Source organism: Denticeps clupeoides, chromosome 7 (genome assembly GCF_900700375.1).
Source record: "Denticeps clupeoides chromosome 7, fDenClu1.1, whole genome shotgun sequence".
In the NCBI taxonomy this organism is placed as follows: Eukaryota; Metazoa; Chordata; class Actinopteri; order Clupeiformes; family Denticipitidae; genus Denticeps; species Denticeps clupeoides.
Window position 1 is genome coordinate 16,179,155 of NC_041713.1, and position 51,296 is coordinate 16,230,450.

The 51,296-nt window shown below is 43.2% G+C and overlaps 3 protein-coding genes and 2 long non-coding RNA genes across 7 annotated transcripts in view; 1 reads left to right on the forward strand and 4 right to left on the reverse strand.

The window, feature by feature from the left end:
- LOC114794358 (immunoglobulin lambda-1 light chain-like) overlaps positions 1–457 on the reverse strand; it is a 4,387-nt gene extending 3,930 nt beyond the window's left edge. The window contains exons 1-2 of one of the 2 annotated variants that reach the window (XM_028986863.1): positions 191–457; positions 1–8 (exon numbers count right to left, since the gene is read on the reverse strand). The exon at positions 1–8 is cut by the window's left edge and continues 125 nt beyond it. Coding sequence is in view for 1 of the 2 variants with exons in the window: in XM_028986862.1 (XP_028842695.1) it covers positions 1–56 (56 nt within the window). In the remaining variant the exon portion in view is untranslated. The other variant, XM_028986862.1, reaches the window with a different exon arrangement.
- Positions 458–10,181: 9,724 nt separating this feature from the next.
- LOC114793833 (immunoglobulin lambda-1 light chain-like) lies at positions 10,182–12,673 on the reverse strand. Its single transcript, XM_028985962.1, has 4 exons — positions 12,004–12,673; positions 11,594–11,911; positions 11,123–11,161; positions 10,182–10,644 (listed from the first exon to the last, which is right to left on the reverse strand). The coding sequence occupies exons 1-4, from the start codon at positions 12,041–12,043 to the stop codon at positions 10,322–10,324; spliced, it is 720 nt and encodes a 239-aa protein (XP_028841795.1). The 5' UTR covers positions 12,044–12,673; the 3' UTR covers positions 10,182–10,321.
- A 4,046-nt stretch (positions 12,674–16,719) lies between these two features.
- On the reverse strand, positions 16,720–27,544 carry LOC114794359 (immunoglobulin lambda-1 light chain-like). 2 transcript variants are annotated; one of them, XM_028986865.1, is made up of 4 exons: positions 27,354–27,544; positions 26,950–27,275; positions 21,893–21,926; positions 16,720–17,173 (listed from the first exon to the last, which is right to left on the reverse strand). In XM_028986865.1, exons 1-4 carry the CDS (start codon positions 27,532–27,534, stop codon positions 16,851–16,853), a joined length of 864 nt encoding a protein of 287 aa, XP_028842698.1. In that variant the 5' UTR covers positions 27,535–27,544; the 3' UTR covers positions 16,720–16,850. The 2 variants fall into 2 exon arrangements, with proteins under 2 accessions (XP_028842698.1, XP_028842699.1); XM_028986866.1 differs by lacking the exons at positions 21,893–21,926; positions 26,950–27,275; positions 27,354–27,544 and adding exons at positions 17,595–17,628; positions 18,062–18,387; positions 18,643–19,406.
- Positions 22,954–24,252, forward strand: LOC114794372 (uncharacterized). Its single transcript, XR_003750343.1, has 3 exons — positions 22,954–23,105; positions 23,359–23,577; positions 23,767–24,252. It is a non-coding gene; the product is annotated as an uncharacterized LOC114794372 (long non-coding RNA).
- Positions 24,307–25,740, reverse strand: LOC114794373 (uncharacterized). The gene is made up of 2 exons (XR_003750344.1): positions 25,291–25,740; positions 24,307–24,959 (listed from the first exon to the last, which is right to left on the reverse strand). It is a non-coding gene; the product is annotated as an uncharacterized LOC114794373 (long non-coding RNA).
- Positions 27,545–51,296: the final 23,752 nt, after the last annotated feature.

The window sequence follows — 51,296 nt, forward strand, 5'->3', positions numbered from 1 at the left end:
GAGTCAGTCTGGGTGTGAAGAGGGCGGGGCTTTTGAAACAGCCAATCACTGATCATGATTTAAACTGCTGAGCACTAATAAATTATAAAAATCTCACTGAATCACACAGATATAGACAACATTCAGTCCCTGTAAGAAGTGAAAGCAAATATATGAAGCTCCACATTTACATGAAGCTATAAATACTGACCAGAGAACAGCAGGTGTATCCTGGATGGGAGAAAGAGCAGTGGAGTGTGAGTGTCCTACACACACATCATTACTTTACTTCAAGTGGGTTTTGATTCAACTTTAAGCCTGTATTAAACTGAAACTAATCTACTAACATTCAGACTTCTCCTTACTGTCACATAGAATCAAGGTTTCAAGCGTCCTGAAAAGAGAAGATTGTAAGAAATTTTGAATGATACATAGAACATTGAAAGATAAATGAATGCAAGAAACCAGTGAATCTGGCGCAAACCATGCAAAACATAAGGGGAAACACACAAAACTCCAGACAACTAGTGGAGTAGTTGGAGTATTACATAATATGTTGTGACAGAGCCTTGTTCACCACCACAGCCTGTACACATGTGTGAACTGAGGAAACCGGTCATATGGGGTTTGCTGGAAAAAGGAATCTTGTCTCATTCTTGCCAGATGTAGGATTTCAGTGGCTCGGCAGTGCTGGGTCTTATCCTTCATTTCACCACGCACCAAACGTTTCATTCAGCGAAAGGTCTGGACTGCAGGCAGGCCAGTTCAGCACACCGACTCCTCTATTAAGAAGCCATGCTGTTGTAAGACATGAAGTATGTGAGTGGTTGAGAGCTTTTTAAGAGTCACAGGGCTGAGATTTGTTGTCATTTGCTGCTTCATCCTTTTTTAAAATCTATAACACGATGACATCAGCGTTCTCTTTTATTATCGCAAACTTGTTCCACTTCTTTAAAATGGCCAGGTATTAGTAGTGAAAGAATTGGGAAGGCCTGCAATAGAAACCAATTCTCGTTCGGTTTCTATTGATTTTGAGTCCTGATAAGGCCTAATTTGTCAGAAAAAGAACATGGTAGGAAATTGTTAAGTGCTAGACGAAATATATATTTTGTGCAGTGTGTGTTCATGTGCGTGTGTTTGACTCGTCTGAAATACTTTTTGAACAAGTGAGTTCTCAACTGCTTCTTAAAGGTGGTGGTAGTCTCTGCTAGTCGAATGGAGCAGGGCAAGTTGTTCCACCAGCCAGGGACAACAAAGGAGAACAGAGTCGATTGGGATCGGAGACCCCGTGTAGAGGGAATTTTCAGTCTCATTTCATTTGCAGATCTGAGAGGGCGTGCAGGAGTGGAGCTAGCTAGTAGTGTATAAGAGGGTGCACTTCCATTTACAGCCCTATAGGCAGCATCAAGGATTTGAACTCAATGCGAGTGGCTACTGGGAGCCGGTGGAGAGAGGTGAGAAGAGGATTTTAATCCAATGTGAATTGTAGTGAAGTGCTGTTCAGTGTAATGTGTGTGGTGGGAATTGTTTGGTTTCAGGAAGCTTCTTGGATTCATCAGTATTGCGAGTGAAACATTTCTCCTCACAGCATTTTAAAACGAAGCCTTATATGTTAGTGGTGAGAAGTCATGTTTACACATTTTTTTAACAAGTAAAAAATTGCTTAGGTCCATACAAGGCTATCAACAGAGATATTCCATTCATGTAATGTTAATATGGAGCCTAACCAGGTATGATTCTGACAGCCAACTGTTTATTAACTTAACATTTAGGATAATTTCCTGTAATTGTAACTGTTGACCCAAAGAAGCATATTGTTGGCAGCCTGACAACTAACTAAATGTGATATCAGATCCTCAGGTCTTGATAAAAGGTATCACAAGATCACAAACTGATGGCAGGATGCAGAATGTCATCAGCTTTCATGCTTCCATGCTTGAATACAATATATATAATATCTGACCTCATGCCACCAATCACTGTTATTATGAGGCGATTTTTTTTACCTTACCAAGCTATTCTTGTGCCAAATGTGAAACAATCTGTCAGATGGGGAAAAAAAGATGGAAAGATTAAAATAAATCCCAATATACAAAACATGTTGTATTTTTGTGGAAGGGACTCTATTCATATACTATTACATTTAATGTATACATGTTTAAATTATTTAACACAGCAAGTCTTGATTTTAGGCTACTTCTGTTTAAGAAAAAAAACAGTAAATCAGTGACAAAATATGTTTTATAACATGTAGATCTGTGCAAAAAATAATGAAACAAAAAATACACTGATCACCTTACATGCCACAGCAGTGATGAAGGTGCAGAGGATCCCCAGCATGTTGCAGCGTGTGGTGTGAGACCTTCTTAAGATGTAGCTGAGAGATGAGCAGCTTGAAGTGAGGAGATGAGACACTGGAGGGTCTCAAAAAGGAACCAATCAGGATGTAGTGGGGAGGAGCTTTATAAACAGCCAATGAGGTGATTGTGACTGCAGTTTGTATCACACACAGCACAGGTAGACAAAATAGAAAGAGTTTGTGTGGGAGGAGATGAGAAACGTGAATAAATCTCCACTAGTTTATTCTGCGAGTGCGAGTCAACCGAAGCTGCAACCCCCACCGGTGAAGGAGGTGAAGGACAAGACGAGGATCGAGCCTTCTGGGTTTTGAAGTTCTGGAGAACAACACAATGACTGAGCAAATGACCGCTATCGCCCATCAGCTTCAATACCGTGTTCTCCTGGTCATGTGAACGTTATCAAGTGAGAGTTTGTGGGAGTGAATTAATAAAAGAAAGCATTTTGTACAGAAATCATTGTAAAACTGGGGAGTTTTCGGAAGCTGAGTGGTTCAAATGAGGTGTGAGAGAAGCAGTTTACTGCAAGATTGAACGACCCTCATTAAACAGAGAGTGTCACAGGGGGAATTTGATGACGCACTTGCAGACATACTATGGGCGTGGGCATAAGCCGTCGTACCGGTAGAGGACACTGGGCGAGTGGGGCAGGAGGACCGGAGGCGCCTGGCCGGCGAGGAATGAGGACGCAATGGGCGCGCTGCAATGCAGCGGGGAGTCAGTTCGGGATCCTTGGGAATTACAGGGGCAGAGGAGAACCGGAAGACGGCGGGTTTCAGGATGGTCCGGGATCTTGGACTGGACGGGAGTAGGTCTTGGGCGGCAGGAAGGTAGAGGAGCATGGAATCCCGTCTTAACCGATGGGCCAGGTAGGTTCAAGGTCAGGGGCAGGCAGAGGTCGTAGCCAGGAGGTTCCGGTCGGGATCCTTTCGTGGTTTCCAGGGGATCAGGCAATTCTCGAAGTCGTGGGCAGGCGAAGGTCGTATTTCATGAATCACAATTATCTTGGCCGTGGGTGAGAGAGCAAGCGTCTCTGGCGAGTAATCTCATACAAAGAGTGGGCGTGTCTCCTTGGGGTTACCTCAGTTTTATACTTGCCACCGCCCGCTTCCATTTCCTCTTCCGGGTCGTCGTCTCCCAGGCTGGTGAGGCGCCCTCTAGCGGGCTGGAGGTGCGTTGGCCATGACAGAGAGACATAACCTATCACCCATTTACAATGCGGGTCTTTCAACTGTACCCAGGTGGTTTCAAAGTCCTTCACACCCTGGTTCAGGTGGTCTCAATAACAAACGTGAAAGCCAGGGAGAAGGACAACCCACAGGTGACCACCAACTACCACCTTCAGGGCTCCACAGGGTTTATGAACCTGCTTCTATGACCAGTCAGTCCGACTTGAGAAAGCCCTCTGGAATGGAAACGTTGTCAAGGATGCATAGCAACTGTAGTGGCGCTCGGTTTTTTTAAGTGTTTGAAATGCGAGTGAGTCCAGATCTTTTGTATAAAAAAAGAATCACTCTGGCAACTCAGTCAAAAACTGTGTTGCTTCCAATATGCAATTCAACAAATACAATCCTTATATATTCCCACAAATTATCCTTTATATATATAATTTGCCACAAATTATCCTATATGTATTTGTATTGTATTTAATTATTGCATTAAACGGGGGCAAATTATATATATAAAGGATAATTATATATATATATTAGTGGTGGGACGTTATTGGCGTTAACGTGCTGCGTTAACGTGAGACTCTTATCGGGCGATAAAAAAAATATTGCCGTTAATCTATTCACAAAGTTGGGTTGGGAGCTGGGTCTATACTACGCAAGCTATGATGACTTTCACCTTGATATTTTAGCGCGGGTGTATACCTAGCTGAATTGTGAAATTACCACATCAAACGTGATGTGGTAACATGGATGCAGCTATGAAGCCACCGTGTTTGCTTCAGGGAAAATTGTAGGAGTTCTTCCAGTCTCAAGTACCACCTAAACGCAAAGCATCCATTAGCTAATGCGGAGGATGCCGGGCCAAGTACTGATGTAGTGCAGGGGAAGAGTCGTCGTCAAACTACTATGTTTGAGTGCAACCGAGGCAAGCCCGTCAGCACAGCTCTATCAGCCAAACTAACTAATCTCCTCGCTCAATGGATTGCCACCAGCTGCCGGCCTATTGGCGTGGTTGAAGATGATGGGCTCGAGCTTGTTCTCCAGGCGGCCACAGGTGACTCATCTTACAAACTACCTGCGAGGCGAACTATCATAAGGAGAATACATGACCAGCATGCCGCAGAGAAAAGACGAGAAGATGGTAGAGGTGAGGTGTGTAGCACTGACTGGGGACCATTGGACATCTATCAACAACGATAACTACCTCGGCGTTACTGTACACCTCATCGATGCCAGCTGGGAACTTCACTCCTTCGCTTTGGGTAGGCTACGTTATGTAATTTTAAATGACATAATTTAATTACTTAGCCTATTAATTACCACGACACCACGAATTACCAACACATTATGTTTGCTTCTTGATGACTGCTAGTTGTTTACTACTAGTAGTAAACTTATTCTGATCTACTTTGTCTGTCCGTTAGGTGTGACGAAAACAGAGGAGCGTCACTTTGCAGAAGCGTGTGCCAGGCAGTTTCTCGACGTTGCTAATCAGTGGGGGATAGCTGACGAAATCAGCACTATTGGAACAGACAGCGCTCCTGATATGGTGGCAGCAGGGAGGATACCGACATTCGAGCATTTGCCCTGTTTTGCGCATGTTGTACAGAGAGCTATTGTAATGTCACTTAGGAAAGGTGGTTTTGATGGTGCACTGGCCAAGTGCCATAAAGTGGTCGGACATTTCAAACACAGTCCGGCCAACTCAGAAGAGCTGAATGTCCAGCAAACCTCCCTTGGACAAGTTCAGGAGCCACTCATGCAAGATGTTCCAACACAGTGGAATTCCACCCTTGAGATGATCAAGCGCATGAGGCGCAACACTGCACACAATGCTGTCTCAGCAGAAGCACAATCTGGCCCTCCCAACAAATGCTGAATATGAGAATTTGGCAAAGCTAGATAAACCGCTGGAGCCATGCAGGTATAGTCTACAAATATGGCGTGTTCTTAAATTGGCATACAAGTTCTTTTAAATGTCACTTTGTATTTAAGAAACACATGCCCTTAAATGTAATGTGATTAAGAACTTTAAAAATGTGTAATCTGAGTTAAATGAATCAGTCATGAATTATTTATTTCTCTGTTTCTGTCTATCTGTGTAGGTACATCACTGAGCTCCTTGGTGGGGATAAGTATGTATCCTGCTCTGTGGTCCTACCTGCCCTGTGCCACCTCCAGCACACGATGAAGATCTCAGATGATGATCCTGCCTTTATTGGGCGATTCAAGGCTGCCTTCACCAAGGACCTCAACTAGCGGAGGGAGAATATAAACCTGGAATGGCTTAAGGTATGTCAGACTGACCAGAAGATAACTGCATTGTTTGACCATTATAGACTGCTCTAGATCCACGATTTAAGGACCTCAAGTGCTTGCCCAGAGCAGAGAGGGAGCCAGTGTGGGCAAAGCTAAGTGAGTTGGTGAAGGGAGAAGAATCTGCTCTGCAGCCACTTGGGGAGGAGAACCCTGAGCCACCCAAGAAGAAAACAGCCCTGCTACTGATAAGATCAGACTCAGAATCAGAATCAGATGAGGAGACACCAGAAGACAACACTGTGGAGAGGTACAAGGTAGAGCCCAGTGCCAGTCTAGATCAGTGTCCACTGAAGTGGTGGTCGGAGCACACTGCTGTCTATGGTAAGATGGCCAACATTGCCCCTAAATACTTGGGGACTCCTGCCACAACTGTCCCATGTGAGAGACTTTTTTCTTTAGCAGGCCATATTGTGCAGAAGAGGAGATCTACTTTGTCACCAGAAAATGTGAACAAGCTGGTCTGCCTGAGTGACTGGTGGAAGAAGGAGAAATAGAGCTTGGACTGATTGACACAAAGCTACTGACAGTAAACAGTTCGTCACGACCTCTTATGTAGGCCTACATTTCAAAATTCATGTTTAACTGAATAAACAGTCGGTAAACACAAGTACATCTTATTGAACATAATTTATTTTCATCACCAATTATCATAGTAGAACAGCTTTCTCAAGCAGTTTGTTAGGTGCTAGATGAAGAAAAATTATTATGTATTATACATTTTTGTATTGTTTGTGCAATGTGTACGCATGTGCGTGTGTAAGTGTTAGATTTGTCTGTAATATTTTTTGAACAAGAGGGTTTTCACCTGCTTCTTAAAAGTGGTGATAGTCTCAGCTAGTCGTGTGGAGGAGGGCAGGTTGTTCCACCAGCCAGGGACAACAACGGAGAACAGAGATGATTGGAATCGGAGACCCCGTGAAGAAGGAATTTTTAGTCTCCTTTCATTTACTGATCTGAGAGAGCGTGCAGGAGTGTAGCTAGGTTAGAAACTGGAGTTCCTAGAATTTTGTTTGTTTGTTGTTTTTTGTTGTTTTCATTGATTTGCCATGTTCACCTTATATTTCAATATATATTTTGCTTGTGGGGGTAGAATTACTGGTCACTCTGGCTACAGGTTTTGAGGGTTTTGTTGAGTTCCCTTCTGACGAGTTGTTAGCAGAGTTAACAACGGAGCAGCTACTGGGTGTAGCTGACTTTTATGACATTCCCATCACCAGCACTGATACAAAGTTGAAGGACTTATTAGTAAAAGCATTAAAAAAGGGGTTGGTAGAAAAGGGGGTCCCGTGTGGTAAAGGCTTTGATTCTGAATGCCTACGAACTTGTCCAGGAAGTGTACCGTCAAAAGTTCTGGAAATCTAGGAAAGGTGAGCAAATTAATTATTTGCCAGAGAGAAAGAAGCTTTGTTTAACCGGTGGTGTTTCCAGTAAAGTCAGTACGTGGGAACAGCTTCGCGAATTATTCCTTTCGGAGGAATTTAATATCTGCGTTCCTGAAGCTGTTGCCACTCATCTGAACAACCAGAAAGTGTCAACGCTGGCAGATGAATACGTGCTTTCTCATAAAGTTGTGTTTTCTACAGTCTCACGAATGCCAGATCGGGATGGGAGTATTTCGATCCTCGCCCGTTTCATTTAGTGACGGTCACGCATGTTTTTATTGTCATGAGACCGGCCACCTCATCGCTAAATGCCCAAAACTTATAAAAAAGCATATGGTTCACCTCCTAAATCCTCACCAAAAGGGTTTGGTTTGTTCAGTCTGCTGCGAGTGACCCCACTATTGTCCATTCTGTTTACGACTCTTTTCTTCTTCCTGGTACCATTTCCACAGCTGCTGGAAACAGCAGTGCAGTGCCAGTGTGCATCTTATGAGACATCGGCCTCTTCAACTTTTCTGATGATGTTCTGTGGCTCTCATGTATTGGTGCGGGGTATTGAATTAGGCATCGTTAAAGTGCCACTGCACGTTGTAAACCTGCACTGTGCTTTATTTTCAGGTTCGTGCAAAGTCGCAGTGCGCCCCGAACTGCCTATGCAGGGAATCGATTTTATTCTTGGGAACGATTTAGCTGGAGGGAAAGTTCTTCCCCTTCCGGAGATCATCAATAACCCTACGGTTCCACCCTCTTCAGTGGTGCCGGGTTCTGAGTCTGTTTTTCCTGCTTATGCAGTCACCCGAGCACAGGCGCCGGCAGAGTACAGATGATTTGTGTGATACGTTTATGGCTGCTTCTGACCCTCTGGTCTCCCGTGCAACGCCATCAGATGGCGGAGAGGTGGAGGGAGCACCGCGGCCACACCCTGTTACTGTCCAGTGTGATGAGACAATATCGCTGCCTGAGGAAGTGGAATCCTCCAACTGCTGATGACGTAGGTTGGAATTCAGTATATCAAGTGGTGGTTCCTCTTAAGTTTCGGTCTCAGGTGCTGTGTTTAGGGCATGACAACGTGATGTCTGGACACTTAGAATTAACAACAACATATAACCGGATTTTGCGCCATTTCTTTTGGCCTGGTTTGAAATCCGATGTTGCTCAATATTGTCGATCGTGTCACGTTTGTCAGTGGGCTGGTAAACTGAACCAGTTGATTCCACCCGCGCCACTGTGTCCTGTGCCTGTCCTAATCGACACCTTTTTAATTGTAGATTGTGTTGGTCCACTTCCTCGTACCTAACCAGGTTTTAAATACTTGCTGACGATAATGTGTAGTGCCACACGTTTTCAGGAAGCAGATACGCTGACTAAAGGCTAAGAATATAGTGAGGGCCTTAGTGAAGTTTTTTCTACTTTTGGACTTCCAAAATTGGTCCAAACGGACCAATTTCCTGTCTCGCCTCTTAAAGCAAGTTTTGGAACAATTAAAAATTAAACATCTGGTATCAAGTGCGTACCATCCTCAGTCACAAGGAATATTAGAGCGTTTTCACCAAACTCTGAAGTCAAGGCTCTGTACTTATTGCTTAGCTTCGGTTAAAGAATGGGATGAGGGTCTCCCACTATTGTTATTTGCCATTCGTTCAGGAATCCTTGGGATTCAGTCCTGCTGACCTTGTGTTCGGTCACACCATGCATGGTCCTCTGAAGCTGCGTAAAGAAGCCTGGGTAGCTGAACCATTTAAGACTAATGTGCTGGATTATGTCAATTCCTTTCGTGAACGGCTTCATAAGGCTTGTGCTATCACTCGAGCTTCCTTAGAAGGGTCTATGAAAGCCCAATATGATCAGAAAGCAGTCTCTCGATCTTTTCAGCCGGGTGATAGAGTTCTGGTTTTATTAGCACTTTATTTAGCACTTTTTATTAGCATTAATTATCAGACTGTAATCTGACTTTGATGTGTGTTTAGAGGTGAATTTAGGAGATGAGAAACCAGAACCATAAGTTGGAGTGCTATCAGAGTGGTGAAAGAAAAGCACAAACTGAGGAATTCCTCCAGGAACTTGTTTATACCACCAAGCAGCTGAATTAGTTACTGTCTCCAGATTACAGTCCATAGTGACCGTTTGTCCTTTACTCTTGGTGAGATCAGGAGGACTCTGTGTCACCACAGTAACACCACTGATACCTGGGAAAGAACAAGACGAAGCGTATAACAGGCAGATCTCACCTGCCAGAGCAGTGATGAGGGTGCAGAGGATCCCCAGCATGTCGCAGTGTGTGATGTGAGACCCTCTTAAGATCAAGCTGAGAGATGAGCTGAGGAGACACTGCAGGGTCTCAAATAAGGAGTCAGTCTGGGTGTGAAGAGGGCAGGGCTTTTGGAACAGCCAATTAATTATCATGAATTAAACTGCTGAGCACTAATAAATTATAAAAATCTCACTGAATCACAAAGATATAGAAACTGGGACTGTAAGAATTGAAAGCAAATATATGAAGCTGCACATTTACATGGAGCTATAAATACTGACCAGAGAACAGCAGGTGTATCCTGGATGTGAGAAAGAGCAGTGGAGTGTGAGTGTCCTACACACACATCATTACATTTTCATTTCATTATAGGATACTTGTTTTAAAAGAGAATTAATGCTTCCAATACTAATATCTATTTGGTTTTTAATATTAATTTACTTTTATTTTTGATTAACTACAGAAAATAAGATAAATGGACTGGAAGGTATGGACTTCACATTGGTGGCCCATTGGTGGTTCAAGTGTGACACTTCAAGAGATCAACTTTATTTGAATTTAAATATCTGCTCTTAGACATTTTTCAAAATGCTTGATTGAACCTCTAGTTGTGTATGAACCTGCTGAACATTTTGGTGGTTTTATTTAGGACGTCTTTCAGCCACTGTGAGGCAGCAAAAATCCCGATCATTAGACTTGAGTATAAAAACCATCTGTGGGGTTTTTGATCAAAAGACTTTAATTGAAACAAAGCAACATGTTCAACAGAACATGAACAGCAACAAAAATTCAATAGGAGATAAGAGCAAATCAACAAAACTTTACTGCAGCAGCAGCAACTGAGAGAATAAAATGGTGAAATTAGGCGCTGCAGTCAGATTTCTTCATCTTCTTAGAGGCACTTGTCCCAGCAGCAGACACTTCACATGAAAACTCCTTGTCGCTGCTCCACTCAGACGTCTGTGTGGTCAAATAGCTGCTCATTCTGAACTTTTTGTTGGGCTGCTGCTCAGCAGGACCAGTGAAGACCCCACTGGTGACTGGACTCCCACCGACGGTCCAGCGGACATCAGCGAAGCCCACGGACACGTCCTGAACCAAACACACCAGAGTGACTTGGAGTGTCTGGAGATCCTCACTGGATGGAGGGAAGAGAGTCACAGCAGGAGCAGGAAGTGTGGAGTCTGAACAAAGAGAGAAACGAGCTCATAAACAAGATTCAACAGCATTTTACACCACAGAGAGTTACAATGAAGAAACGTTTAATACTTAAAATCTAATCATGAAGAGTAAAGACAATAATCATATTATATACAATTTTTTTAAAAAGTGACAAATTGGAACCTTAATAAAAATTAAAATAAAATAGTTCATTATTGTTGAAGCATTTCAGTGATCACAGTTCAATAAGTGTAAAAACCATCAGAAATTTAATTAAGCAGTAATTTAATTTCACAGTAATTTAAGTAAAACATTATGTATATAATGTAATGGTTAAATTTTTATTCTTTTTAATCAGTAACGGTAATTGCTGCTTTTCATATATTTAAACATTTCAGAATGAATTCAGATTTTAATAACAGACCAAGTATGTTCAAAAGTTGAATTTACAGTATAAAGTGAGAACTGAAATGAAAGGGATGAGATGGAAAGTGGACTTACCCGTGACAAACAGCTTGGTTCCTTTGCCGAATACCACAGTGATTCATTTCATATCTCCACCCGTACAAAAACCTCCTCACGTTCAGAACTGAGAGGAAGAAGCTGAAGCCTCCAGTTCCCTCCAGCCAGTCACTTTCTCTTCTAATTTTCCTCATCACAACTCAAGCATCATTTTCCTGAACACTCATCCTTCTTCATACAGGACCAGAGAGAGACGATGATGAAGGTGTAGAACTAGAAAACAGCAGGATGCTGCTATGGTGGAGGAATCAGATTGTCTCCAGCTAGAGCATCAGCTCATCCTTTAAAAGCATCAATTCTCTTTTCTACTTGATTGTTCAGAACATTTACTGGTGGACTGAAGATCCCTGCATCACATGAACATCTTGCAGAAGCTGAACTGTACAGAGCTGCTGGCTCAGCAGTCAGGAGGTTTTTGTCATGCTGTCAATCACTGTGATACAGCAGCACTAGCTGAGTCGTCCCATGTTCCACAGTAATACACAGCAGAGTCTCCCACCTCCACATTACTGATTATCAACTGGTAGTTTAGGCTTGATGCCAGTTTAGATGTGAAGCGACTGGATGAAAATCCAGTTCCAAAAATATCCGGTGAGCTGTCAGAATGATGGAACCTCAACACAAACTGAGGAGCTTCACCTGGAACCTGCTTATACCAAGAAACATAATTATTATCTTCTCTTCCAATGTTGCAGTCAAATACAGCTTCTTCACCCGTTTTCATTGACCGTTCTGGTGTTTGAGACAAAACTTTTTGACTGCTGGCATCTGTGGAGTAAATTATAATTTTTTTAATACCACATGCAGAACTGAACAGAACTGACAGAAGCCAACAAAAACCACAAAACTGATCTCCTTACATGCCAGAGCAGTTATGAGGGTGCAGAGGATCCCCAGCATGTTGCAGCGTGTGGTGTGAGACCTTCTTAAGATGCAGCTGAGAGATAAGCAGCTTGGAGTGAGGAGAGGAGACACTGCAGGGTCTCAAATAAGGAACCAACCAGGATGTAGTGGGGAGGAGCTTTACAAACAGCCAATGAGGTGATTGTGATTTGTTCTCGCAGTTTGTGAGAGTGATTAAATTATGATTAAAAAATAAACATCATTTGTACAGAGATCATTGTAAGACTGAGTCTTCTAAATATTTCTAGTCACATTGTACAGAACATTCATTTTCATGGACTTTTTCAGGAAAGTTCAAGTTATAATAAATACCTCCAGGTCAGAGAGGGCCAGGAAGGGGCACAGAGTAGATTCGTGACTGCCAGGGTGGGTTAATGGCTGCAAAATGCCGTTTAACCGTGTAGGACGTCCATGATGTGATAATCGGCTCAAAGTGGCCTATAGAAGTGCACTGGCATTCCTGGAAATTACGTCATCATCACTTCATCAGTCCTGCTTTGCACTTTTGGAAGCCATGTTTGTTGCAACGTTAGCGCGTCTGACTCCCCAAAAGGATACTGACCCTGACGTGATTTGAACAAATTTGAACAAAGCACCGTCCCCACACACTGCTCCCTGGGCACCTGTCATGGCTGCCCACTGCTCACTAAAGGTGATGGGTTAAATGCAGAGGACAAATTTCACTGTGTGCACCATGTGCTGTGCTGCTGTGTATCACAAGTGACAATCACTTCACTTTACTTTATGACGGTCGGTGGAGATAATGTTTTTGGGGCGGGGTGGGAAATTCTCTGGGTGGACAAAGCATGAGAAAGGGGAGGTAAACTTTCCCCTTATGACGACATAAGAGGAGACATTCCATACCAGACCGTCTGAGCTGCCGCTCTCTGAACGGCAAAGCAGAATGACCAAAATGCTTTTTATACATTTCAGCATTTCTAGCCACTGCAGGAACACAGACAGTCTGTGGAACTCGTATTAATGTTAAATAATCTCACAAAGTTTTCATAAAAGAAAACTTAAAATTTACTTCAACCCCTCAGTACATTACTCAGTACCATGTTCTTGTCACGGTCCCAGCGCGGGACCAGAACGTGAGCGTGTGTTCCAAGAAATGAGAACCTCCAGTGCGATTGGACGCAAGGAGGCAGGTAATTTCCCTCCGTTTTAATATGCGAACGAGAGCCGGTGTGAGATGCAACACCACACGGACGTTGTCGTTAGTGTTTTAGGTTGAATTGGGCAAGGAACAGGATGAGAGGGAAGAGTCGAGAAGACGAGTAGGATAATTCTTGGGGTGGGGTGGAGAAGGAGCCGAGTTGAATTGACGAATGCCAATCAATGACCAGTGTTGGGGAGTAACGGAATACATGTACCGGCCTTGCGTATTTAGAATACAAAATATGAGTAACTGTATTTCATTACAGTTACGTTTAAATGAGTGATAATCAGAATACAGTTACTTTGTTGAAATAAATGGATTACCCGGCGGCCTTTTCCTGTTTCATATGTTAGGCTTTCCCCTCTCTATCTCCTCTCTAATTTTCGGAATTCCAGGCTGCGTGGACCATGCATAACACAGGTGTTCTGTCGAAAATGCTGCCTATCGAGTCGTGCTACTTAGCGGATCTGCGCATGTGCAGTCCCTCATGTTTGCGCTCTGTTTCAGAGCCCATAAATCCATGCCATGAATATGACTTTATTCAGTATTACACCATAAGCGGCTCTAATGTAAGCGTCCTGTTAACGTTGGTGGACCCGGAGCCAGCACAACAGAGCCAGCAGTGGCCGGGCAGGAATGCATTTCTTACTTGGAAATTCCGACACTACTTCACATTTAAAGAAGAAAGGGATGGGCGAATCTGACCATGCAATACAAACTTTGTTTGCCATCAACCAAGCTGCTCTCAGCGTCAAAAGGCTCCACATGCAACCTAAAGAAACATCTGGAAGACAGTTCTTTAAAAAAAAAAAAAAAGTTTTACCTTTTTTGTCCTAATCTGGAAGAGGGTAATTGAAAATGCTGCTTTTGTGCAAGGCTACTTTTTATTTTAACTAAGTGATGGAATATGTTGGTGACCATAACAGTAAATACTTTTCAATGGCATATTTTATGTTTGTATAATACTCTTCCAGCTTTATAAATAAAGAAATGGTTAAGGAAAAACAGGGCTTTTTTATAATCTGTGATTGCTACATTCATGTAGTTGTAAAAAGCATGACAATATATTAAGTAATCCAAAGTATTCAGAATACGTTACTCACATTGAGTAACTTAACGGAATACGTTACAAACTACATTTTGGGGCATGTATTCTGTAATCTGTAATGAATACATTTTAAAAGTAACCTTCCCAACACTGTCAATGACTGAGTGGCCTGCAGTGGCCATCTTGCCAATTTATAGGAGTCCCGTTACCTCATCTCCGTGTTGCTCCCGTTCACATGGATGGAATCATGTGACAGTTCTAGTGATATAGTTCTTGAGACCTGTCCTGGTCTGCAGACTTGGTCTTGTGTTGGTTTCAGGACATAACAGTCTCAATGGGATGAGGAAAAAAGATAAAACAGTACACCCTCACAGAACAGTATCAATAACACCGCGCCTATATTCAAATGCAACCAGTCATATGCATCTATTTTTACACTGTAACATTTTCTCAAAGAACACTGCCACCGCAACACAGTCCAGTTTGTGTGCGTGGGTTTGTGTTGTCAATTTGTGCTGGGATATATGCTGATTTTGTTGAACCACCCTGACAACATCTGCATTCACCAGACATCTGAAGAGAAAGTACCATGAAATGTAAGATAACTGATTACAAGTTTGTTGACTAGGTCTGCGTTTCTTGTCGTCAAATGATGAGGACGCACAGTACAGTTGTTTAGGGGGAGATATTTAGTTTTTTTTGCAAGCAGCTAAATCACTACTACAGAGTACATTATGTACCATGAAATACAAAAAAAAAAATCCTGTGCGCACAAGTTAGTGAAAGTGAAGTGATTGTCACTGTAAAACACTGCAGGACAGCACATGGTGACGAAATGTGTCCTCTGCTTTTAATCCGTGACCCTTAATGAACAGTGGGCAGCCATGGCAGGCATCATAGTTTACCCGGAGCCTCTGTCCCTGGTATAAGAGACTGAATATGAACATCTTTCTGGTACATCCCATCCCTTTCCCTTGATGAGTCTGATAAAATGGTTCTAGGAGATGATTGCTAAGAATATTATTTTCAGGTCTTGTAACAATGACAAACCTGGGAGATTTTAAATGAGAGACGTATGAACAATATAATTGAAAAGATAACATGAATTCAAATTTAAACACTTGACAGCTTTACCTTTTTGCTCTGACGTTGATCTGAGTAATGTCATGTTGATTCCAGCCAGTCTGTTTTCGGTCTTTGTCTTGCTCAGCCTTGGTCTTGGTCTCGCCTTATTGTGTCTTGGTCTTGGTTTTGATTCCCTCAAGTCCCTGCAATGCTGTTGTCTTGGTTTAGGTGTCTTGACAACAATAATACCATGTTGAGTTGTGACTATTATTACTGTTTGGTAACAAACCAAACACCTTTGTCGTGTTTGAGTCTCGACATGAACAAAAAAAAGAGTTCATTATAATAATAAAAAAAAAACATGTGATACAGATGACTTGATAGACATTCAGCTTCATTATTTAATGCATTTTAAGTCTGCGGTGTGGAGTCCAAATCACAAACAGAAGAAACAACAGTTCACAGGAGGGACTTGCCATTATGTACCACAGGCGTATTTAAATAGGAGGCTTGGACAAACAAAAATTTACTAACAGGTAGATCTCACACATTCAATATAAAACCATGTCCAGTCATCTCTTACATGCCAGAGCAGTGATGAGGGTCCCCAGCATGTCGCAGTGTGTGGTGTCCGTCGCTCTTAAGTTCCAGCTGAGAGATGAGCAGTGAGGAGAAGAGACACTGCAGGGTTTCAAATAAGGAGTCAGTGTGTTAAGAGGGCGTGGCTTTTGCTTTGGGGACATTTAAAAGACCAGTTCGTCCCAGTCTAAAACCAAGATGCACCAGTCGTACTTTAACTATACCAGGAGGTGGAAATTGACTTTAGTATGAACACCAGCAGTCTGTATGATGTCAGTGTAATTTCTACATGTGTCAGCAGGACATAGAAAGGTAGACATGTTTCTCCCTCCTCTCTACACCTACAGTCCATCAACACTGGTGGGTTTGTTCCTGTAAGAACTGAGAGCAGATAAATGAAGCTGCACATTTACATGGAGCTATAAATACTGACCAGAGAACAGCAGGTGTATCCTGGATGAAAGAAAGAGCAGTGGAGTGTGAGTGTCCTACACACTCATCATTACATTTTTATTTCATTAAAGGATACTTGTTTTAAAAGAGAATTAATGCTTCTAATACTAATATCTATTTAGTTTTTAATATTTATTTACTTTTATTTTTGATTACAGAAAGTAAGATGGAATGGAAGGTGTGACTATTTTGTGATTTTAAATGCCTAAATAAAATACATCAAGTGATTAAAGGAAATGTAATTTTGAATAACAGCTTTTGTTTTGGTGATTTTATTTGGGACGTCTCTGAGCCACTGTATGGCAGCAAAACTCCAGCAAAAAACTTGGTGAGAAAGTATAAAAATAATCTGTGGGGTTTGTAATCAAAGAACTTTAATTGAAACAAAGCAACATGTTCAACAGAACACGAACAGCGACAAACACTCAATAGGAGACAAGAGCAAATCAACAAAACTTTACTGCAGCAGCAGCAACTGAGAGAATAAAACGGTGAAATTAGGTGCTGCAGTCAGATTTCTTCATCTTCTTAGAGGCACTTGTCCCAGCAGCAGACACTTCACATGAAAACTCCTTGTCGCTGCTCCACTCAGACGTCTGTGTGGTCAAATAGCTGCTCATTCTGAACTTTTTGTTGGGCTGCTGCTCAGCAGGACCAGTGAAGACCCCACTGGTGACTGGACTCCCACCGACGGTCCAGCGGACATCGGCGAAGCCCACGGACACGTCCTGAACCAAACACACCAGAGTGACTTGGAGTGACTGGAGATCCTCACTGGATGGAGGGAAGAGAGTCACAGCAGGAGCAGGAAGTGTGGAGTCTGAACAAAGAGAGAGAAATGAGCTCAGAAACAAGATTCAACAGCATTTTACACCACAGAGAGTTACCATGAAGAAACGTTTAATACTTAAAATCTAACCATAAATCTATTACTTCAATGAAAGAAAGTGTAACCAATTTTTTTTTCATATAAAACAGTCATTTAGCTTTGGAGTATTTCAGTGTTGACAGATTCAAAATGCTAAGAAAAAAATTAAAAACATTGTGATCATTTCTAAATAATTTAATAAAAGTGTTTTTTTTTTATCTGTAACAGTAACAACAACTGAATGGTTTCCACAAATTTAAACATTTGAGAATTAATTAATATATTAACAATGGACCCAATATTATTCTAAAATGTAACTTTAAGTATAAAATGAGATCTGAAATGAAAGGGATGAGATGGAAAGTGGACTTACCCGTGACAAACAGCTTGGTTCCTTTGCCGAATACCACAGTGATTCATTTCATATCTCCACCCGTACAAAAACCTCCTCACGTTCAGAACTGAGCGGAAGAAGCTGAAGCCTCCAGTTCCCTCCAGCCAGTCACTTTCTCTTCTAATTCTTCTCATCACAACTCAACAATCATTTCAAAGCCTGAACTCTCATCCTTCTTCATACAGGACCAGAGAGAGACGATGATGAAGGTGTAAAACTAGAAAACAGCAGGATGCTGCTATGGTGGAGGAATCAGATCGTCTCCAGCTAGAGCATCAGCTCATCATTTAAAAGCATCAATTCTCTTTTCTACTTGATTGTTCAGAACATTTACTGGTGGACTGAAGATCCCTGCATCACATGAACATCTTGCAGAAGCTGAACTGTACAGAGCTGCCGGCTCTGCAGTCAGGAGGTTTTTGTCATGCTGTCAATCACTGTGATACAGCAGCACTAGCAGAGCTGTCCCATGTTCCACAGTAATACACAGCAGAGTCTTCCACCTCCACATTACTGATTATCAACTGGTAGTCTGTACTTGATGAAGCTTTAGATGTGAAGCGACTGGATGAAAAGCCAGTTCCATAAAGATCAGGTGAACTGTGAGAATGATAGAACCTCAACACAAACTGAGGAGCTTCACCTGGAACCTGCTTATACCAAGAAACATAATTGCCCTCATCTTTTACAATGTTGCAGTGAAATTTCACATCAGCACCAATCTTCAAAGAAGCTTCTGGTTCCTGAGTTAAAACTTTCTGACCGCTGGCGTCTGTGGGTTAAAACAAGACATAAAGATTAAAATGAATCCCAACATACAAAACATGTTATATTTTTGTGGAAGGGACTTTATTCATGCATTATTACATGTAATGTATACATGTTTAAATGATTTAACACAGCAAATATTGGATTTAGGATACTTCTATTAAAAAAAAAACAGTAAATCTGTGACAAAATATGTTTTATAACATATAAAAGATCTGCACAAAAAAATAATGTATAAAAAAAACACAGATCTCCTTACATGCCAGAGCAGTGATGAGGGTGCAGAGGATCCCCAGCATGTTGCAGCGTGTGGTGTGAGACCTTCTTAAGATGCAGCTGAGAGATGAGCAGCTTGGAGTGAGGAGAGGAGACACTGCAGGGTCTCAAATAAAGAACCAATCAGGATGTAGTGGGGAGGAGCTTTACAAACAGCCAATGAGGTGATTGTGATTTGTTCCTGCAGGTTGTATCACACACAGCGCAGGTAGACAAAATAGAAAGAGGTTGTGTGGGAGGAGATGAGAAACCAAATTATGAACAGCGCAAAGAGGTGAATAAATCTCCACCAGTTTATTTTGCAAACATGAGTCAACCGAAGCTGCAACCCCCACCGGTGAAGGAGGTTAAGGACAAGACGAGGATCGAGCCTTCTGGGTTTTGAAGTTCTGGAGAACAACACAATGACTGAGCAAATGACAGCTATCGCTCAACAGCTTCAATACCGTGTTCTCCTGGTCATGTGAACGTGATCAAGTGAGAGTTTGTGGGAGTGAATTAATAAAAGAAAGCATTTTGTACAGAAATCATTCTAAAACAGGGGAGTTTTCTGAAGCTGAGTGGTTCAAACGAGGTGTGAGAGAAGCAGTTTACTGCAAGATTGAACAACCCTCATGAAACAGAGGGACATAACTTATCACACATTTACAATGCGGTTCTTTGAACTGTACCCAGGTGGTTTCAAAGTCGTTCACACCCTGGATTAGGTGGTCTCATCAACAAACATGAAAGCCAGGGAGAAGGACAACCCACAGGTGACCACCAACTACTATTTTTTTATTCAAAGAATGATTTTGTACCATCCCGAATGGCTTATATAACCAGCATGCTGTCAATCACAAAGGCCCTTTAGATAGAAATGTGTCCTCTGCTTTTAACCAGCACCCTCAGTGAGCATTGGCAGCCATGACAGGCGCCCGGGGGGCAGTGTGTGGGGACAGTACTTTGCTCAGTGGCACGTCAGTGTCACCTTGGCGGATCGGGATTTGAACCGGCAACCTTCTGATTACGGGCCGCTTCCTTAACCGCTAGGCCACCATTGAGATAGTCTGTTTAAGAAAGATTTTATCAAATTAATTAATTTGTGTGACTTCTTTGAATAGCTTCTATTATGCCTTTAATGACATTAAATAAAGTGACCTTGTTTCTCTCAGTACCTAATGTACACACTGACTACACGTTGAAGGTTTCTGCATCTTCTCTTGTCTTCTGAAAGCAGAAGTGAATGTGAGCAATGAGGAGGTTTTTGTCATGGTGTCAGTCACTGTGATACCCACTCTTTAGCAGAGCTGTCCCATGTACTACAGTAATACACAGCAGAGTCTCCCACCTCCACATCATTAATTATCAGACTGTAATCTGACTTTGATGTGTGTTTAGAGGTGAATTTAGGAGATGAGAAACCAGAACCATAAGTTGGAGCGCTATTAGGGTGATAAAAGAAAAGCACAAACTGAGGAATTCCTCCAGGAACTTGTTTATACCACCAAGCAGCTGAATCAGTTACTGTCCCCAGATTACAGTCCATAGTGACCATTTGTCCTTTACTCTTGGTGAGATCAGGAGGACTCTGTGTCACCACAATAACACCACTGATACCTGGGAAAGAACAAGACGAAGTGTATAACAGGCAGATCTCACACATCCAATATAAAACCATGTCCAGTCGTCCCTTACCTGCCAGAGCAGTGATGAGGGTGCAGAGGATCCCCAGCATGTCGCAGTGTGTGGTGGAGTCCCTCTTAAGATCCAGCTGAGAGATGAGCAGTGAGCTGAGGAGACACTGCAGGGTCTCAAATAAGGTGTCTGTGCGTTAAGAGGGCGTGGCTTTTGCTTTGGGGACATTTAAGAGACCAGTTTGTCCCAGTCAGACACAGACCAAGATCCACCAGCTGCAACAGTCGTACAGTCATACATTTGTTCCTGTAAGAACTGAAAGCAAAAAAAATGAAGCTGCAAATTTACATAGAGCTATAAATACTGACCAGAGAACAGCAGGTGTATCCTGCTATTACTTTTATTATCAATTAACAACAGAAAATAAGATAAATGGAATGGAAGGTGTGACATTGGTGGTCCATTGAATGTTTAATGGGTTCAATTCAAGATATCAATATTATTTGAATTTAAGTATCTGCTCTGAAGTCTTAAATACATGACTGATGGATTTTAACAGTATTCTATTTAGTGATTTTAGGTGTCTTAAACCATCACATCAAGTGATTAAAGGAAATGGCATTTGAATAAGAGCTTTATTAGAAAACTGCAGCGGTGAAAAACAAACCAAACCAAAAGTGCTAAATACAACAACAACACAATTCACAGGAGGACAACACACCATGAAAGGAGAGACAAAACAACTACACAAAGCCACAACTAACCACACTAATCACTAACACAAGAACAACTCTTATCTAACTCTAACACAATCCAAACTCCAAAACTCTCCTCTCGCTTCTTCCTCCTCCGGGTCCACAACAATAAGCCCTGAATGGTGGCTGGAAGGGACCTTAAGTAGTTCTCTGTCCTGTGCGCTGATTGGCTGCCAGTTGACGAGGGAATTGGTGGGTGGAGCTATAAATACAAATCTCCTCCCCCAGCAGACAGCCTAAAAGAGAACACGCACAAAACAGAGCACCCCAAGCCATTCTACAGCCTAAAGGACGTAACAATCAAAAGACTTTAATTGCAGCAGAACATGAACAGGAAAAAACACTCAATAGGAGACAAGAGCAAATCAACAAAACTTTACTGCAGCAGCAGCAACTGAGAGAATAAAACGGTGAAATTAGGTGCTGCAGTCAGATTTCTTCATCTTCTTAGAGGCACTTGTCCCAGCAGCAGACATGAAGAGTATGAAGAGTAAAGACAACAATTTTTTAAAAAGTGACAAATTTGAACCTTAATAAAAATTTAAATAAAATAGTTCATTATTGTTGAAGCATTTCACAGTTCAATAAGTGTAAAAACCATCAGAAATTTAATTAAGCAGTAATTTAATTTCACAGTAATTTAAGTAAAACATTATATATATAATGTAATGCTTAAATTTTTATTCTTTTTAGTCTTTAACAGTAATTGCTGCTCTTTTCTGCCTTTTGACTGTTTTTCATATATTTAAACATTTCAGAATGAATTCAGATTTTAATAACAGACCAAGTATGTTCAAAAGTTGAATTTACAGTATAAAGTGAGAACTGAAATGAAAGGGATGAGATGGAAAGTGGACTTACCCGTGACAAACAGCTTGGTTCCTTTGCCGAATACCACAGTGATTCATTTCATATCTCCACCCGTACAAAAACCTCCTCACGTTCAGAACTGAGAGGAAGAAGCTGAAGCCTCCAGTTCCCTCCAGCCAGTCACTTTCTCTTCTAATTCTTCTCATCACAACTCAAGCATCATTTTCCTGAACACTCATCCTTCTTCATACAGGACTAGTGAGAGACGATGATGAAGGTGTAGAACTAAAAAACAGCAGGATGCTGCTATGGTGGAGGAATCAGATCGTCTCCAGCTAGAGCATCAGCTCATCCTTTTAAAGCATCAATTCTCTTTTCTACTTGATTGTTCAGAACATTTACTGGTGGACTGAATCACATGAACATCTTGCAGAAGCTGAACTGTACAGAGCTGCTGGCTCTGCAGTCAGGAGGTTTTTGTCATGCTGTCAATCACTGTGATACAGCAGCACTAGCAGAGTTGTCCCATGTTCCACAGTAATACACAGCAGAGTCTCCCACCTCCACATTACTGATTATTAACTGGTAGTCTGTACTTGATGAAGCTTTAGATGTGAAGCGACTGGATGAAAAGCCAGTTCCATAAAGATCAGGTGAACTGTGAGAATGATAGAACAGCACCAATCTTCAAAGAAACTTCTGGTTCCTGAGTTAAAACTTTCTGACCACTGGCGTCTGTGGGTTATAACAAGACATAAAGATTAAAATTAATCTCAACATACAAAACATGTTATATTTTTGTGGAGTATAGTATTCATATACTATTACATGTAATGTATACTTGTTTAAATGATTTAACACAGCAAGTCTTGATTTTAGGCTACTTCTGTTTAAGAAAAAAAACTGTAAATCTGTGACAAAATATGTTTTATATACGGTGGCCCTGAAGTGCAAACCACAACAACAAAAGAAGAATCACAGCGACAAAATAAGAATCACAACGACAAATTGAGAATCACAATTACATTAAGAAACCGGAAAGGGTAGGTACCAGTCAGCAACGGGAGACATCGCTGATTGGACGACAGTCTTTCGTCTTTGGAACCGGACGTTCCTCTGCCTGTAGCGCATTTCGTTTGAACGGCGGAATGTTTTGTTCAGACTGTGGGAAAAAAGTTGGTGGAGGAATCACCGAACTTTTGCAGCGGCTGTGGCAAAAGGCTTTATGACGCATCTAGCATCGGAGGCACTTCACTCCCATCGAGTAAGTTAATAAGCATGATAAAAGGTTTGTTTTTATGGTTGTATTAGCCTAGCATTAGCTTTTTCCAGACCATAGCAGACCAGAGGGTCGCTACAATATTTATGGAAAACTAATATGCATTACTTTGTTTGACATCCATTTGTGGCATGTTTTAAATTAGACCAAAATGTAACGGGATATTTTTTTCAAACACTATAAAATGACCAAGAACAAAGCTAAATTGATACTTAAATATTACTAATTATATACCCAGGTCTCAGTTTTGGATGGACTTGTTTGGAGACCTAAGAGACTCTGGAAACTTCAATGGAAGCCACGAACACCAATACTTGCTGAGATTCTGCTTCAGCAGGGTTCTACAGACAGACCTGGATGAATGCAAAGACCTCTGGAACAAACACAGGATCTGGCCAAGCAGACTTGCATCGTGTCCAGGGGGGATTCCAAACGAACTCTATCTCTTGCCTCACAGGTATTTGAGTTCTTAACAAAATTAATTAAGCTTTTGCATTAAACTAAATGCAAATTATCTTATTGCTTAAGTTGGTTAATATATATTCATAATTTTATACATAAGTATGATAGAGCAGTTTATAACCTGTCACTGCATGCGTTGATTTATATAGTTCCATATTGTCACTGTTCTATTTTCATTTTGCAGATATGGTCCAAGAGACTGTGGATTTGCTGTTGAGGAGAGGGAACTGGATGCGTTTCCTGAGGAGAGGCTACCGGTTGGATTGTATGGTGATCCAAACATTGAGGAATATTTACAACAGGCTCTACAACAAAACACACTATAGCAGCCACAAGACTGGGAATCAGCCACAGAACTGTATTTAGCCCTGAAGGACATAGCTGGGTTTTAGACACAACTGAACTTCAGTTTTGAATGTGTAATAAGGCACTCCACGCGTCATCCACTCACGAGTTGCTATACAGCTGATGGACAGCCATAATGAAAAACAGAAGGGTCAGAGTTACTCTGACGAAGACATACACTGTGTTGACACTTTAGTGCCTTTCCTTTTTTGCACCTAATAGAACCTTTGGACTCAATGGAGTGCTCCAGCCCTTCTGTTTTTCCTTCAGTTTTTAATGTATGTAGTGGTTACTTTCAGTCTTGCTAAATTGAATATAATATTGTTCATAATATACAGCACATGGTATGGATTTAAATATTAACATTTATCCACAAGGAAACATTTAAAATTTTCTTTAATAAAACCATTTATAAATAGTGTCCAGCATTTGTTACTTTTCCAACATACACAATATTCAGAATAAAACAAGTGTTTAACAAGATGGAAGTTGCTTGTCACATGAATGTGTTAAGTAGTGTGCCAAGGGCAGCTGAACTTCACAGGGTAACATAGTGACTGTAACATGACCTTGGTGATTTAAGAACATCCCAATCCTGGAGCATTTTGAATTCCAAAGTCCATGTTGGCCTTAAAGATGCTGTATGCGTCACAGATGGGTAGCTTCAGAGTATTTGCACGTGTGTTTGCAACTGGAAAAGGTGAATAACTTAAAAACTGGATGCATGGTGGTGGTGTCATTCCTGCCGGTGGAACTGCCGTCAGCCCTGTGGCAAACATCAAATCTTCCAGACACACTGCTGTTGCCTTCTCTGAAAGAAGAAAGTAAACACTGTAGTACATTACAGAAAATTAATTTCCTTACCTCTCCTTTCATAAAACTATAAACAAAAAGGTATCCATTCAAGCCTTCAGAATCAAGGAGACTATCTGCCCAAAAGCCAAGTGTTAGGACCTCCTTATGCCGCCTGTTGCTTCCTGCTGGGCTGAGATCTGGTCTGAACATGCTCTCCAGTTCTGAAGCAGTCAGGGCCTTGGCAGAGAAGCATAGGAGTGGGGTCAGCACACTGGAATGCTGTTGCAGTGCACTTAAAAAACTAATCCCAAAAGCCAGGCTCACTCTGAAAATCACGGCTCAATAAAGGAACAAGCTAACCTGCAGTCATTCAGCTTATTCACTATGCAATATGCTTGTGGACAAGCCTGGTTCGTGGCACCCTAGCTGTGAGGTTTGTTTAACACTAGAACTGCCCCCAAACCTTCACTACTAGAAAGGTCTTGAGCAGTCATTTTGACAACGGTGTGCATTTTCAAATGAGCCTCGATTTTCCGAGTTCGCTTCGTGGAACAGCACTGGTACCTACCCTTTCCGGTTTCTTAATGTAATTGTGATTCTTCTTTTGTCGTTGTGGTTTGCACTTCAGGGCCACCGTATTTATAACATGTAGATCTGTACAAAAAATAATGAAATAAAAATACACTGATCTCCTTACATGCCAGAGCAGTGATGAGGGTGCAGAGGATCCCCAGCATGTTGCAGCGTGTGGTGTGAGACCTTCTTAAGATGCAGCTGAGAGATGAGCAGCTTGGAGTGAGGAGAGGAGACACTGCAGGGTCTCAAATAAGGAACCAGGATGTAGTGGGGAGGAGCTTTACAAACAGCCAATGAGGTGATTGTGATTTGTTTCTGCAGTTTGTATCACACTGTGACGTCTACGGACTTACGGGGAAAGGAAGCGCAGAGGTTTGACATGCTGGGAATGGGTTTTATTAACAAATAAACAATAAATACAAATAAACAGCGGCGCGGTGGCCAAAACGGGAAATAAAGGGGAATAAACTTAAACAAACCCGCAGGCGTGTGGCGATTGCCAGAAATCACAACATAACACATAAAGTCTAGTTTGTGTAGAGTCCACGAAAATGTCGTCCCTTCCGAAGGGGCGGAATTCTGTGGTCTTTATGCACCGTCAGGATTGGCCACCGGTGGTGAGCCCAGCTGCAGTCAATCCTGACACACACACACAGCGCAGGTAGACAAAATAGAAAGAGTTTGTGTGGGAGGAGATGAGAAACGTGAGTAAATCTCCACTAGTTTATTCTGCAAGTGCGAGTCAACCGAAGCTGCAACCCCCACCAGAGAAGGAGGTTAAGGACAAGACGAGGATCGAGCCTACTGGGTTTTGAAGTTCTGGAGAACAACACAATGACTGAGCAAATGACAGCTATCACCCATCAGCTTCAATACCGTGTTCTACTGGTCATGTGAACGTGATCACGTGAGAGTTTGTGGGAGTGAATTAATAAAAGAAAGCATTTTGTACAGAATTAATTGTAAAACTGGTGAGATTTCTAAAGCTGAGAGAAGCAGTTTACTGCAAGATCGAACAACCCTATTAAACAGAGAGACGTAACTTATCATCCATTTACAATGCGGTTCTTTCAACTGTACCCAGGCAGTTTCAAAGTCCTTCACACCCTGGTTCAGGTGGTCTCATAAACATACATGAAAGCCAGGGAGAAGGACAAGTGACACCCAACTTCCCACAAATGATCATTTTTTTTTATAATTTTGACCCCTTTTAATACAAATAATCACCCCAAATGCATTAACCAATAATTGGCTCGTACAACAAGTCAGGTTGCCATGTTCTTTTTAGTTTTCTTGCCTTTTATATGCCCTGCCTGTCACGACCATGCAGGCATGGCAGGTCAGTGTCACCTTGGCGGATCAGGATTTGAACCGGCAACCTTATGATTATGGGGCCGCTTCCTTAACCGCTATGCCTCTGAGATATTCTGTTTAAGAAAGATTCTATTAAATCAATTACTTTGTGTGTCTTCTTTGAGTGGCTTCTATTATGCCTTTAATGACATTAAATAAAGTGACCTTGTTTCTCTGAGTACATAATGTACACACTGACTACACGTTGAAGGTTTCTGCATCTTCTCTTGTCTTCTGAAAGCAGAAGTGAATGTGAGCAGTGAGGAGGTTTTTGTCATGGTGTCAGTCACTGTGATACGTACTCCTTAACAGAGTCGTCCCATGTCTTACAGTAATACACAGCAGAGTCTCCCACCTCCACATCATTAATTATCAGACTGTAATCTGACTTTGATGTGTGTTTAGAGGTGAATTTAGGAGATGAGAAACCAGAACCATAAGTTGGAGCGCTATGAGAGTGGTGAAAGAAAAGCACAAACTGAGGAATTCCTCCAGGAACTTGTTTATACCACAAAGCAGCTGAATTAGTTACTGTCCCCAGATTACAGTCCATAGTGACCATTTGTCCTTTACTCTTGGTGAGATCAGGAGGACTCTGTGTCACCACAATAACACCACTGATACCTGGGAAAGAACAAGATGAAGCGTATAACAGGCAGATCTCACACATTCAATATAAAACCATGTCCAGACGTCCCTTACCTGCCAGAGTAGTGATAAGGAGGCAGAGGATCCCCAGCATGTCGCAGTGTGTGGTGGAGTCCCTCTTAAGTTCCAGCTGAGCAGCTTGGAGTGAGGACAGGAGACACTGCAGGGTCTCAAATAAGGAGTCAGTCTGGGTGTGAAGAGGGCGTGGCTTTTGAAACAGCCAATCACTGATCATGATTTAAACTGCTGAGCACTAATAAATTATAAAAATCTCACTGAATCACACAGATATAGACAACATTCAGTCCCTGTAAGAATTGAAAGCAAATATATGAAGCTCCACATTTACATGAAGCTATAAATACTGACCAGAGAACAGCAGGTGTATCCTGGATGAAAGAAAGAGCAGTGGAGTGTGAGTGTCCTACACACACATCATTACTTTACTTCAAGTGGGTTTTGATTCAACTTTAAGCCTGTATTAAACTGAAACTAATCTACTAACATTCAGACTTCTCCTTACTGTCACACAGAATCAAGGTTTCAAGTGTCCTGAAGAGAGAAGATTGTAAGAAATTGTGAATGATAGAACATTGATAGATAAATGAATGCAAGAAAATGCTACCCAATATATGGGGTTGTGAAATATTGCAAATGTTGCTAGTTTATTACAAAAAAAAATACACTCAACCTTGTTCTACCTGGTCATTACCTGGTGCCTTAAATGCTTAACTGGATCTGACCAAATAAATAATACATGTTTTGGATCACTAATCCTTGAACCTGATAATTTGGCCTGACTACACCACAAGGGCTTTAGATTTGGGTTTTGGTTGTCCAGATTTTATATCAAATTACCTAATAACAGAGGACAGTAGAAAGGAAACTAACCTACAGTTAAGAGGTAAACATCCACCAAACCTGCATGTTCTTAGACTGCGGGAGGAAACCAGTGAATCTGGAGCAAACCATGCAAAAAATAAAGGGAAACACACAAAACTCCAGACAACTAGTGGAGTAGTTGGAGTATTACATAATGTGTTGTGACCGAGCCTTGTTCACCACCACAGCCTGTACACATGTGTGAACTGAGGAAACCGGTCATATGGAGTTTGCTGGAAAAAGGAATCTTGTCTCATTCTTGCCAGATGTAGGATTGCAGTGGCTCGGCAGTGCTGGGTCTTATCCTTCATTTCACCACGCACCAAACGTTTCCTTCAGCAAAAGGTCTGGACTGCAGGCAGGCCAGTTCAGCACACGGACTCCTCTATTAAGAAGCCATGCTGTTGTAAGACATGAAGTATGTGAGTGGTTGAGAGCTTTTTAAGAGTCACAGGGCTGAGATTTGTTGTCATTTGCTGCTTCATCCTTTTTTAAAATCTATAACACGATGACATCAGCGTTCTCTTTTATTATCGCAAACTTGTTCCACTTCTTTAAAATGGCCAGGAATTAGTAGTGAGAGAATTGGGAAGGCCTGCAACACTTGATCCCATTGACTTTAAAATATTTCCCGTAGTAGAAAAAATGATAAAACCAACCTTCATTCATGTCCAGGTCATAGACAAATAATCTTAAACACAAGAAACAAGCATAAATGGTAGACGTAACAGTACACTTTACACAATGACTAAGGAAAACCATCCATATAGAGAATGTGAAGTTCACTTCAGTGCTGTTGAATTGTGGGTAACCAACTTGATTAACCAGAATGGAATTAATTAATACATCAACAGGTCCACTGATCATCATAGAATGATGAAACGAATGCAGATATGAGTGACATGCAGTCTTTAACACAACACGGGTGTGACCAGAGAAGAAGGCAGCCAGTAAACTCAGTGCAGACTGTACAGGAAATACAGACACATATAAAGAGGCTAGTCATAACCATGAACCAGTGGCGCCCTCTGATGGTCAAGGAATGCCAGGGCATCACAATGGAGCTGCTCCTGGAATTAATCTTTACTTTACTTTACTTGGCAGAAGCTTTTATCCAAAGCAACTTACAAGAGGATGACACCAGCAATTCTTGTTCAGTTTCTATTGATTTTGAGTAAAAAAAAAACTTAGAGTCCAGATAAGGCCTAATTTGGTAAGAAACTGTTAAGTGCTAGACAAAAAAAACAATTATTTTGTGAGTGTGTGTGCATGTGCGTGCGTTTGAACAAGTGAGTTCTCAACTGCTTCTTAAAGGTGCTGGTAGTCTCGGCTAGTCGAATGGAGCAGGGCAAGTTGTTCCACCAGCCAGGGACAACAAAGGAGAACAGAGTCGATTGGGATCGGAGACCCGTGAAGAGTGAATTTTCAGTATCGTTTCATTTGAGTGGAGCTAGCTAGTAGTGTATAAGAGGGTGCACTTCCATTTACAGCCCTATAGGCCGCATCAAGGATTTAAACTCAATGCGAGCCAGTGGAGAGAGGTGAGAAGAGGATTTTAATCCAATGTAAATTGTAGTAAAGTGCTGTTCAGTGTAATGTGTGTGGTGGGAATTGTTTGGTTTCAGGAAGCTTCTTGGATTGATCAGTATTGCGGGAAAAGCATTTCTCCTCACAGCATTTCAAAATGAAGCCGTATGTGTTAGTGGTGAGAAGTCATGTTGGTGCATTTTTTTAACAACTAAAAAATTGCTTAGGTCCATACAAGGCTATCAACAGAGATATTCCATTCATGTAATGTTAATATGGAGCCTAACCAGGTATGATTCTGAGAGCCTACTGTTTATTAACTTAACATTTAGGATAATTTCCTGTAATTGTAACTGTTGACCCAAAGAAGCATATTGTTGGCAGCCTGACAACAAACTAAATGTGATATCAGATCCTCAGGTCTTGATAACAGGTATCACAAGATTACAAACTGATGTCAGAATGTCATCAGCTTTCATGCTTCCATGCTTGAATACAATATATATAATATCTGACCTCATGCCACCAATCACTGTTTTTTACTTTACCAAGCTATTCTTGTACCAATTATGAAACAATCTGTCAGATGGGGAAAAAAGTTGGAAAGGCCATGTGAAAAGTCCAGATCAGGTTAAGTCATTATATTTAGACATAAGCAACATGGACAAAATCATGTTGTTGTCATAGAGCCTGAAGAATGTTGCCCAAAAGGTTTATCAAAATTTTGTGCGAGAAAAGTGTCTCTGCAATCGTAGCATCTTAGCAATATTCTTCTCACAAGGAATCGATGTATTGGCTTAAAACCCAGCAACGTTCAATTACTTAGTACATGCACCATTTTGTATTACTACAGTATCAAATGTTATTATGCAGTAATAACATGAGATCAATGCACACCCACCCACCCACCCACCCACTCTGTCCTCATTATTGTTTAATCTTGTGGTAAAAATGGTCCCACCTCATTCTATATGTATTTTATAGTACAACAAACCGTTGCACAGTATCACACCTTTTTTTTGCTCAGGTGTGGGGAGGGACGGTGAACACCAATGTAGGGGAAACATAACAGAGTTTATCTGGTACGCACTGAATCAAGTCCTGCTGGTGTGTGTCAGGGTGGTAGTAGCCTAGCGGGTAACACACTCACCTATGAACCAGAAGACCCAGATTCAAATCCCACATACTACCAATGTGTCCCTGAGCAAGACACTTATCCCTGAGTGTCTCCAGGGGGGGACTGTCCCTGTAACTACTGATTGTAAGTCGCTCTGGATAAGGGCGTCTGATAAATGCTGTAAATGTAAATGTAAAAAGTCCTACGCCTTTGTAGAGATGATGTGCTGATCCAACAAGGTCAGGACTTCAGGGGGACACAGGGGGAACAGCTCCGGCTGCGTGTTGGAGATCTGCTCTGCCCTATCTGTGGCGCCGCCTGGTGATATGGAGCCCCGATCACGCCAATGGTAATCAGCGTCAGCCTCCTCCTGTGGCGTCCAGAGGAAGCTGAACGTCACACTCAATCATCATCTCACCTGCACTTTCACCCACTGCTTACTTTAAATTATATATTGTAGACTGAATAATTAATTAAACTTTTACTTATATTATATATATCTTTTTGATAACCCTAGTTTAAATGTGCATCTGCTGGTTTGCTCCAAACGTTATCTCGCTGTAGTTGTATAGAGACAGTAAAGGCATCTATCTATTTATGCATTGGTTCCTGATGCCCAAATGTTCCTTGGAAGGTTAACTCATAGATTTTGGGTCATAAAAACAAATAAAACCAAAAATTGCAGGTAAAATGCAGGTCTAGCTGGTGTGAACAGGTATGTAAAATTATACTTTCAAAGGGTCAGCAAGACCGAGTGTCAATTTTACACTTAAAAAGTTGATTTTAACACCGTTTTCGATAGCATCCCACTTAAAATTAGAGTAAAATTTACTCTATGGCCAGTGTTGAGTTAATTCTACTCAATTTTGTGACAAAATTAACTATGAAATGTATAAAAATATTTAACACTGAGGTAATATTATTACACCGTATAGTTTTTTTGAACCCCCGAAATTAATTTAATAATAACACTCTAATGTGTAATTATATACCATTTTTATTTCCCTGTAGTGTTAGTGCAGTAGGGCAGTGGTGGCCTAGTGGGTAAGGAAGCTGAGGTGCCACAGAGCAGAGCACCGTCCCCACACGCTGCTCCCTGGGTGCCTGTCATAGCTGCCCACTGCTCACCAAGGCCGATGGTTCAAATCAGGGGACACATTTCATTGTGTTTCACTATGACAATCACTTCACTTCACATATTTATCATATACTACAAAAGGCCTGTGACGAAACCTATATTTTGTAGCATGTCCTCACTTGACATCAGTGAAACTGTTAATACACTTGTAGGACAGGGCAGGAGACTTTGTAGGAACAAGTCAATTTTTACTCCATTTTAGGGTGGTAGTAGCCTAGTGGGAAACACAACCGCCTATGAACCAGAAGACTCAGGTTCAAACCCCACTTACTACCATGCTGGTACTAATCCACGCTGTGTACAGCCGAATCTTCACTGTGTGTCTGCAGAACTTTACACTGACATTTAAATCGGCTGTTAGAGTTGGTTTAATCCTCATAGACTTGTAAACAGGTTTACTCTGAACTAGATGAGCAATAAAATTCTGTACATTATATGATGCGGCCTTCACACAGTGTTTTTGAGAATATCTCCGAATCCAACATCTGCAAATACATTTTGAGTCCGGAGCTGGAAAGGGGCTCCCAAGAATGGCTAATTATGTACTTACATTGAATTCATTTAAAAATGAACTGGAAAATGAAATGACTTCCAAATAGTTAAAACATATTCTATTAATCTCTTCAGCTATGCACTATCTAAATATATTATTGTTCAGACACTATAGACCCGTGTTGTGTTAAAAATAATGATTTTGTTCTATCTATGCATATTTTATGCTAAACAGCTAATAATGTTTAATTTATGCACAGGGTGGTAGTAAATTAAACGCCTATGAACCAGAAGACCCAGGTTCAAATCCCACTTACTACCATTGTGTCCCTGAGCAAGACACTTAACCCTAAGTTGCTCCAGGGGGGGACTGTCCCTGTAAATACTGGTTGTAAGTCGCTCTGGATAAGGGCGTCTGATAAATGCTGTAAAGATATTTTACTGCCTAAGACGTCGTACAAATCCATTAATCTCGCGACGGGTGTGCTCAGGTGGTGTCACCCCAAATATTCGAGGCGGCCCTGGTTCGGTTCGATGCAGAAGATCCATTCGCCAAAGTTCCCCGCTGGTGCCAAGCTGTCCAGAAAGCCTTCAGATGGCTCCTGGCGCTCCTTCCACGGAGGAAGCGTGTGCCAACGTGCGCCTGAAAGGTGGCGCTGTCACGCTGTCACCACCTTCGCGCTCCCCGAAACCGATTCTGCGCTTTTCTTTTTTCTTTTTTTTAATTCAATTCATTAGACCCTTGCGTGCAGGATCAGCAAAGCGCACCACCGCTCGGCAGAAGAATTATTCTCCGTTTTATCTTCCGACGTAGAGAGAGAGAGAGGGGGGGAGAGGGAGAGAGACACCAGCACAGAGAGAGAGAGAGAGAGAGAGAGAGAGAGAGAGGGAGGGAGGGGGGCAATTAAAAAATAAATAAATAAAAAAACGACGCCACCGACTCGCCACCAAACCGAATGGACGCGCGACGCGCGACGGAACCCGGGCCGCTGATGTCGCGACGCGGGCGGGTCGCCGCTCCCGGTCCCCAGCTCCAGAGCCAGGCAGCCGAGCGGGAATGTTCCCCGCGGCGTCCGCGTCAGCTGTAAGCGCCGAGGAGAGCACGCAATGCCGCGCGTCGCCCGTCCCCTGGCCCTCCTCTAGACGGACGAGGCGTCGTGCCACATCGTCGCCCGTCAGCGGTGTCGCTGCGCGGCGTCTTCGGCGGGACGATGAGCGCGTCCGCGCTGGTGGTGGCCATGTCCCCCGTGCTGCTCAGCCCCAGCTTCGCCTTCAGCTCGCACTTCGACTCAGGTGAGGAACAGCGCGGCTCCTTCCCCTGTCGCACTGTGTGACATTTCATTACAAATCTACGTGCGCATTTTTCACGCGTCCAACGCGGCGATGGCTGCGGGACGAGCAGAGGGTTGAGGAGCGTCTCGGAAATGTTTCTCCATGTGATCCCTTCTGCTCTGGGTCTTTATGCTTATTCTATGTCTGTGTGTATGTATAAACAGAGGTTTTTTTTTTTATCGTGGTCACCACTGGGAGTGTGGGAAATTTGGTGTGTGTGTGTGTGTGTGTGTTCGGGATGTGCAGGGTCTGCAGTGCAGCACTGGGGCCGATGTGCCAGGGTTTGGACCCTGTGGTGCTGTAACACGCCGGGACCCCGGAGGGGAACGGGACGGGTTCGGGTATAAAAACAGGACCCGAGCGGGTCCCTGTCGAGGATGGTGTATGTGCCCGGCATACAAATGATGTTGGAGGCTCTCACTCAGACTTGGAAAGAAAGGAGTCTCTCTCTCTCTCTCTCTCTCTCTCTCTTTCTGCCCCCTCTTTTTAAAACCGCCGCCCCACCGAACCGGTGCTGCGTGTTGAGGACCCAGGCCGGTGGGGCAGGGAAACTATGCGGCCTGCCTTTATACAAAACCCGCCACTGAAATCCACCGCCGGTCACGCCTGCGGAATTACGGCCGTCCTCGGCTGCCTGATTAAATCTCCCGCAGGCATCCAGCTCCTCGGGGGGACAGGGGCCCCCCCCCCAGGAATTGCGGGAGGCAGGGCCGGGGTCCGCCGTTTCGGATTCCTCGCACATTCGTCGGAGTGCGACCCTGTTGGCGGCAATCTGTCACCCCGGCCGGTCGAGTAATAACACTGGCAATCAATGTTGCCTAGGCGATGGATGGGAGGGCTGTAAGAATCAGTCTCACGCCGAGCTCCTCCCACCTCCAGCCCGCTTGGAGAGCGAATGGAGGCTCATTCGTCACCGTGGTCTCACGGAGCACAGATTTACATACAGCTAAATCATAATGAATCAGTTTTATTTAGTGTCACGCATCATATGGCTTCAACTTTTTCGGCTCAAGTGATGAATGTCGCACAGTTAAGTGGGACGACCAAGCGGCCAAAATGATTGTACGCCAGATTGTTTTTTTCCACTTCATGCTCACGATTGTGAATCCAGTATTACACCGACACAGAGTTAGATCAATTAGCGGTTTTCATCAGATTTTTATACCGATCGATTTTTGTGTTGCTGAAGTTTCAGTGAAAGTCTCTGCCTTCGCTGCAGTGTTGCTTGAGAGCATTTGTGGCGCTTTGACTGAAGCCGAGGAAACCAGGGTATCCACGGCAACATGCAGCATCCAGTCTAATGCGAAATGCTGGGAGGCAGGCTGAATGAATGTTGTGCTGGAGGAGGTAAATACTGAGGAGGGGAACTTGCAGTATATTTGCAGTGCCTGACATAAGGATGCATATCTTAATTTGAGACGTAATACAAAGGGAATTAATTTTTTAATAGTTGTTTTAAAACAGGGGGGGGGGGGGGGGGGGGGGGGGGGGGGGGGGGGGGGGGGGGGAGTCTGGTCGTTTAGACCAGAATGAGTTGGCCAGTTGTGATTTTGGGTGATTCGGGGAGCCAGGTACCTGTGCAGATTGTGTGCTGAGGTGATGGAGCTCATCGGGATGGCCTGGCCACGCTCCAGACTGCAGGCTGATCCAGTTCTGCTGTGCCCGGATCAGACATGTGCTGCTCCCTAAACTGTAAGCCCAAATATGTCATCTGAACTAAATAATACACATGTCTATACATCATTAAAAAATATACATAATTCAATAACTTCATGGAATAAATGATCATTATACTTAGTTCCTGGTAGTGATAATGCGTATGTGAAGGACTGAGGAGGCGCAAGCGCTTGACAATGACAAAAATAAAACCCGGTAGCATGTGAACTAACCGTCATGCAACATCAATGCAGGAACAACCCGTGAGTCCTGCAGGGAGAACTTTAAAGGGTTCTGATCACTCGAGCCCAATGTACAGTGCTGTGATCTTTCAGGACACAATAACCAGGCAAACAGGTACCAGCTGGAAAAGCCCAGTGGCACCCGGGCATCACACCTATTAGAAAAGACACACACAATACTCAGTGTTGTATGTGTGTTGGGCAGCAGTGGCTTAGCGGGTAGGGAAGTGTACCCACAATTGGAATGTTTCCGGCTCGAATCTCGAACCACCAAGGTGCCTCTGAGGTGCCACCGTCCCCACACACTGCTCCCCGGGCGCCTGTCATGGCTGCCCACTGCTCACCAAGGGTGACGGACACATTTCGTTGTGTCACCTTGTGCTGTGTTTGCTGTGTATCACAATGACTTTCACACATGCACACAAACGTTCTCTTCCTCCATCTCTCTCTTGTTCTCTCTGTTGTGATGAGGGTTGATCCTTTTTTTTTCTATGTTAAAATAATAATAGAATATTGTTCACAAGTATAATCAGATTTTATCCAAATAAAATGAAATGCACGAATATCCACATGCACAGAAAATCTGGTTTGTTTTGAAAGCAAAAGACCTGATTTGCTTGATGAATTTGAAGCAGGATGAACCTTAAAAATCCCAAGTGATTTGAAAATCAGATTGCACCTCTTTCTGTAGGCTGCTCCGAAACACACTTTACTTCCTTAGACTCAGTAATTGAATGCTATTGATTTATTCAGGTATTCATATCTGCAGTTGGGCTCCGCCAGGGTCCTCAGCAGTGGATCAATGCTAACTGTGATGTCAGTGAGGCCAAAGCAGATTGATGGACCTTATAATACTGAATTAAATATGACAGAATACACGCACCCTCACATAACAAACAACCACTTACGCTTTCGACACACACACACCCACAAAAAAACCCCTAAAAATTCACATATATTCTAAAAGTCTGTTTTTGGAGCCTTGTCCAAATGGCACTCCGTCTCCAGTAGCATTTCATCCTCATATGCGGTGACGAGCTGCGAAATGTCCCCACAATTTCAAGAGATTCATTCTAATTAAGTCACACTAAGATACATTTAAAAGCACACACTAATCCCACAGAATACATTCACATTTTTATTTCGATGGTTTCAATTTTTTCACAAATAATAAAAAACTTGGCCAGACACACAGAATCGCAGCTATGCACAAGCTGAAAGGGCTGTATTTCCCTGGGTCTGTATTACAATTGGGGCGTATTTCTTTTTTTTTTTTTTGCAGAAATAATTAGATACAAAAAGGAGCACTAACTACCTACCGAGCACATTTTTGTTAATACTGTAATTAATGAAGAATTGAGTCGTGGGGGGAGGGGCTACCTTATCATCAGCACCATGGACAGCAGACGGGGTTGCGACGTCACACAACTTGCCTACGCTGGCACGTCAGCACCACGGTCTGGTCTAAAGCTAAAAGGTGGGGCCGGGATGGTTTGAGGGCATGTGTGGCGGAGCTGAGCCGCCAAACTTCGCAGCTGGAAACAATTCCGATCTTAAATCCAGGGGGGCGGTGCCGAGGACTGGAGGACAGGTGCTGGTGCCGCTCATTCCATTCCCCCACGGGCCTGCGGCCTGAAGGAGAGGAGCAGATGGGTCTCGTAATTCCCTCATACTCTGGCCGCCATGCCGTGGCATTACGTAAGCCCACTTCCGGGCCTGCTGGAACTGGAATGGAGTGGATTCGTCTCGGAAGAGGGAGCAGGAGCGAAAGAGGGAGTGTGAGACGGGAGAGGGGTCCAGACACGGTAAACGGCGGGTTTGTTGACGCCGGAGATGTGTCACGCCCGGTGCGGCAGCCCAGCTTCTGCTGTCTTTTCGGCATCGCAGAGGCAGATGAGCTCATGCAGTATTTAACACGCCGCCTTGGCTGGGATCATTTCTGCCCAATCACAGGTTCCCCTCTCTCTAACTCACCCAGGAGCTTGAGCCATGTCGCAGAACACAGGCAACAGAGGCGGAGGAGCAGATGTGCTAGGACAGAATTTTAAAAGAATTATGGCCTGCAGCATCCATGAACAATGCTGACTGGTACTCATTATCAACATTTTTCCTTTAGAAAATGTTAACATATTTGACAATTTTAAGATTAAAAGCAGTTTCGGCCTAAAATATTTAGCTGATTCATTTACATGATTAACAGCTTTCATTACTTTGTTTTTTTTTTTTTACATAACAGCTTGGCGAACTGAGACATCAGATATCAGGAACAAATGTCTGCAGTTAGTATTTAGTATCCTTGGTGGTATCCTATGTGAGAAAATCTATCAAATACACAACAATGTGCTTTACCATTCCGATGTTGCATCGGAATCTGGCGACTGGGGCAGAATTTGTATCACATCCAAAAAATGTTCTTTGCAGTGGAGTCTTTTTTCCTCCCAAACATTGTTGCATGAATTTGTTCTCGGAATGCTCCAGTGAAAGGGGCATGGAGAGCAAGCAGCACTAGTACAATATTTATCAGTTTATCAGTTAATGCTTGTTTATTTCCATATTAAAATGCAGATATTAATTGATCTTCATTCTATGAATTTTCATATGATTGATTCCTGAACAATGAATGTATTTTGACACTTGGGGCCAATACTGTAAATCATAGGGGTGTTAGAAAATATTGATACAGCAACATATCGTGATATTTTATGTGGTGATACTGTATTGATACAGGGATATGTTGTTTTGGCTGAATTATTAATATAATATGATCCACACAGATCATACAAAATGTTTTTACATTTTCAGTGAACTGTAGAATATCGCAATATGTTCAGTATCACAGAATATCAGAATATACCAGAAAGGGAGGGAATAGATGGATGGTGTAGGATGTGTGAAAGATGTATTTAAAAGGATTTAAAAAACCTAAGTGCATGTTAGAATTTAGAAAGAGGCTGTGTATGTGATATCTGTGTGTGTGTTGCTGTTCCTGATCTCCTATCTGTAGCACATGTTGTTCCCAGGGAAGCGCTGGGTATGTAAATGCAAGCCGAGCACCTCTCCATCCTGACTGTGGGGCTGAACGCGTTCTCAGGCCGCTCCGTAATTCCGGGTGAACAGCCCTCTGTGGGGGTCCTGATATAAACACAGCGCTTTAAAGGCAGGAAAATGGGCTGCCAGCATGAAATCCGGCGCAATCACAGGAAGCAGGAAATCCTGTTTTATTTTGGTCCTCTGTTGGTGTAGTTTATCCTGTTGTTTTTTCTGAGTGTTTATTCTCTCAGCGTGACTTCGAGGTAAAGACCGTAACATTAGCAGAAGAATGGTAGTAATTGTAGGAGCACACCTGTGCCGAAAAAAGCCTCTTCCTCAAAAGTCAAGTCATGTCAGTGTCTATGGCTGTCCGGTTACCATGGAACTCTCTCTCTCTCCCTGTGTACACCCCCCCCCCCCCCCCCCCCCCCCCACACACACACACACACACACTCACTTCTGTTTCCATCCTGCCCCCACATCTGCTGTTGTTCTCTCCCACCATTGTCTCTCCTCACCTTCACCGTCTTTCACTTGGTCCACCAGATCCCCCTTCGGGCCGCCTCTCTTCGGCGTGTCAGAAGCCGCCGCGCTCCCTTTCGCTGCCGTTTTCCCCGCTCGCCCTCTCGGCGTGTATGTGTTTGACAGACGGCTGCTGTCAGTGCTGCGTCTTCTCCAGGGGAGCAGGCGGGATGAGCTGTGGAGTTTTTTCCACTGAGGCAGCACATCGCTCAGCAGCCATTTAATGACGAGCCTTGAGGCCTCACACTACCAGACAGGCCAGCGGACTTGCGCTCGGCACAGCCACACCACTCGTCTCCTCGTCGTTTTCTCTTAACTTGGGTGGATTGTCGTGATGACCTGGTGTACGTGGCACAAAAAAGATCAAATGTATTTTACCATACTAACCAATGTTGGTTTTTATCTGCTAATACTGCCTGTTTGAGAATGTGTCGACTGAAGCCTGAAGAAAACCGGAGCTAAGAACATGCACACACTTGGTTCTACCATAATGGCCAATCAGCTTTGAACGGTAACTTCCGCTGCGTTCACCTTTCTGCTCTTTTCTCATTTACTCAGACTATGAACAAGTGTGACATGTATGTAGTACTTGTCCTGCTAAGGTTAGTTCAATATAAAGTTATGACAAAAAGCCATACAAGCAGTTAAAAAACTTGCCATGTGATGCTCGGGTCACAGAAAACTAGTCTCACTTGTTAAAACCAATAGCATTAACAAAATAAAATGCACAATAAATTGCTGTGAACTCTATAAGCAATCAGACTAAACTATTGCACGAAATGTATAATGGGCGTCAAAATTGCGCAACATTTCAATAAAATAATGTTTATGCAATACAAATATATGCAACTAAAATGTCCAAGATGTTTTGATGCACGGGACAGCAATGTCCCCTGTCTAAAAGCTACATGAGAAATTGAAAAATGAAAAATTTAAGTTATATAAAAATGAACTATTTACAATTCCAAGAGTCAATGGAATAAATTAACCATATCTACATTATTGTGTTTCATGCCATTGCTTAAGTGAGGCACAGTGGCACCTTCCTCTTTCTGCAGTGTATGGCTGTTCTTCGGTGCACAGGAGAAGCTCTTCATCATATGAAGATTCAACAGGACAAACTGCTGTCCTGCACCAGAATATCCAGCACCTCCTCAGTCGTAAAAACTCACCTTTTTGCCGTGCGGTCATAGTTCTTTCAGAATCTACAGAAACGTCTGTCGCGTGTTCTGGACTGTTGTGCGTTTTACCTCTAATTCTGGACAAATGCGTCCAGGCATATATCATGATCGCATTGATCGATTTCAATAGTTCGCGACTCACTTAAATCGTCCGAGCCTATAGAATTAAGTGGGACTTCACCAACACCACTCACCAACCACAACCATAACCGTGTGTGCACACATGATATCGCTATTACAATATGTCTTTGCCCTTTTCGGGGGCCTCTTGGTGCTCAGCAGGGGTGCAGTTTTTACACTGCGTATGGGACTGCCAACTAATTGGGAATTTATTTACTTTACGTTCAGATGATATGTGACATGGATGAAATGGTACATGCTTGTGAGTGTTAATACCCCTGAGTACAAAGGATTACTTGGCTGCTGTCATTTGGATGGTGTGGTTTCTGCATTACTGATTGGATCCTGAAAGTGTAACTTCATTTGTTGCACAGTGCACATTGTGGACATCATAGCAATTCAAGAAACTCCACATATTGGGGCAGTGGCGGCCTAGCAGTTAAGGAGCGGCGTCACAATTAGAAGGTTGCACCGTTGCACTGTGCTGCAGTGTATCACAATGACAATCACTTCACTTTCACTTCTCTATTTCACTATTGGTATTGGAACCATGTGATCATGTACAGAAACCCAACTCAAACCAATTTTACTGATTATTTCATGTAAATTTCTTCGCGGGTTTACCTGATTACCCCATTGTGGTAACTTGATGTTTGAGTATATATGTATTCTGTTGCCACCCTGTAATATCTGTATCTTGTTGTGTTATGTGTGTCGTTGTTTCCTGGTTGTCCAGTAAATCCCTTATCCTGTCATGCGAAGGCGTCTTTTTCTCTGCCACGTATCGCACCCTGACATTATCATAAACAGGACTTGCTCACCAGGTTTGCCACTTGGCCCTAAAGTGGAGTGGCAGATGAAATGGCCGATATTGGTCTTATACTGTATATGACAATACCTGTTTTCTATTTCTGCTTCAGCTGCAGATGCTTCTGTGGTTTTTATTGTTTCATTAGATATACGTTTATAACATTCAAGATAATATTCTCCAGTATTCAGTAATAAGGCCCACACCATCTGTCGTGTTGTCTGTAATTAACAATATAGTTATAAGCATATATATATATATATATATAAGCATCTTAAAAACCTGAAATGTCCCCATGGATCTCAGACCTCCTGAAGATGACAACAAAATGGCAACACTTTTTATCGTTTTTTACTCTCCATAAAATCGCATTATAAATTGCTATATATGTTTTATTATTAACAATGAATATTTATTTATTGCAAATAAGAAGATGGTGAATTGAGGCCCCCTTGTGGTTGGAGGCCACAATCAATTCACCGGGTCAGGACTTTTGGAAATGGCTGTTGTGAGGACATTTGAACGTCCAGTGCTGAGACATGTTCATGTTTTATTAGTCCAGATGTGGAGACCATTGCATACGGTGCTCAGTTTGACTACGATGTTCATTTCTAGGAGCAAGTGTTTCTGCTCGTGAGCAGTTGCGGTAAATGACCCGTGTATTTGATCGAGGAGTGACTTTTGTTTTTGATGGCGGTCAGCGCTATGCGTGAAGGCCAGGCCGCTCAGCCAGCTCCCGCTCGGGCAAAATGCCAGCTGCCTCTCCATGGCAGGCCTGCTGCTGTTCCCCTCTGACAGCACCCAGGCACGTTTTAGCTCAGAAAGGTCAGGGTGGCCCCGGCGTGGTAACCCGAGCGCCTGAACGTTTCCCCGTCCCTGCACCGCTGTTGCGCGTACGTTCTTCTGGTGCCTGTGTGGTCAGCGCCAGGATCAGTGTCAGCCTGGTCCTGCAGTTCTTGGACCTTCTCCCCTGCCGGCCCAAGCCTGCTGTGCAGACGTCGCCGGTCCGCTGCTGCTCGGAATGTGCAGCCGCCCCTCCACTTCCACTCTCTCTCGCGGGGATTTGATTGCAGCAGTGTTTAGGCTGGCGCAGCGCCTGTTCTGCGGCACTGTCAGCACCAGGTCTTCTGAACTTAAGGGAGGAGATCTGCGATTGGTCCAGAGAGGTTTATGTGGAGAACCGTTGTGCTGCCTCCTTTGTGTCCGAGAGCGTAGCACTCAGCTGCATGTCTGTGTTCTGTATGCCAGAATCGGGGACGAGGAGAGCACCAGTGGGCACCAGTGGGTGGGCTTGAAATGAAAGAGAACACAGGTGGTCTCTCCTCTCCACTTCTATCCGAGCGTGTCACCTTTTCACTGTCCACTGGTGTGTGAAGAACCGCAGCGAGAAGGAACCCACAGAGAAATACAACAGTGAGGCATCTTTACACTCTGTGTGTGTGTATGTGTGTGTGTGTGTGCACGCATTCCCACCAGCCCGTCTTCTAAAGCCCTCTTTGTGTCTCCACATCTCTGAGTGGACCCTGACAGTGTATCTTTTGTGTACATGGAGTAGGAAAGTTCAGGTTATTCGCATGTGATGTAATGAATGGAGTGAATATCTGACACTGTTCTCCTAACTCCGCTGTAATGCGCGCCGTACGGATCCTTAACAGTGCACTATTCTTACCCAGGGAGGGGCATTAAAATACTTACCTCACATGTGATCCTCAGTTCAGGACCTCCTCTGTCCATTCATCACAATGCTGATTCTGATAAACTGAATCAATAAACAGGATTTTTTTTTTAGGTCAATTACAGTCTCTTGGTTTTGCGTCAATTCCTGCAAAACCAGCATATATTTTTGTGAAACAAAAAATTTTCAAACCTATTTCACAACACCTGCTGGTGGCAAAACAACACCGCTGTCACTGCCGAACCATTTTGACCAGGCGTTTGTTTGAGCTGTTTAAAAATTTGTCACATCATGGGCATCTTATGCGCCTGTCCACTCCCAGCTGGGTGGGCCTGCCTGAAAGTGTTGTGCAGTATCTGCACACCAGCTCCATCTGTAGGACCGGGGAGCTTGACCAAACCCTGCTGGGCTGGTGCTTTTGACCCTAATAATGTTGTCCAAAAAAAATCGATTCTCAGATACGTATCAATACTAAAATTTCTTCCAGCACTGGTATAAATATTCTGGAAATCAACCAAATGAACAGGAAAAAAACAAAAGATGTGGACAAGCCCATTTCAAGAAGTGCTTCAAAGTTGTCGCTATTCGCCACACCGAATTATACGCATTTTTTTTTTGTTTGTTTGACTCGGACATTTCTTTCATTTGTTTGTTTAATTATTTATTTGATTGTTTTTTTTTCTATTTATCAATTGATTTATTGCGCATTTCGTTACGTGGTGTGTGGAAACTGACATATCGCTGCATACACGCTGACTATTCTCCCTGTGTCCAGTCAGCCCAGTACTCGTACAGGTGGTGGGCATGCTTGGACTATTTATGGAGGACGGAGTCTCTCCTGGGTGCAGATGGGATTTATAGAGACGGAGAAACCGCTGTCGCATTGGGAACGCTGCACAAAGCACCGACGGTCAGCCAGGCCACAGCTAAAAATACCAAAGCACTGTGGAAGCGTACCTGCATTGAGGACCCGTGCTATGTTACGCTTTAGGACGCTTATTGGACAAATTCTGCATAGGATTCTGGGATTAGCTGTGGTGATCGGGGACGCAGTGGGAAAATCCCACACCAAATGTTTATAGCGGAGTAATAGTGTGTGTGTCTGTGTGTGCGGTTAAGATATGTGTTTGTATATGTAAGACAATAGGATTTTTGTGCGCTTTTATGCTGATTCTGACTCACTCTGCCCTGATGCGGTGCAACCGGATGTCTCATCCCCTCCCCCGCTTCCACAGATCTCCCTCCCTCCCTCCCTCCCTCCCTCCGTCTTTAAGCACATGCCTCTTCCTGCTCCTCCGCAACTCTTCCTCCTGCTACTCCACCCCCCTCTGCTTGACAGGCGCTCCTTCCTCGCTCTGTTTCTGGAATGTCACCCATTTCCCTAACGGCTGCTCCGTAATGACATTATCCCTGAGTGGCTCTATTCATACCTTCACCGCGGAGCAGGAGAGAGGGAGAGAAAAGCTGTAGGGGGACCAGCTGTTAAAGCATCAGCAGAAATCTGGCAACATGTTGTGAATAAAAAGGGGGGTGGGGGCAGATTTACTGCACCGTGGAAGGCGAGCAGATATGATGGGTCAGCCATCCCGTCTGTTGCCATGGTAACATGAGAGATAATAAAAGATTGTGGCTTTAGTCCAATGCACTACACATCCGTGACCTGCCATGGTGGAAGTCCCTCCCAGTTATGACACACACACCCACAATCCATAATCTATAACCATAGATATTTTGCATTTACATTGTGGGTTTGAATATTTCAGGAAAAACTGCTCGACAATTTAAGTATTCCACTTTAAGTACTCATAGCAATTAAACACCCGTCATGTAGGTTTAGTCGTTTCGTGAGATTACCTGGGAATTTTCAGATGATCTGGGGACAAAATCAACTGTCAGGTATTTGGTAACACTGAGCGCCTTTCCCACATCCCACTCAGTCCCACTCCGCACACTCCGGGCCCGAGCCGGGATTTATAAAAAGTGGTACAGCACTGCTTATTTAGCACTGTTTTTATATGTAACACACCGAATTACTGAGCGGTGAGTGTTATCTAATTGCTGAACTCGGTCCCGCGTCATGTACTACATGTCCAGCGGACGTCCTACTGCATGGGGAAACCATCAGCCAAAACAAAACAGTTTTTCCCAAATTCTGACAAAAGTATTCGTAAAAACTCTGTTTGTGCTTTTCTGAACACCATATTTGGATTTGCCTCCACGTCTAACACACACACCACAAGTGTTTTGTCTGGCCTGGCTATTACTTGTGTTTTCCTGTTGTTCTGTGCCTCTTTACCACATTTGGTGTAAACAGAGTTAATCTTGGACAGCTACACCCCCCATCCCACGTGAGCTGTTACGTCTGGAACGTCGTGTTCCCCGCTGTGTGTGTCAGAGCTGCTGTGTGTTGGTACTTTATCAGGATTCTCCAACCACACACAAATCTACACAAATCCCCAAATATGACATATTGTATGTTTGTTTGTGTGTGTGTGTGTGTGTGGGTGTGTGTGTGTGTGTCAGTGTTGTTTGCTGTCTGTAAATCACATTCAATCTAACCGTCCCGATGAATGACACATGACCCTGAAACCAGTGTGGCAGCGTTCAGAAAGTGTCCACCGTAGCCACGGTCACCGTCACCTGCCTAATGTGACCTACGTCACCTCTGTCATCACTGGTTAACACGGTGCTAATCAAAGCCTGCTGTCACTCGGTGCAGGGGCTCCTCATTAAGCACCGTGTAGCGGCTCTTCAGTTTTAATAAACCCGTCTGAATAAGTGACAACCGTTAGCGGATAATGAATATCACACACACCACACACACACACACACCCTGCGGTGTGTATACCACCGCAGGGTACACACACACACACTCACTCACACACTCACACCTATGGTATGAAGTGGTTGCGTGTGTGTGTGTGTATACCCTGCGGTGGACTGATTAGGATCCAGACACCATGGATAGATGAGTGAGTGAGCGAGTGAGTGAGCGAGCGAGAGATATATATACATTTAATATTGCTCATTGCATACAGGCCATGGCCGCAAAAACTCAAGTCCTCCACGTATGGCGTTACACGCCCCCGCATTCAGTAAACAGATGACACGAGCCGGACTGAAATGAGGGTACCGCGTCGTTTTGGAGTCATTATTCTTTGTGTCCTGCAGGCGGCGCCCCCTTGAGTGAGCTGTCGTGGCCGTCCTCGTTGGCTGTGGTGGCCGTCTCGTTCTCGGGACTCTTCACCTTTGTCTTCCTCATGCTGGCCTGCCTGTGCTGTAAGAAGGGTGACATCAACTTCAAGGTGAGTGTTTTTGTCTTCTTCTATGATGGGGTGGATGTCAGAACCCACGTGTATCTGCTCCACCATCAGAAATCAGGTATTACAATCGATTGTCATCATATTTCACATTCTGTGTTCCTCACGAAGGGTTAGCTGGATAAAGTGAGTCACACTGACAGATAATTAGAACATCCTGTTCTGTGGGAGTCTGTGACGAGCAGACGTGAATCGCAGGTTATCAGCGCAACATGGCAGCACTAAAAAAGATCATAAGATCACCATGGCACGTACAGGGACATACAGACCGAAAGAAGGTGTGAGATCTTGGAGTGGAGCACACACACTCCAGCATAACAGCATCGTCTTTTGGGGGGATTTAGCGCTCAGTTGTAGCAGTGAGGAGCAGATAATGGACGGGCGCGTGGTTGCGAATGGGGCTGAAGGCGTGGATTACAGCGGGCGGGGGATGGAAGTCGGAGCACTTGGGTTCATGCTAAGACACTCAATGCTTTCAACTCTGGCAGCAGGTGCCTGATGCATATGGTATCGGCTGTACCCAGCATGCATTCTGTCTCATTGGCAATATTCCATTGAGACTGAGGACGATCCGGGGTGTGTTCTCGCTGACGGCTGAGAGGGGAACTGGTGGGAGATGTTGGTAGCACAGCACCCCAGAAAGCCATTAGAACATTGTTATATCTACATCATTACATGTAGATACCAACATTAAAGAAAAGTTGTGATGTTTTCTGTTTTGCATTCGAAATGTTTTTGCAGTGGCTTGAATGTAAATATGTTCTACTATTAAACCATTCTACTGCAGCCTGCAATCCATATCATCAGTAACTTTTCATGTAGGATTTTAGTTCGGTTTTAATTTGCTGTTCTTTCTTCCCCCATACTTTTACCATAAAGTATGTACTGTAAAATGTGACCAAAGAGATTGAAATTGCACTAGATTTAGTGACAAAGTTGGAAACAATGATGAAGCTATGTCATCTAGAAAGTGCAGAATCCATACGCCATATCAACGCTAATTGGAAATGAGAATTAGAGACAGAGGATAATAGAGCTGGGTGGTCCAGAGCTTTTTGGTGACTGCTGTCTAGATGGCCGTGCCTGCGATGTCACAGTGCCACTGATAATTACGTTCCTTAGCTGCACTGAGGGACAGAGATGATATTTCTGGTTCAGTCTTTACTGAGAATAGCGTTCTATTGTGTGTGTGTGTGTGTGTGTGTGCAGACAGTACATTAATTAAATGCCCTCACCAAGTGGAAGTGCAGAGAGAATAACGAATGTGAACGTGTGGGAGAGTGTCATGGCGGCAGGAGAGGGAAGAATACTGATTCCTTCTCTAGTTCTTCTGCCACTTTTACACCAATCCTGACTGAAACATTTTGTGGAGTGTAGGGGTGGATATGATTTTTTTTTTGCATTTCTGCCCATGAAATTACTCTGAAAGCCCCCACAAAAAAACATGGGATGAAACCATTGAACCAATGGTGGCAGGAACCCTACATTTTTACTTTAGGTCTATAGGACGTGTGTTTGCATCATGTATCATGCCAACGCAGAATTCCTTTTTAATGGTGAAAAGTGAAGTGATACACTGCAGCACAGCACACGGTGACACAACAAAATGCGTCCTCTGCTTTTAACCATCACCCTTGGTGAGCAGTTGGCAGCCATGACAGGCGCCCGGGGTGGGGATGGTGCTTTGGTCAGTGGCACCTTGGCAGATCTGGATTCAAACCGACAACCTTCTGATTACAGGGCCGCTTCCTTAACTGCTAGGCCCCCACTGCCCCCTACGAGCAATTCAGTTGCAGTCTCAAAAGTAGATAAATTTGGTCCCCAGGCCTACTGAGGGGACCTTGTGTAGTGTTTGGTGGCTCAGCATCAGCAGAGACAGCCTTGTGTGGTTGTTCTGTGTAAGGCACGATGCTGTGAGCAGAGGGAGGGCTGAGGCGACATCTGTGCTCTGAAAGTGAAAGAAAGTGAAGTGATTGTCATTGTGGTGGAGCTGTGGGGTGGCTGGGGGTGGCCGCGGCCACCTCACGCTTAATCCTGGCCACCTCAAGCACCGCATCACAGCCATCAATGTGTTTTTTGGGGGTTTTTTTTCCACGGTTTGACAAAAGGCTTGACTCGGGGTGGGGTCTTCGTGTTGTTCCCCAAAATCTGTTTATTATTCTAGTCCAAAAATCACCACCTAACTGGCGAGATGGTCAGGTGTACAAAGATACATTTGAGATCTTGTCAAGACTGACGTTTTGACATGTGACTTGCGTCAGTCTGACTTACGGATCACTCACCATTTCGAAAAGGAAAAATGAGTCAGTGGGGGAAGGGAAGTGATTGTCATCAATCACAGCGGGCACAGCACACGGTGACACAAAATGTGTCCTCTGCATTTAACCCATCACGCAAAGTCCCAAAACAACGTCTGCTGCAGTGTGTTAATTGGACTCTGGGATACTGCCCTGGCTCAGATTCTGTTTCTCAGGTGGAGGATGGCTGGGTTCCATTATTCACACTTAGCGCTTTATCTGCACTTAATCACATTTCTGTAAAAACCACAGAGAGCTGCTATAAGTGCTGTGAGGCACAATGCAACACCTGTACCTGTGAGTACGAGGCTTCGGCCGCCCATCAGTTCCATCAGAGAAATTCATACTAATACAGCACACATCACTGTGGGGCACACACACCCATCAGCCATAACAGTAGGACAGGTTAAGTTAATGGGATAGGGTGGGACATATTTTACACCTGGTGAACATCTTGATGTGTTGGAAGCTAAAAAGCTAATTGTGATCTTCAAAACTGGAGAGCTCAGTCTGCAGTGGACACAATCTGCCAGAATCTGCCATCCAAAGAAGGAAGAAACACTGGAGAAATTTGTCCTTCCTGGCTTGGTAAGAAACATATTGGGGAAATTGTGAGAAATATAGTTTAGACAACGAGCAATGAATTGAAACACAATAATTTGCTTAAGATTTTTTTTTTATTTTACCTTGGTCAATGGAGTGGACATCAGACTCTGTCATCTAAATAGACAAATAGCCTATATGCAGACACACACAGTACTGGGTGTGTGTGTTTGTGTGTAATGGCTACAAGTTGTCATTCGTCCATATTTTAATCAAACGTGACAAAGAGGCACAAATCATCTGACTTCGCCTTGTTTGACTACCTGAGGACTTCACTGACAGACTGCATGAATACGGATCCGAACCAACATGCATAGAGAACCTGTAGCGATGAATGCTGCATCTGGACACTCATCTGTAGATCACTGTACTGTTTTCCATTTTCAGGCCAATTATATTTTCAGTCAACCTCTGTTATTCATATGTTTTTGAACCCTTCAGAGGAGATCAAGATCCTATACAGCAATGTCGGTGTTGCATCATCCATTATGAGTTATGAAACATCCGCATACAGGAAATATAATGAATTTATGTTCCTTTTCAGAAAACTCATGGAATTAATTATAAAAGCATTAAGGTGCATTGAGTGTGTTAGACATGCATTACACGTGCTTTAAGTACCTACTGTAACCTAGTCCTCTTTAGGCTCTGCGGTGATATTAAAAGAAACAATTTCTCTCCCACGGTTGTGAATGATTACAGTCAGGAAATTGAGGTCATCTGCAGGAAATGCCTGTTGCTAGAGAAAATGGCCCAGTGCAAACAACTTATAAAAGGTAATTTCAGATGAGACATCACCGTGCAGTGAACGGGTTTGATTTATGAGAGTTTAATAATGAGTTTACCCCCCCCTCCCTTGAGTGGAATATTGAGCAAATTTTCTGTAGTACAATGTCAGGCTTCACCAGATAGGCATTTATGAATAAGAACGTAAACGCTGGAGATAAAGTCTTGTTTTTCCATTATAGCTACTACTATTTTTTAGGGTGGTGACTGTCTGGTGAAAAGTATATTTTTTCTTTGTTATATTTGAATATACCAATAAATACTCTCATTGACCATAACTGCTGAATCGCAGTGAGGGTCACACACCCACTCACACACACCTTAGTCACCAATACACCTAGTCAGCCTACCTTCGGGTGGTGTGAGGAAACCGGATAACCGAGAGAAAACCTGCATGCAAATTCCACACACACACACACACACACACACACACACACACACACACACAGCTTGAACTCTCAACTTTGGAGGCGTGAGGACACGGCATTAACTGTCACATCACCGTGCAGCCCCATCAATAATTCATTCATATATTGTTCAACTTCATTATATAAAAAAGTTCAACGTCACAACTCATATCCTAACAAAGGATATGCATGATATGTAGGTGGTGATGGGCAGTAGTACCTGCTGCTTCCATACATGATGCAGAATGTCACTAACCATTTCACTGTCCATTTTTAAAATGAATTAATCCTAAACATAATTAACATTTCATAGTTGTGTCATTAAAACAACGTATGCCAATAACACTGGATTGAGAACAGTCCTATTTTAAGGGCCAGTGGTGGAAGCGGCCCCATAATCCAAAGGTTGCCGGTTTGAATCCCGATCCACTGAGGTGCCACTGAGCAAAGCACCATCCCCACACACTGCTCCCCGAGCACCTGTCATGGCTGCCCACTGCTCACCAAGCAGAGGACACATTTTGTTGTGTCACCGTGTGCTGTTCTGCAGTGTTTTACAATGGCAATCACTTCACTTTCACTATTTGGGCCCAATATTTAATGCATATTCATTGCTCTATGTGATACAAACATCCCTATGTGATTTTAAGGGCATTTTGACTCCACATTACGAATTACGGCTTCTGTGTTTTTGGTTTGTTCAAATGTACCATGTATCTTGGTACATTTAAATGAATATTTGTATGTGTGGTCTGCCCATGTCCTTCAGGAGTTCGAGAACACGGAGGGAGATGAATACCAGGCTGACATCTCCACCTTGGCATCCCCAACCTCTCAGAATGGGGCCGGAGGTCACATCCTT

What these genes read in the sequence shown, in the direction of transcription:
- LOC114793833 (XM_028985962.1), bottom strand. Translation starts at nt 12,043, where the DNA reads ATGCTGGGGATCCTCTGCACCCTCATAACTGCTCTGGCAT. An exon ending in AACATGGGACGACTCAGCTA is followed by an intron (nt 11,162 to 11,593) that starts GTGCTGCTGTAT and finishes TGAAATGAATCA; the next exon opens with CTGTGGTATTCGGCAAAGGA. An exon ending in AACCAAGCTGTTTGTCACGG is followed by an intron (nt 10,645 to 11,122) that starts GTAAGTCCACTT and finishes CTCTTTGTTCAG; the next exon opens with ACTCCACACTTCCTGCTCCT.
- LOC114794359 (XM_028986865.1), bottom strand. Translation starts at nt 27,534, where the DNA reads ATGATCAGTGATTGGCTGTTTCAAAAGCCACGCCCTCTTCACACCCAG. An exon ending in CCTTATCACTACTCTGGCAG is followed by an intron (nt 27,276 to 27,353) that starts GTAAGGGACGTC and finishes GTTCTTTCCCAG; the next exon opens with GTATCAGTGGTGTTATTGTG. An exon ending in AACCAAGCTGTTTGTCACGG is followed by an intron (nt 17,174 to 21,892) that starts GTAAGTCCACTT and finishes CTCTTTGTTCAG; the next exon opens with ACTCCACACTTCCTGCTCCT.